General features: G+C 39.0%; 3 protein-coding genes and 1 pseudogene across 3 annotated transcripts in view; 2 read left to right on the forward strand and 2 right to left on the reverse strand.

Annotated features, from left to right (window-relative positions):
* Nucleotides 1–773, forward strand: part of LOC147515282 (transcription factor TCP20-like) — a 2132-nt gene extending 1359 nt beyond the window's left edge. Inside the window, exons 1-2 of the mRNA XM_086586510.1 lie at nt 1–475; nt 571–773. The exon at nt 1–475 is cut by the window's left edge and continues 1359 nt beyond it. Coding sequence (XP_086442636.1) covers nt 1–242 — 242 coding nt within the window. The 3' untranslated portion in view covers nt 243–475; nt 571–773. The remainder of the gene's footprint in view (nt 476–570) is intronic.
* A 15611-nt stretch (nt 774–16384) lies between these two features.
* On the reverse strand, nt 16385–29814 carry SWI3A (SWITCH/sucrose nonfermenting 3A). The gene is made up of 7 exons (XM_086586524.1): nt 29658–29814; nt 29039–29565; nt 27346–27846; nt 26662–26831; nt 26520–26569; nt 16917–17080; nt 16385–16718 (listed from the first exon to the last, which is right to left on the reverse strand). The coding sequence occupies exons 1-7, from the start codon at nt 29743–29745 to the stop codon at nt 16533–16535; spliced, it is 1686 nt and encodes a 561-aa protein (XP_086442650.1). The 5' UTR covers nt 29746–29814; the 3' UTR covers nt 16385–16532.
* Nucleotides 29815–44494: 14680 nt separating this feature from the next.
* LOC147515284 (uncharacterized) lies at nt 44495–49767 on the forward strand. Its single transcript, XM_086586534.1, has 8 exons — nt 44495–44868; nt 44962–45118; nt 45215–45272; nt 46834–47274; nt 47371–47475; nt 48459–48538; nt 48635–48776; nt 48888–49767. Exons 4-7 carry the CDS (start codon nt 46924–46926, stop codon nt 48768–48770), a joined length of 672 nt encoding a protein of 223 aa, XP_086442660.1. The 5' UTR covers nt 44495–44868; nt 44962–45118; nt 45215–45272; nt 46834–46923; the 3' UTR covers nt 48771–48776; nt 48888–49767.
* LOC147515285 (homeobox-leucine zipper protein HAT22 pseudogene) lies at nt 45823–46828 on the reverse strand (annotated as a pseudogene).
* Nucleotides 49768–72089: the final 22322 nt, after the last annotated feature.

Raw genomic sequence — 72089 nt, forward strand, 5'->3', positions numbered from 1 at the left:
TGCCTAGTTCAAATATTGGTCCAATGAGTTTAAGCTCTATTATCAGTGGTAACAATCAACAGATTCCAGGTTTGGAGTTGGGACTTTCTCAAGATGGGCATGTTGGAGTCTTAAGTACCCAGGCTTTGAATCAGTATTACCAGCAGATGGCACAATCAAGAGCTGTTGCCATGCATCAACAACAGCAGCAGCAGCAGCAACAACAACATGATGATGAGGATTCTCAAGGATCAAGACATTAGACTAGCACATGCATGGACTGAGAGTTTCCAAGGGAGAACTAGGAGAACCATAGAATTAAATACTGATGATGAGTGTACATTGAGTTGTTTCATAGAACTTGTTTCAAGTTTTAATCTTAATGTCTAGAAGAAGGTGATTTGATTTTCATTCCTCGAGTCATACAGACTTGACTGGATTTCTAGTGTGCTACTTCTTTCTCTTAAGAGTTTAATCCATGTAACTAAATACTCCGGTAATTCTCCACATCAATTTTGTTACAGTTTTAATCCCATGCCTACCTTTGAATTATTAATTCTAATTATCTCATTTCATGTTCGGAATTTGCAGGTGAAACTGTAAAGCTGCATTGATCTCAGTTGGACTAAATTGTCTTTTCGGGCGCTGTCCATAATTATGTGAGTAATTTCTGGTGTTTGTGTTTAGGATTATAGCCTTGATCAGCTAGTTAACCATGTTTGTGAAAATGAAAGGTTTTGGTAAGCATATTTCTAGTATATAAACTATAAAGAGAAGTTACTTTATCAGTAGAAGTTTGGGCAGCAATACGCAATCGTCCTTTTTGGTATTGATACATCATCGTAGTTGGTTCAGTTTTAATTTTGGTAATTCTGACTGATACCAACTTAATTAGTTGCATTTCTTCTTTCTCTGCAACTCTTTGATTCTTTTGTAGTATTGATTCCATGCACTAGCAAGAATTTCATACATGTAGATCAATTACAATTTGTTAGATAGCTAAATTTATATAGGGGTATATTGTGAACAGATACCTCTTTTCAGATATTTTCTTTATTGCTCGCTTCCTCTTTCTTTCCAATATGTTCTCACTTCATGAGGTGACGAGAACCGGGAACTTTATGTTCATCTTAATGAATTGGGAATTTTACTTCATGACCATATTTTGGTCTCCATTAGGGAATTTTTCAATTCTGTATAGTCTTCAATAGTTCAATCTGATAGTAAACCTGAAAATTTTGAGTTAGCATTTTTCTTATGAAATTCATGTGGTCATATTCTCCCTTAATTTATTTCTTGAGGATGAAAACCAAATACGAAATTTATCTTGCATACTCTAGGAATCCACTGAGTCTAGATCAATCAATTTCTGATTGTTTGCGCCATTGTTGCGTGAGTAATCTTGAATGTCAAAACCAAGATATTGGCACTCAGTGAAAGCAGGGTATAATTTATAAATCTGTTATGCAGCAAATGCAACCCTCAACCTCCTTCAAACTCCTCCACCTCAATCTTCACTGCCTATAGTTGCAATGCAATCATTTGAATGTTCTGCAGTAAGTCCTTACAGCTCTCTACTTGAACTATCAGAAGCAACCATTATATATATCCTCTTTAGCTCAAATCAACCATGACATGCATGTCGACAATATAGTCTTCCTGTTTCTATCTCAATGATACACTTCATTTTACATTTCCTAATCCGTAAGTTGAGAATGCACAATTGCTCATTGAGGTCCCTTCTCCACTTTCTGGACATTGAGTAGGGATCAGCATTATTGTTGTAATGGAGTGATATCCTCCCTCAGGAATATCAGGCGCGTACTCAATATGATGGAAATACCATACCGACCTGTGGAACCAGGTCGCGTCTACAAGCTAAGAGAACGCTCCAGCACAGTTCGCCCCAGTACGCGAACCATGCTATAACGTGACTCAACTTACCTTCTAGAAGCAATCATGAACAGAGATGCACATGCTCAAATCCCCGCCACCAGCTACTGACCACTGCCGCAAGCTACTTGTCCAGACTACTAATCCCCATCATCACAGCAGACCTATAAAGACAGTTCTCGCACGCCTCCTTAATCTAGACCCCACATTTGTAGTACACTTTACACGTGGTGGGCGAGGATTCACTCTCAACATCTATAAATACACCTCCTATGAACTACGCCAGACCTGATTCTTCTCTCCCCTCAGAATCGAGAGCAAGATACGTAAGCAATTTGCTCCCAAGCCGAACTCGGTCCCTTTTATCATCCATTCCAGTTCCCATTCAACTGTGTATGTAAAGGAAAGCTGAATCACGCCTTTACATTGGCACCGTCTATGGTCTCGATTACTTGAGACACCATTTTCACACAACCCAAAAACCAAAAACCAAATATCTCAAGCCCACGAAGCATGGCAAGCCTCGAAGCTCAAGTTCAAGGCCTCACAAACCAGCTAGGCTTAACCAATGAGAGCATTTCCTTGCTCAGGCAAGAGAATGCTACTCTTCGTGCACAAGTTGACGTTCAACAACAGCTAGCTGGTAACGTCGCTGAGAACGGCATCAACGAAGTTAATCAACAGATTAACGAGCTGTCGCAACGGATCGACCAAAGCGCAGTACGCAAAGACGCGAGCCAGATCGTTCAGAAAATGCTCAAGACATATCGCGCTTCCCCGATCACCACAGAGGTACTCAGTAAACCCTCTCCTCAAGATTTTGTTCAGCCACATTTCCCAATGTACAATGGCAGCACATGCCCCGGCCAACATGTAGCCCACTACATTCAAAGCCTGGCCCTTTACAGCTCCCCGGAGTTTAACCATCTTCACTGTCGTCTATTTCCTGCCAGTCTCAAAGATGGCCCACTCGATTGGTTCTTTTCACTCGAGTCAGACTCGATCAAGACCTCCGAGTAGCTCACCGACTGTTTTGCGGTCCAAGACGCGTGCAACCGGGCGTAAAAGCATATCTGGATTCACTCTTCTAGTTATCATTTAGAGAGGATGAGACCATCCGCCAGTTCCTAGGTCGATTCAAAGCCGAATTGTTATGCATGGAGAGTGGCCTCAAAAAGTCTTTTGCCACACTGGCATTCTCCAACGCCTGTCGGGTGCGTAACACAGACCTCTCCAAGTCGCTGATGAGGTCGTCCAGAAACCCTGTTAGAGCTGTACGCTCGGTCGACAAATATATTAAGCAGCAAGAAGGTTTGCGACACCACGGTCTACCAAACGACCAAGAAGTCGCGGCGATCTCTGACGACACTCCACCTGCCAAAAAGCGGTCCAGGTCGCAAGCACCCAAATCAGGCAACCGCTTGGATAACAACAGAGAGTTCACTGTCTTGACACGCTCTCCCAGTTACATATTGGAAAAGATCAAGCGAGCTTCATATTTCTAACCTGACGTACGATAACCAGCAGACCGACCTGACAAGCCCTACTGCGCATTCCACAAAGCAAAATGTCACGAGACCGATGCTTGCTGGGGGCTCAAGCATTTTCTCCAGGATCTCATTGAAGCGAGACAGATCAAACAGTACACCAACATTGCCGACGGCGACTTGCGCCATAAGCTTATGGCCTGCCGAGTGCGTAGCAGATCTCCACCCCGCTAGGAGTGCCACAGCAGCCAAGCTCGCTCCCGCAGAAGAGGACGCCCCATAGACCGTTCTCGTCATGATCGACGCCCACACTCGTCAGATCGCAACAACGGCAGAACCATCCATATGATCACTTTCCCAGATGATTCTGTTACTTCTTCTAGAGAGAAACGCGTGCGTAAGCTCTCTTCAAGAAGTTTATCATTTTTCTTCACAAACAGCACACGCCCCACGACATTCCGGTCGCCATTCAGGGGATATCACCTTCATAGAGGCTGACCTCAACAAGGTTTGCATCCCTCACAGCGATGCGCTTGTTATCCATGTCAAGATCAGCGACTGGACAGTTAAGCGCGTCCTGATAGACCCTAGCAGCTCATGCAATATTTTGTTCTACCACACAATTCAGGAGATGAACCTCCCCAAGTCAATCTTCATAGATCCTATTGCTCCTCTTTATAGGTTTAATGGCTACAGAGCCGACCCAATCGGTGACATTATACTCCCAGTTTCAGCGGGATCAAGAGAGGATAAGTCAGCTTTAATACGCGTTTCAGCGTCTTAGACATCAAGTCGTCCTACAACGCCATCCTAGGACGACGTTGGATTCATCAAATGCAGGTCGTACCATCTACACTGCATCAAGTCCTTCGCTTTCCAGGCCCCTGGGGCACGATGGAGCTTCGAAGCAACCAGCTCGAAGCCCATCATTGTAAGCAAGTCCTTTCAGCGAACAAGACCGCTGAGGCCCCCATCAACATAAGAAATGAGCCCACCAGCTACACCATGGCCAAAGACTTGGTCGCCGAAGTCAGAGGCAACGCACCAACTCAGAGCGCTGGGGGCTCCAACAAGAAGGTCTATCCATCTCAGATAGACCACGAAAAAGCCAAAGGCGAGCATCGATTCACTTGTCAAGATTCCCGGAGGTCGCCCCAATCAATCGCTCCACCTGTTTCGGACCCACGAAGTTGCCCCACCAGATCCCATACAGCCAAAACAGCTTCTGCAACGTACTCCAGCCTCTGTTGTCATGACCACAGAAGTCATCCCATCCCATCACTCATCAAACCAACAACGCATCCACAGAGCTCAGTCCCCCAGAGGAGGCTCTCCCAACACAAGCTATGGCACCAACTGAAGAGAGGCAGCGAGTGAATCTAGGAATGGAAGACGACCCTAAGTTCATCTATGTAGGGGCTAACCTCGACCCCACACTCAAAGCCCAGCTTGTAAACTTTTTATCCATGAATAAAGATGTTTTCGCTTGGTCGTATATTGATGTGTCAGGGATAGATCCTAGCGTTGTATGCCATAAGTTGAATGTCAACCCTAGTGCCAAACCAGTTCGACAGCGACCTAGGAGACTATCACTACGTTTTCAAAAAGCAATCAATGATGAGGTCGATAAACTCAAGCAAGTCGATTTCATCCGAAAGGTCGACTACCCAGATTGGATCGCTAACATAGTGGCAGTTCCAAAAAAGAATGGCACGGTCCGCCTTTGCGTTGACTTCACCAATGTCAACCAAGAAACACCCAAAGACAGCTTCCCATTACCAAGGATCGACCGCCTTGTGGACCAGACTTGCGGCCACGAGCTCCTCTCCTTCATGGATGCCTATTGTGGGTACAACCAAATACCACTTGCTGAGGAAGATCAAGAGAAAACGTCCTTCATTACAGAACAGGGAGTTTATTGCTACAACGCCCTCCCGTTCAGCCTTAAAAATGCTGGAGCGACGTATCAACGAATGGTAACTGACATGTTCCAGGACATGTTAGGCGATACCATGGAAGTATATATTGATGACATGGTCGTCAAGAGCAAAAAATCAGGTGACCACCTCACTCACCTCGAAAGCAAAGCGTTCTCCAGTTTCTAACCCGAACCATGAAGTCGAACCCAGAAAAATGCCTTTTTGGAGCGTCCTCCGGCAAATTTCTGGGCTATCAGGTCTCACAGCGCGGGATCGAAGCTAACCCAGACCAAATCAGAGCATTCTTGAATATGCCCGACCCGAAGACAAAGAAACAAATACATAAGCTATCAGGCATGGTCGCTGCACTCAACCGATTCATATCCAGGGAATCAGACAAATGCCGACCGTTCCTACAACTCCTCAAAAAAGGCGAGCAGTTCTCATGGAACGACCAATGCCACCAGGCCTTCTCCACTCTCAAAGAGTATCTCACAACACCTCCCGTCCTAGCCAAACCAACGGACGGCGAAACACTGGGGCTTTATCTAGCAATATCAGACTTTGCTATTAGTTCGGTTCTCTTCAAGGAGGACAACAACTCAGAGAAGCCAATCTACTTTACAAGTAAGACATTAACTCCAGCCGAAAAGAACTACTCTTACATCGAAAGAGCAATTTTAGCACTATTATAGTTTGCAAGGAAGTTCCGACCATATTTCCAAGCGCACCCAATCAAAGTACTCACCGACCTCCCGTTGAAGAAAATACTTCATAAGGAAAACAAGATAACTCGCATGGTGGTTTGGGGCGAAGAGCTTGGCGAACATCACATTGAGTTCGTCCCACGCACCTCGCAGAAAGGACAAGTCGTGGCTGATTTCTTTGCCGACTTCCCTGTGGATGATCTACATTGGGAGCCAGAGACAGACATCTTACCCCCCAAACACAACGACAAGACTGTTTGGTCTCTCTTTGTATATGGTTCCAGCAACCCCGGCGGAAGTGGCGTTAGCGTTGTATTAGTATCTCCCGCCGGAGCAGTGATGGAGAAATCAGTTCGCAACGACTTTGCGACCTCTAACAACGAAGCGGAGTACGAGGCAGTAATTATGGGACTTAGAATGGCGCTACAGCTCGGTATACAAGAGCTTCAAGTCTTTAGTGACTCGCAACTAGTCGTTCGCCAGATTGCTAAATAGTACACTACCCACGAAGGTAACCTTTCTAAATACCTTAAAGTTGTTAATCAGTTACTTTTATCTTTCAAGAAAGCCACCATGCACCACTTTTTGCGCGACGAGAACCGTCACGCAGACAGTCTAGCCTACTTGGCTACTCAAACACCGAGCTGCGCCCCGAGACAACTCCTTATTGAAGTAGTTGACCGACCTACCTACCAAGTAGAGCACATCTTAGAAGTCAGCGACCTATGCCCACACTCTGAGGATCAGATGAGCCAAACATGGATGCAGCCCATCATAGAGTACATTCAGAAGGGCACACTCCCAGCAGAACAGAGCAAAGCCAGGCAGATATCATATCAAGCACGTCGCTATTGTGTTCTGAATAACAAGTTGTTCGAAAATCTGCTGGAGGACCTCACTTGAGGTGCATAAGTCCAACTCAAGGTCAATTGATTTTTGCTGAGATTCATGAAGGAGAATGCAGCAATCATGCTAGAGGTCGTTCTTTGGCCCACAAAGCGATCTCTCAAGGATACTTTTGGCCTCGCATGCAGATCGACGCCAAAACATATGTGCTCAAATGCATCAAATGCCAAACCTTTGGCCACAACATCATCCAACCGGCTCGCGAATTGATCAGCATTGCAAGTCCCTGGCCATTCCATATGTGGGGTATGGACATCATGGGACCATTCATCCCACAGAAAAGCACCGGGTTCCGCTTCGTTTTAGCTACAACCGATTACTTCACTAAGTAGATCAAAGCAGTTCCTTTGGCACATGTCAAGGAGTCACATGTTAGAAACTTCATTTGGACTCACATTATCACCAGATTTGGTCTGCCACACACCCTGGTGATGGACAATGGTTCTCAGTTCAATGGCAAAACGGTCAAAGATTTTTTGGCCAAGTGGAAGATAGTTCACGCATTCTCCACTCCACAGTACGCTCAAAACAATGGTCAAGCAGAGGCCAGCAATAAGGCCATATTAGAAAACTTAAAGAAAAAGATCGAAAAGAACAAGAGCCAATGGCCAAACCAGCTAGAGAACATTCTATGGGCCCATCGCACCACAGCTCGCTCCAGCACAGGAGAATCACCATTCTCCTTATGTTATGGCACAGAAGCTGTTATTCCCACCAAACTAACAATCACGACCACTAGATCCGAGCTTGTCGAGTCAGGACACAATGACTCAGTCCTAGCCCAAGAAGTCGATTTGCTGGAAGAACGCCGTGACCTAGCAGCTACCAGAGTGGCATCGTATCAACAGATTCTAAAGAGGTCCTACAACAAACGAGTACACCCTAGATCCTTCCAACCTAATGATCTAGTTCTAAAAAAGAAACAGGATGACTCCAAACTAGCAGCAACATGGGAAGGACCGTACATAGTGGACTGAGTTGTTGGCAATGGGGCTTTACCGGATCAAGACGCAAGAAGGAAACCACTACCCTACACGACCTCGGAACACTTACTTGTTAAAGAGATTTTATCATAAAGATTGATCTTGTACACGTCATGTTTTTAATCTTTATCAATTCGGATAGTTTAGTTATATTTGTATTGTCAACCACTCTATTCAAATACTTCTAAGATCAACACCGCGGAGAACGCTTATCGATGAAAGCGATGCCCTCGAGGCTACAAAGCGCCTTCCGGTGAGCAACACGCCTCAGAGGCTAACACGCTTTTCGCGGCGCGTAGCGGCTCGGGGAGCTCACAGGCTCATAGCCTCTCCAAATCTACAAACGCTCTCACCGAAAGCAACACGCCTCCAGAGGCTAAATACGCCTCTTGGCGAAAGCGTAACACTCTCGGAGGCTCTCACAGCTCATAGCCTCTCCAAATCTACAAACGCTTTTCGAAAGCAACACCTCGAGGAGGCTAAACACGCTCTTCATGCAAGAGCGGCTCTCAAGAGCTCACAAGCTCATAGCCTCTCCAAATCTACAAACACTCTTAGCGAGCAATACACCTCCAGAGGCTAAATACGTTCTTCGCGAGCAGAACGCTCCCAGGAGCTCACAGGCTCATAGCCTCTCCAAATCTACAAATGCTCTCAGCGAGCAACACGCCTTCAGAGGCTAAATACGCTCTTCATGAGCAGAACGCTCTCAGGAGCTTACAGGCTCATAGCCTCTCCAAACCTCGCTAAGCTGAGGACCTATAATTCTAGGATCAACTCCGTGAGATCGCTCTCAGTGAGTAGAACGCTCAGGGGCTACAAACGTTCTCAGCAAGCAACACGCCTTCAGAGACTAAATATGTTCTTCGCGAGCAAAACGCTCTCAGGAGCTTACAGGCTCATAGCCTTTCCAAACCTCGCCAATTTGAGCACATATACTTCTAGGGTCAACTTCGTGAGAACACTCTCAGGAGCTTACAGGCTCATGGCCTCCCTAATTCTCGCTAGTCGGGGACCTATATCTCTAAGATCAGCTCAGAGAGATCGCTCTCTTAAGCAATACTTCACAAGCATAACACTTTTTTAAACTAAATCTCAGATTCCATAGCCACTATATACCAAAAGCGTCATAAACAGAATAATAACTACAAGCAGTCAAGCAAAAGATGGCATTACATATGCATTCACCAATCGAACTGCCCGGCCAATGCCAAGAAGCCAATTCCAATCCACCGATCTGCTGGGTCTACCCAGAAATCCAGATCGGTTCTTTGAACAATAGGAGCAAAATTAACGAACTTCCACTTTCGTGGAAACTAGTTCTCAGTATCAACTAAGGCGAACTGCTCAGGCAAGCCTGAAAACACAGCTCTATTGTTTAACTCTCATAGAGAGGATAACAGACAAAGCAATCATCCAACTTAAACACTTTTCAAAAACAAGACGAGAAATCACCATCAAGGAGCAGCCACAACATGTTTTTCCTTTGGGGCAGCACTAGTCGACGGAGTGTGCCTTGCAGATCTCAGCACAACGCACATACTCGTACCCTGGTCCCCATGTGCCTTCTTCAACTGGAAGTATTTCTCATCCAGTTCGGCATACTGAACACAGGTCGTGGTAGATGCATCTTGTGCTTTGCGTGCGACCCCCTGACATTGCTTGGCGTAGTTGGTGACTTCCGCTAACTTCCCTTGTAGATCAGTCATCGCCACAACAAGCTTAGCGTTCTCATCAGCAGCCGCACAGTACTTATTTGTCATCACATCCAGCTTCGTCTTGTCAACTCCCCACGCAGCTCGCGGAGACATCATTTCGACTTCGGGAGTTGACATCGAGATCGAGCAGCGCCTGGCGTTCTTGACTTATTGTACCTCGCCAGAAACTACAAGTACAAAATCAAGGTCACGATCCCTTAAGAAACAGAGCGACAAGCCTAACAAATAAACACTCACCAAACAAGTAGCCATGTCCATGGTTCCCAACAGCGTGTCCATATATTCATCCTCAACCTCAGCTTTGTCGCCGTCCAACACGATCCCCTTCAGAAGATTGGTCGCTATGGGCGCTGAGTGGAAGCTACAGTCAGAGTGTTTCACAGGATGCTTCTTCCCCGTCCTCCCCATATAGTAGAATTCACTCCCCACATCCCTGATACGAGGAGGCGAACTCTCACCAGCGACGTGGCGACCTTGCCCCAAGTCGCTAGCTCCCTCAGCAGCCTGATCGGTGTCATCAACCTGCCGAGGCGACCTGAAGACAATGCCACCCGTCGAGCGACCTGAGCTCCTGGGTCGCTTGTTGCTCTTAACCCCGGAAGCTACAGCCTTTCTTTTGCCACGATCTCCATGCACATTCAGGTGGAACAACATTTCCTCCATTATCAGAGGGGAGCTCTCCCTCAAACTCCCCTCTCCCCTAACATATTTGCGGCACCTGGCCATAAGGAAACCTACACAGAACGCCGGTTAAACAAACAAGCCACAGGTTTCTTTTCAAAAAAAAAAGAGAGAGACAGCCAAACAGAGAAGCCAAACGTACCTGAGTAAACTGACAAAGCAAACGACGCACCACAGTTGCGCGAAGAGAAGCTGCAGTAAGAAGAAGAGCAAAGGAAAAGCAAATCATTTGCTCTTCCAGGAACACTCCTACTTATGCTGAAGTAACGTATCTTCCCAAGACAGGTCATGATGGCATCGAGACGCCAAAACGGCAGGCCACCTGGCAGCCATCATTTCATATCTCCCGACCGCCCATATTCCTACACGTGCCACGCACGCACTGTAGCTCAAACAGCTCTAGAGTGAGAACGCCCCTTGCGTCCTCAAGATATGTGCGACCTACAACGTTTAAATCAGATAAAGCGCGATAGACCAGCAAAGTCACAGGTCGTCGAGACCATACCCTCCATACGACAAGTCGCAACAACATACACACGCTTACATAATGCAAACACACATATCATACACAATCCTACTTGAATAAAGCAAAGCAACATATTTCCCATTCACGAAAATGAACGAACTGACGACCTCAGTGAAGCCTCAGTTCGCAGACTAATCGAGCTGCTGAGGATACTCAGGAAATCCAGCCCAGTTAGCCATTATTCATTGTTATGACAAACATAAAGAACGTCGAACTGCCCAGGTTACCCCAGGAAACCAGCTCTATTGTTTCAGGCCTAAGGCCGCATACAAACACAGTTTTTACGACCACTTTTAAACAACATGGTCAAAGCTTTTACTGACAAGAACATCCAAAACTTGCGATGAGCGGTCACCGTGAGGTCGCGTTCGGCTACATTGATCACGGTCGGTGTCGGTTAAGGTGTGATACTTGAGGTCGTTCAATCACGCGATCGATGAGCGAAGGAGGCAATAACTGCAGGAACAATACTCACATCTTCAAGTGGCTCACCCCCATGACCGACCAGAGTCCCGCATTCCTGCTTCTCTTGAAGATCAAAATATTTCTTCTCCAACTCCTCTACCTCAGCTCGGATGACAAGATAAGCGTCCTTTGCCTGCAGCGCGGTAGTTTTACACTTTTCAGCATAAGCATTTGCGGTTGCTACCTTCTTCTTCAGGTCGCCCACCTCATGCCTCAGCCCGACCGCCACATTTATAGCTGACATCTTCTCCAACGACAGCGTTACCAGTTCCATCTTTAAAGAATCCAATTCTTTCTTCTCAGACTGTTGCACATCTCGAAGAGTCGAGAGCTCGTCCCTCAGCGACTCAACCTCCGTCTTCTCCAGCTCAGCGAACTAAGCGGCCGTCTTCAGCTTCTGGTACCCAGCAATCAGCTGCGACAACTCGCACAGTATACTACGTTAACATCAAACAACAGCATATAGCACAATAAAGCAGACAAGTAATAACACAAAAGTTACTCACCAGACACATCGCCTTATCCATCCCCCTCAGATTCGACTCCAGCTCCATCGCATCCAGGTCTTTCCTATCACCGTCCAGCGTCATCCCTCCAGCAAACAAGCAGCTATCAGTGCGGACTTGTAGCTACAATCCGACCTCTTCACATAGCGTTTCTTACCAGTCACTTCATCCACATACATCAGGTTGCGCTCCAGCTCATCTTTCCCAACACTAGAATGCCCCTTACCAGTCTCTTTCATACCAACCTTCCCCTTCATCTTGCCGGAAGTATCTCCAACAACCCTGGTCGGAGCGATCTCCAGGGCATCCTCCCCTAGAACGCTGAAGTCGGGCATCGGCCTCGCTCCTCGAAGCTGACGAGCGCCCTTCCCGGTTAAGCCCTTCACCACCCCCGCGGTCACCGGCTACCACCATGACCTTGGAAGGTCGAGACTACGGGTCGTTACCGCTTCCTCGTCGACAAAGCGAGGTTCGGGGATTTCAAAGAGTGAGTCCTCCAAATCGAGCGGGCGCCCCTCTTGACCCCTTCCCTAACTCGGACCAGACGCGGCACCTCCGGTGGTCGCTTCACCCCGATCGACGACCGGTTCTTATCTTCCCTAGTCACCAGATCACTCCTACGCTTTTCCATCACAGGCTTCCTCGACGTTCTCCCGCTCACCTTACCTCGCTCCCTACTCTTTTGCACCTCCCTCTTCTCCCTAATCGCAGGTCCGCCCCGTTCTTTAAAGAAATGCACAACTTCCAGAAGCTTCGCTTGTTTCTCAGCTCGAGTCAACCTAGCGAACTTCTCAATCACCTTTCGGCTCGTCTCCTTTTCTAGGGGGATATCTACACGCATAACAAAAAAGCGTAATATCGGCAAGCTCAAGCTTCATTAACGCGAAGATCAATATTCTCGAGAGGCGTACTAGTACCCCTGATGAAAGTTGCATATTTTATTTTTTTCATTAATGAACCGCTCGGCCAAGCAATAGTTTCCAACAAGCAGAAATGGTCTTTTATCCCAAGACTCGTTACTCACACCATCCAGAACGCTCGATAGCTTAGCTCGGGTTTGCAAGCTAAAGTTAAGCGACCGAGATCGCTTTAATGAGTAATGCTCAATAATGTCAGCGACCTCTATCCGATATTCACCGCTGGCGTTCAACTGATCAAACACCTTAAACAACCGCCACGTGTTACCCACAAATTGAACAGGTGCTTTGCCACAACGGTTCAAGAACTCACAAACCAGCTTCAAGAATGGTATCGTCATATGCTCTCTCAACTGCCCCTCACAGATGATAACCCCATAGTTTAGTGGGGTATACCTATTGCTATAGACCAGAGTGTTCTGTTCGGGCTCATGGATCTCCAGACCGCTTACGGTTATCCCATATGTTTTCCTTAAATAGGGGAACGCCCTCAAAGCGTGTTCCGTCCAATACGGCGGCGGCCAGCTAGGCGCGGCCACTCGACGACTGAAGTGCTTTCGTCAAGACCCATAAACGCAGATTGAGCCTCATCTTCCCCACTTCCAGCCTCCTCATCAACTGCTTCATCTTCATCACCACTCTCACTCACCCCACACACCGACTCATCTTTCTCTTCCTCCTCATCATCCCAACCAAGAGAAACTTCGCGAACCTCATGAGATCGCGTATCATCTGAGTCAGACATCTCTCCTTTCGCCCTAACAGTTCTAGCCACTAGTCACTAATCGAACGTCCTAACAACTCTAGAACAAAGACTAAGCACGAAGCAAGAAACAGGAGTTCAACAATGGCAGAAAACTAACCTGAAGGTTGTTGCGGTAGTGAAGTGTTTTCTACAAGGCATAGCAGCAAAGTGATGTTTCAAAAAATGCAAGCGTAATCTTTGAACAACCGCCCCTCCAGTTTCCAAGGTATCATGATTACACCCTAACCCTAGCCGCACACGACTTCCAAGAAACTGTCCTGTCTTTTCAAATCCTGAAAAAATGGGGCGGCACATTTTCTCTGCAACTGCTCAAATCCTCTCATGTGCGAACACGCGTTAACAACATCGCCCACCGACTCACGGGATACCACGGATCGTTCTCCCCATTTCGTTGGATATTTCCACATCTAGCATGATCCACACGCTCATTGTTATCTCGGCCAGGTCGCTTCCGACCAAAAAGACTCTCGAGAGGGGTTGTGTAAGGGAGTGATATCCTCCCTCAGAAATATCAGGCGCGTACTCAGCATGATGGAAATACCATACCGACCTGTGGAACCAGATCGCGTCTACAAGCTAAGAGAACGCTCCATCATAGTTCGCACCAGTACGCGAACCATGCTATAACGTGACTCAGCTTACCTTCTAAAAGCAATCATGAACAGAGATGCACATGCTCAAATCCCTGCCACCAGCTACTGACCACTGCCGCAAGCTACTTGCCCAGACTACTAATCCCCATCATCACAGCAGACCTATAAAGACAGTTCTCGCACGCCTCCTTAATCTAGACCCCACATTTGTAGTACACTTTACACGTGGTGGGCGAGGATTCACTCTCAACATCTATAAATACCCCTCCTATGAACTACGCCAGACCTGATTCTTCTCTCCCCTCAGAATCGAGAGCAAAATACGTAGGCAGTTCGCTCCCAAGCCGAACTCGGTCCCTTCTATCATCCATTCCAATTCCCATTCAACTGTGTATGTAAAGGAAAGCTAAATCACGCCTTTACAATTGTCAATGAAGGAATATTCAGGTTCTTTCTCTTTGATGTGAGCAGTGAAATTTTGTTGTCATTGTTCTTATAGTGAGTGAAATTTTATCATGGCGCCATTGAGCTGTAATGTGTATTCCCTTGGGGTTTCCATACGGAGACACTAACTTTGCTATTTTGTTGTCTGTTGTATGAGCTTGCAATATTTGACTAGAAGCAACACTGTAGATTCATTTAGTAGTTAGAGCATCTTTAAGAGAGAAACCAAAAAAGCACTAAATTTTTGAACCAAACTAAACACCAACCAACTTTAGAAGAAACATCATATATTCGACATCAAATGACGCGGGTTTTGGATAAACCGCGCCATATAGCCCACGCGGCCTTCTCAACACCGCGCCACTAAACCCCATCTTAGAAGCCCAAGCCCACGCGGTTTTTCCAAAATCGCGGGATGTATCGCACATCAACTTTCTTTTTTATTTTCTTTCCCAATCTCTCGTACAAAACCGCGTGATTGAAGCCCACTGTTTAGCTCAAGCCCATACAGTGTTAGAAAAACCGCGAGAGAGATTTGATATAGCACCAAAACTGGAACCAAATTTTGGTCGATTTGGTGTTTGGTTTGGTGTTTTTCGGTATTTTCATCAACATATGACTCTCCTGAAGATGAAAAAACATCAAATGGTTGGAAATTTGGTGTTTGATGCTAGGAAAGTATCGCTCCTAAAGATGCTTTTAGTGACTATATTTGTCTAGGACATAAATAGTTTACAATAAAATTGAAGCCATAGAGAAAACGGGGCAATTAGAAAGGAAAACAGCACACAATTAAGAGAGAGCTTCACCTAATTGCCAAAAAGGAGAAATCATGGCCGGACAAGTTTTACTGCAGAATCAAAGGAAGAGAATAAGTAATTTGGTTACAAACAGGATATTTGTCGTTGTTTGCGAAGATTATTGTATGATTGCGTTTTTTTCTTTTTCTTTTTCTTTTTTTTTGCTTAAAAAAAAAAGTATTTCTTTGCATCGTCTCCAGAAACCAACATTATTCTTATGAAACTCTTGATTCTAGACAGCAACAATGTTTGGAAAACTGAAATCAGTTTGATTACTGCAAAATTTTTTTTTGATTGGCAAGTCTATTTTAAATGAAATCAGTAACTCTTCAAATAAAAGTTCCATCTTCCTAAAAGAATTTTATAGGCTTCAGTATAAATGTGGTGTCTCTGTGTATGTATCCTTTCTTTGCCATTAGACGCGCCACAGGTAGAAATAAGTCCATCATTCCACAACATCTTGTTAGTCATTCTTCCCCCGTGAGGCTTCCAGATAACTTCAATACAAGTAGACATCATTGCCTCTTTCAAAATTGAATATGAATGCCGGCTTTATTTTATTTTGGCTTACCATCTTTCCACCACACGTACAAAATACAGAGCAACTATTTCAAGCCCATTGAATGCTGCAGAACCGCAGAGGTACATAACACTTGATCTGAATATCAATTTTCTCATTAGTGATCTGATGTCATACTGTAATTCCGGAAGCTTTTAATACAGTACGTGTATTCTACATTCTCTAAAAACTATACTTCAAACTTGGTGTGAATTCTTCCAAAAAGGGAATTTAAAATTTGGAACAATAAGGAAAAAGAAATAAATAAATAAAAAATAAACAAAACAAACAATCGTGTGCCTATCATCCCATCGTTCTTCCTGCTAATCGAGCCCACAGTATCTAAGTTAGGGGGATATATGCTGTGGTTTGGATCGAGTTTCGAGTAAATGAAGGGCTGAAGGCCCATGAGTCAATAGAGAGGTGGCCCGCCACACACGTATCCATATAACATAGATCACTGCTTGCGCAGGCCCACACCATGGATCCAGTTCGGACCCACAGAAATTCAACATCTTTTTAACACTGATGATCATGATCATGAACCTCCCATTATGCCATACAGAAAAAATAACAGCCATCGGAGACAAAACTTGTCATACTAATTTTCCTTTATATTTCCTTCGACAATAAGACAACAAATTAACGGGAGAGCAAACATTTACATCAAAATACACTACTACCTATGTAAGTTTCACAGAAGAATGATGATCCCTCCATCTTGCAATACCAGCACTGAAAACTCGCCGTAAGACATCAACCCGATCTACTAGAAGAGACTCTTTGAGTTCCTGAATTTGAGTGTACTCATTCTCCATTATCAGCTGCAGCTCTTCAAAATGCTTGATTTTGCATTGAATCTTTCTCAACTAATAATGCAAGAAAAAACAAATTAGATAGGTAGCAAGAGTGCTTAACCTGGTAATCCAGCACTGAAGGAGTATATGAGGTACAGTAATCGAATGAGCAAGCTTTTAAGCAGGATCATCAGGTCTGAATTATCTATGTTCAAGATAGAATCATTTCATAAACAAGAGGAATGAAGAGAGAGAGAACACAAGACACACCTGTGTCTCGATCACAGTTGCCACTAGATGTTCAATCTCTCTGTCTTCCTGATCTGCCAATAACTTGGCATGAGCAGCAGCTGCCCCAAACGCTGTTCCAATTGCTGTTTTAATTCGTAATGTTAGTGCTATCGGATTTTTCTCCGCATCACCCACCTGCGATTCTATATGAGAAAAGAGCATGTCGTTATTTAGTAGCAAAATTGGAACAAGTCCTAATATATCACAAGTGCAATTGCCTAATATAGGAATGGAAGGTAACTAACTAATCTCGAAATGGGAAATTTGATATTCTCATTATCAACAAATACAATTTTATATTCTCTAATTCATATAGAAATATTTTCTTGAGCGTGACACAGAAACGACACATGCATTGTGGACCCACTGGAGAAGTGTTAATGGGCGACTTTTGTGGATATACTCTCCCATAATGGATATCATCCATGCAAAAAAAATTCTCTAATTTAATATTGCTAATGTTCAAACGAGCTGATTCTGGAAGATTGGAAACTCAAGGTTGGAGTGTTAGATAAATGATAAATCATATAGATGCACAACAGTTTTAAGGCTAGAAATGTTCAAGCGAGCTGATTTTCTGTGAAGATGATCTAGGTGTTGAAGTATATGATACATTGAGAAACACTGGTTCAATAATTGAGTATCAGATGAATAACGTGTGGGATAATAATATTTACATTGTAGGATATCAATTATCATGTAATAGTTATTGCTATTATTTTTTTCCATCAACTAAAAGGATTTAAATAGAAAAATACAATGGATAAGCTTAGAAAGTAGAAACGAATCTAAGCTTATCCATTCCCAAGCTCTTCAAAAGTACCCAGTTAGGGAAAAAAACCGTGGGAATGGAAGCCGCTCCAGAACCCCCGCCTCCCTCCCTCTTCAAAACCCTAACCCAAATCCTGACCCCTTCTCTCCTCAAAACCCTAACCCAATTACCATTTCTCACCCAGCCCCTTCTGCCCAACCACCAGTATCAAATTCCCACCTTCAACCTTCTCATATCCCTTCCCAAGCTCTTCAAACAAGAATCTCCCGAGCAAAGAACATAGAGCTCCCTCCTTAAAACCCCACCACCAACTGCGGGAAGTGAAGAGCTATGCTACATCAAACCCACCTCTGATGATGTACTTGATGTTTGTCGAAGACAATCGGGGCTCAATCCAAAATGTACCTATATGGATTAAATTTTTCAATGTACCAAAACAACTATGGAACAAGAAAGGCCTGAGCTTGCTTGCTAGTACTATGGGTAAACCTCTTTTTATGGATAAAACAACAAAAGGGAAACAAATGCTCTCTTTTGCAAGAGTTTGCATTGAGATTTCAGCTGAAAAGGATCTCCCGTCATCTTTGAAAATAAAAGTGAGCACTAACAAAGTTAATTTTATTCCTCTAGAGTTTACTTGGAAGCCTTTAATTTGCATAGATTGTCAAATATTTGGCCATAACAAGGCTGATTGTGAAAGACAATTACCAAAATCGAAACCAAAGAACAATACTATTACAAAAGAAAATGTATGAATGGTAAGAAGAGGTATGTCCAACAGTGGAAGAGGAAGGAAACTAAGAGCGCAGAAGACACTGGCAGTGTTAAACTATCTAACATCGTGATTAGTTCTAGTACACCCCAACAACTCCTTAGTCAACGCGTGATTGACAGTGGAAGCAACTCGTTGCCTGCACATGGATCTCAGGGTAGGCCATCAACTACAATTGTAAGTAACCAAGGTAACAGATTTGCTGCTCTTGCTAATGATATAACTGATGTTGACGTCCAACCATCTGCTACTATACTTGAAGACTGTGTAATTGTTGTAGAAACCGAAGCTAATCTCCTTGAAAGTCCACCTGTTCTTGTTAACAAGCACCATCATATGTATGAAGCTCTTGTGGATACAAGTGAAGATGAATACCCATATGCCATTAATGAAGAGGATAGTAATGAGAAAGAGATTGAGAGTGTCTTCAAAGACTACATTATTCCGGATACAACTAACAAAGTTGAAGGCATTATTTCTCAATATGTTGAGGTTGGCTATGAAAATATGGCAACAACACCCTCGATTCATGGCGGCGAATGGAGGACTGCTGTGAAACCAAAGAAAACTAGGAAGTAGAAACAACGTTCTCTTGGTGGTATTGATGATCCTACCATCGCTATAATGAAAAAAGCTTCATCTATGGCAAGAAAGGTTACGCATCTTGATGGCTACATTAAGGAGGTTTGGGATGACTCAATGGGATTGACATTTGTTTGCATCCATTGTTGCAGCATCTTCCGAGACTTTGAGAAAACCCAAAAGCACATTTTGAAAGATCACCCAGCCTTGGTTAAACAATTTGCAAAATTAAGTAGTTGTGATGTACTTCTATTGTAATGTTATGCTTTGAAGATTCACTTGTGTCAGGCTCGAAGCCTTTCAAAGTGATGTGATGTATGTCAAACCTTCCTCCAATGACTATACTCTTAGAGAAGGCATGTAAATTCCTATGTTTTAATGATACAGGTAGGGGTCTGCCTTAACCCCAAAATCTATTCAAGTAGAAACGAATCTGAAAATATATCCTATCTGATCCTATCACAAATAATACCAATAAATTATTTTCTCAATATCCTAAGAATCCCAAACCCATTGGTTAACACAACAAAAGTAGTTTTGTGTGTGTGTGTGGGGTCGTCTACAGAATCCCAAACCCTTTAACCCTTAAATCGAATACTTGAATGAAATTATCTAAGCTAGATAACTTAACGTAAGTGGTTCACTTATTAATTGGTTAACACTTTAACCCTTAAATCGAATACTTGAATGAAATTATGTAAGCTAGTTAACTTAATGTAAGTGGCTCACTTATTAAATGTCTAGGTATAGGGTTCAATTCAATTAAATACTCAATAAGATATAGATGGAACAGAAGTATCTTACCTTTTATAATATCATGGAGATTACCTGTTTAAACAAGGAACTAAATTTCCAAAAGTTTTATGAAATTTCATTTCTAGTGGCCATCGGTATAAGTGACAGTTCATTTACAGTTTTGTTTGATTTTTCAATATTATCTGAAAATTTCATAAAAGTTTCATGAAAGTTTCTTTTTCGGTGCTCCTCGAAACATTCATCAAAAGTGAAATTTTGTTCCTTGTCTTTGAAGACTCTACTTCAACTCTTATGAAATCAAACGTCTCGTCAGTGTTGAGCCACGTTGTGGGTTGATCCATAAACAGATCTCTTAGGTCTCATCTCCCAAAAGCCATCTATTCTCCTTTCCTTTCTCCTTTCCTCTACCAAATTACCCTCGTGAGTATTGTATCAGATTACTGCAGAACATACTTTGGCGCCATCCGTCAATTTTACCAAGATAATACATTTGTGTAAAAGTTGTTCAAGGCGGTAAACACTAAAAGCAAATAGAATTGTCAACAATCTCCAACTACAGAAAGTATTCCAAACTTTAGGTCGACAAATCAGTAAATGCAAAATTTAAGTCTACACCAATGATGAACAAACGAGCCCATCCCATTGTTCAGAATACAAATCAGCACCAAACCACACGACAACTACCACCATTGCAACCAATTGCACCACACAATAATCAACCAGCAGATGATGATCTCCATTATCAGCTAGAGTCCACCAACGGTTAATGACTTAATGTTCTCTCTAAGAGCACACAGATGTCACTTTAACTCCAATTTTTAAGAGGTGACTATCTTCACACAGCTACTGCAATTCAAGGACTTACAGAAGCTCAAAAATCATAATAATAACTTGCAAATGCGACGAGCGACGAGACAGCGGGAGCGTGATGATGCTTTTTCATCTACTCCAAGACAACCGCAGGGGTACATGGGAGCCATTCCAGGGTATGGCGCCACTTAACAGATCCACGCCATCAAAACCATACACTTTACACAATATCAGGCGGGTAGTCAAACCGCAAGCTACTCATATAGCTCAGTCTATGAAAAGTCTATCGGTTATGGCCTTTCTCACCAGCCTCACAGGTGCTACAGTATCCAGCGGTCACCTTGGAATTAGATGAAAGAGCATCAGCATCATCCACCTAATATCTCTTTCTTAATAGCCTTTGCAAGCTTCTGTTCTCATTATTGAGCTTCTGTAACTAACAATGAATCACTGAAGTTGTGGGCTGGTTATCACCTCCTCGTCCAACTCCTCATCTAATAACTGAAGTTAAAGAGACACGTGTGCCCCTCGTAGGGAACGTTGGCCATTTGGCGACACTGGCTGATGATGGAGATCATCAATTGTTGGTTGATTCTTTTGTTCTACAACTGGCAGTACAGTGGGGGTGGATGTGCATGACTTGTTCATCAATCTTTGTGCTTGCCTTTGCTGGGTTGTTTCAATCACCACTCAAGTAGGAATTTGTTAACTATTTTTTTGCTTCTAGTACTTATCATTTTGAACAGCTTTTACACGACTATTAGTTCTTGGAAAACAGAAAGACAACGCCAACAGCACCATTTTCTTGCAGCCACAGATTGGGATCTGTAAACATCAAGCAATGCAGCAATTTTTGGAAATGAAGAGGTCCCTCAATGGACTGAGAGCTATCCTCCAGAAATCGTTATCAACTGTTGAGCGCAGTAAGGGTGTCATTTCTGGTCCTAATAACTGTTTCCAAGAGACGTTCCATGTTCTCCTCAGTGTATTTTTATCTATCCAAACAATAGAATACAATTGTGGTAAAAAAGACAGTATATTTCCAAATATTTTTCCTTGACAGAACACTAATCCAGCATTTCTTCTCAACGTGTAAAAAAAGGTTACCACAATAATGAGTTGGTGATATTATGTCCAAATCAGAGTCCACATCAACATAGAATCAAGCATGTGAGAAGCGCATGCCTCTTCCACCATCACCATCTTTAATTCCACTATGATCGCCACCTCCTCCTCTAAGAACCCTGCCACCAGTCCATCAACACCATCATTTACATTAACCCCACCAAATCCACACGACTACCTTCATTACCACCACCACTTTAACTCCACCTCCACGGGTCCACCCCTATCACCTAGCAAACATCATCTTGCTTTCCTCATCATTAAATAAAATGAGTTGTTCAAATTTCTCAACTTATTTATTATGTGTAGAATTCACATCTTAGAAGCAAATCCAAAGTGGGGTGGGGATTCTTTTACCTTTTTTTCACCAGGTAAAACAAAAATTTTACTTAATAAAATCACACAACACCTAAAACCACAAGATGACATCAGTAATTAGCCAACACAAGATCTTCCACCTAGACACAACATAATCAAAATAAAATTCCCTCATAACAGGATCAACAAAAACCCAATTCCAGACAATGACCTTTACTCTGCAAAGAACATGATCAAATGTCTCCCCTTTATCTTCAAGACTCTATTATTTCTTTCACACCACAGTCCCCAACATATCGTGTGAAACAGAACCCCTCACAAAAAACGCCCAATTGGAGACAAATTATCAAACTTCCAATTATTAAGAGCATTCACAATTGAACCCGATAATACCAAATTGCTTTGAAAAGACGCAAGAAACCACCTCCATATCCTATAGGTGAATAAACAATTGATGAATTGGTGTTAAGCTGTCTCCTCTTCACAGCAACACATAACACATCTATTCGCTCACACAAAAACCAAAGATATATATGATAACAATGAAGTAGCCAACTCTAACCTACTTGTAATCTATCTCAGTCGTTAGTCGTTACTAACTGACAAGGATAATAAATAAATAAATAAAGGTGGATGATCTTAATACAAGGTGGATAGTAGAAAATAAAAGATAAAAACTTTATTTTCCACCACTATTCATGCGTTTGTATTTCCTTTCATATAATAATTGCTTACTTATCGGTATAAATAAATAAACACGTTTCTTGTCATGGAAAACTTTTTTTTTTCTTGAATAGTAAAAGGTATTCATTTATTCCAACACATGATTAAAATTTCAAAATATTAATCCCTACTTAGCAAGATACTAAGTTACAAGATTATGCACACCCTAAACAAAAGATACATATCATGGAAAACTTTATCCATAGATACGTATCTTGCTAACCTGAATATACTTTTTTTTTCTATGGCCCTTTGTATGTCTCAAACTAAGTTACATTGACACGAATACGTGTGTCCGTATTTGACACGGTTACAAAGTGTCTAACACAGCGAAATATCAAAAACTGGGATATATCACATACATTATGTGTGGGTCGTATCCGACACGGACACATGGATATGTATCCGACATGGATTACTTTTAAAACATGGCGTGTCCATTTAACATAGGTCTCAAAGCTTCTAACTTCATCGTATATCAATAAAAGGTCATATACTAATCAGGTGAAGAAAAAAAAGTATTTAAAATTGTCATAAATATTTAAAAGCTTTATTGTCACAACAACCTTCTCTCCAAAAGGTCTAGTCAACTACTTGACGATTTCTATAAGTCTAGGTTACATGGACACGCCATATTTTGAAAAAAATCTGTGTCAGATACGTTTCCACGTGTCCGTGTCGGACACATATTGCATGTAATTTATCTCGAATTTTGATATTTTGCCGTGTCCGACAATTCTTATCCGTGTCCGATACGGAGTGTCAATGTAATCTAGCTATAAGTTAATTTTCTTATAAGAACTGCTCATTTATTTAAAGGGATATTATACAAAAACTAATAGGTACAATAAAGCTCGATTAGAATCACATTTTTATAAGTTTGCAAACACAAGTAACTTGAATTTGAGAAGATGACTAATTCCGAATTTAAAAGTGTGTTTTAAAAGTTGCCTGAATTCTTCCACCTTCCATTCACGGAACTCAATCTCTAGTATTAAACACCTTTAGAAAATAAATCTACCAAAATAACCACGTGCATCTTGAAGCAGATTTCTGCCCAAACATATTTTGGCATAGACGATTTTTTTTTTTTTTTTTATCGGTTACCAAAAACGAATATTGGGTAAAAGTTTTTAAGACGGTAAGCACTAAAAGCAAACAGGACAGTCAACAACCTCCTACTACAAACAGCAATCAAAATTTTAGGTCTACAAGCCAGCAAATGCAAGAACCAATGATGAACAAATAGGCCCATCCTGTTGTCCAGACTACAGATCAACACCAAACCACACCACCACCTCCACTCCATGACTACCACCAACTGTACCACAAGAGAAACAACCAGCAGATGCTGATCTCTATCGCCGACCAGTGGCCAGTGTTCCCTCGAGGACACAATGTCAATTTAACTCCAACTATTAGCCCACGATTTCAGTAATTCAACTTCAGTTACAGAAGCTTAAAAGTCAGAATGAAAACATGGACAAGGTTATTAGGGAAGAGACATTGGGTGGGTGATGATGCTTTTTCATCTACTCCAAGGCAACCCCCTGGACAGGGAGCCATTCCAGTCTATGGTATCATTCAGTGGGTCCACACCATCAAATCAGAGTTGACACTATGTCAAGCGGAAAGCCTAACAGCAACCAGTAATACAGCTCAGACTATGAACAGTTCATCACTTCTGGCCTTTCTCACCAGCCTCACAGGGTGCTACTGTGCCCCTGAATCGCCTTGGAGCATATTAAAGAGCACCATAATCCACCCAATAATTCTTTCCTAATCATCTTCGCTAGCTTTATTCTGATTTTGGAGTTTCTATAATTAATGCTGAATCGCGGAAGTTGTGGGGTGATTATCATCTCCTCCAGTAATTGGAGTTAAAGAGACGTGTGTCCCTTGGTAGGGAACGTTGGTCACTAGGCGAAACTGGCCGGCAATGGATATCTACAGTTTCTGGCTGATTAGCTTGTGGTACAACTGGTGGTATGGAGGTGGTGTGGTTTGGTGCTGCTGAGCAGTCTGAACGTTGGAGGGGCTTGTTTGTTAACCATTGTTGCTTGCGTTTTCTGGGCTATAGGACTACGGTTCCAATCGCCACTCTAGTAAAAGGTTGTTGATTATTCTATTTGCTTCTAGTGCTTACCATCTTGACATAGCTAAATTAACCCCACCTAAGCCCCACAACCGCCACCATCTTCATTACTCAAGTCATTAACCCCACGTCCACCCCCAAGCAAACATCATATTGGTTTCCTCATCATTAGATAAGACAAGTTGTTTTCTACTCATTTAATAATTATGTAGAATTCACATTGTACAATAGAAGCAAAGCGGGATTCTGATAAATTGTTAAAATCAAGAGAATTCAAAAAAGAAAAGTTTTACATTCATTTATAATCTAAAAACAACTCTAATGTGGTTAGTGCAAATAGTGGTTCTATGAAGCACGGATACTTCTATATGGGTCAAGTATCCGTGTCCGATACGTATCCGACACGGATACGCCCGGATACGCCTCGGATACGTGTCGGATACGCAATTTGGAGTATCTGATTTTTTAATTAATTTTTTATTTTCCGATACGTGGGGGATACGCGGGAATAGTAATCTCACAAATTTTTTTTGGAACTTCAACAAAAAAAAAAAAAGTGAAATAAAATCCAAGATAAGAAGAGATGCAAGAGAATAAAGATGAAGTGAATTAAGATGTAGAAAATGACTTAGTTGAAGTTGGACAACTTGATTGACAAATCCATTGTATTGTTTTGAACTTTTTTGTTGGCATTTGCTTGCAGTGTTATACACTTATACAAAGTTGTTGCTTAATGTGTTTAAATAGGTCATTTTATGAAGTAGAATTGCCATTTTAATTTGAATTTGGTGAAATATATATATTATTCAAACGTATCCATGACGTATCCGTATCCTATATTTTTGAAAAATGTCGTGTCCGCATATCCGTGTCGTGTCGTATCCGTGTCGCGTATCCGTATCCGTGCTTCCTAGTAGTGGTTTTGGCTAAGGTAAATGGCGGTCATGATTGTGGTGGTGAAGCTAGGGCTAGGGTTGTCAAATGGAAAACTTTATTTCATCCATTAGGTAATTTTTTAAATCTGTCTTGCTAACCTGAATATACTATCTCTTATGGTCCTTTGTAAATTTCAAAGCTTCTTACTCAATAGTATATGGTAGAGAAAATAAGAGATTGTTTAAAATTGTAACACATTGAATAGCATAATTGTAACCTGTTTTTCTCTACAGGCCACATCTAGCCACATCTACTGACCTACTTTACTATTTCTATCATTTTCTTTTTATTATAAGAATATTTATTCATATTCTCAATGATACTATAAGAACAAGACCAAAACAAAACAGCTAATATGCACAAACAAATTTAATTAAAGTCATAATTTTTATAAGCTTATAATCATAAAAATAAATAAAAAAATAAAAAAGTTGAGAACTATTTCCAAATATAAAAGTGTGTTTTAGGGTTTTCCCAGATTCCTTATTTATTTATTTTTTCAATCTAGGGTTCAATTGAACCTTAATTCTTCAATTGACACGTAATTAGAGTTGCTTCCACCTTCCATTCACATAACTCAATCTCTTATATCAAACACCTTACAAATGTCCTTTTTCACTCTGATAAGCTTGAAATGTCTTCCTATAATAGTATTTATAGCATTGCAGGAAATGCTTCGAAGTAATATTTTACCTGATTGTGCGTGCCTCTCCACCATCTCCGAGTCTTCCACATTGAGTAAACTAGTAAAACAGTTAAATTACAAATAAGTACCAACTGGTATATCCACGAGAACATATTTATTTCCTTATGAAACCACAACATATGGACTAACCTCGTGGCTTTACTACTTGAAGTAGGAGAATCCAGCACATTAGTGATATCGTCCCCTACATCCTCGAAATACACCCTGGCATATGGATTTTCTTCGCACAGTGCTGCCATAGCTGCCTTAGCTGCAGCAGCTGCAACATGTGGACTTACTACAGTAGACAAGTGGGCAACCTAAAAGAGAAACCCTTAGCATTTCATTTTCATGTTATGCATAATCCACTAAATTCAAAACCGACAATATATATAAGATAAAGATATTTAAGAACCAGTTGCCACATTCAGGATATGCTAATAGTTTTTTTTTTTTTAAAAAGGTCACTCAATACTTATGTATGGCAAAAATCCTCTAAGCATCAGGAAGAAATCAGATAAATTGCAAAAGTTCATCCTTTCTGAAGGACAATAGTCCCTGTAGTTATAATAAGAGAAGGAACTCAGACCATCAAGGGCACAAGGTTATATATACATATATCATAATTTTCATTTCGATCGACAAAAATTGATACCTATAAGAAGTAAATCAGTATAATATGGGCATTTGGGAAATAAAATCATTCAATAACTTCCAAATCTTTATCTATCTGTGCCTAACATTTTAAAACAGCATTGCAACAAACGCAGAGAAAAACATGATAGCACAACCCTGTAAGTTCTTAAGAATACAGTTTCTGTGCAATAATCACACCTGTTTCATCAATGAATCGCTAGCATCTGCAAGTCTATCAATGCATCTTCGCTTGAGAGGAGGTTCTTCAGTCTCACCATCTCCATTCTGATCAGACTCACTAACTTGGTAGTGACACAGATCTTTCTCTTTAATCAGGTCTTGAAGCTCAATCTGAGTAGACTGACCTTGTGCAATGTTGATGGTGCTGCTGTTGGACTTCCTACCATCACCCTTGCCATTGGTTGTGTTCAACATAAGCTCCCCAAATGGCAATTGAATAAGCTTTGAGATACAATCAGATCTTTTCTTGGTTTTGACATCTCGAGCAACAAGGTCCCAATCATCTCCATGCAAAAGAACAGATTCTAAAAGAAGTAGAATCTCTGTTTCAGTCCAGGAATCCACTTCGCAATTATCAGAACCATCTTTTGAATCTTTAAAGTTGACATCATTTTCTGACTTGCTTTCCTCAATATTCCCATTTTTCAAGCATTTTAAACACGTCACAGCATTCTCCTTCTGCATACGTGAAATAAGTATACACAGTAAGTTGTCTTAAAAAAAAGTGGATATGAGAATGACTCTTTGCATTTAAGTAAACAAGACCTTCATTAATTAACCTCAAGTTTGGAAAAACAAGCATCGCAAAGTTTTGGAGTATCCAACTAATAAGAACGAACCACTAGGTGGTGGTGGAAAAAAAAAGGCCGAGTCAGCTTGTATGAAAATACATAAGGGAAAATAAGCTACTATGTTATTTCAGGACTTTCTAGGTGATCAGAGTGCTAAGAATGAAAAAGAGGCTTCAGTGGTAAACAATTGGGAAATCTTACTAATCTTTTTCCATGGTCCTAAGTCATTGGGTATCTCCTAACTCATTATCCCTAGTCCTATACTTTCTGGGACTACTTTCTTCATTCTGCCGATATCTCTAGGGGGTGTCCCGGATCCAGAGTTGTGTGTGAACTTTTGTTGATGTAGGCGAACTACAGTCCCTCACACAGACCAAGAGGAAGATGTGAAGCATCATTCCCTTCGCAATACTTTGGTTGGAGAGAATCCAACAGCAATTGGAGCTAGGGACACACGATAGTGCAGAATTCATTCTTGATATCAAAGGGTTGTGCCTCCATCCAGATTTCACATTTCAAGGAAGAATCCATATATCAAATTAGGCTTAAGTTGCAAAACCAATGGATAGAAACGGAAGCCATGGGTATCTTGCGATTTTTTGTGGTGAAGTAAATAAGTATAACTTTTCTATGATGGGTCTTACAGCCAGAACCACAAACAAATATTGGTTATATATAAATTTCATGATTTACTAACAATAACCAAACTGTTCACACCCCTAATACTAAATATACAACACTTGCATAGAATACCTAAATCATTATACGAACCAAAAATGCTCCCACACACACACACCACATATAGAGACACACAACAATATTTAAAACACACTAATTAAACCACATTTGATATCCATATCCATTGATGACTATCTAATTGCACTCCGTACATCACCAAAAGTCAATAAATGCTGACATACCACGACATATAAGTGCTTTAGTATACCAATAGTCTAAATACCAATTTACATTTATACAATAAAACGGTCACAACCATGTCATATTCCAACACAAACATAAAAATCGTGAAAAGAAGCATTATTACGGAATAAAAAAAAACAAAGAACAGTGTGTAATACCTTATTAGCTTCACCACTCTTGGACGCAAAAACTTCCCCGCACTTCACACAACTCAATCCTTTCAAACCACCACCAAACACATCATTACAAGAAGCCAACGGGGGCAATCTCAACCCACTCTCCACCACCCCTTCCCCATTCCCACTCCCCACAACAGGTCTTGAACTATTCGGAAATGCCACAACTCTAACCCCATTCGGTGCCCCTTCCTCAAAAACAACTTTCTTATCACTCTCCTCATCCACACTCCAACTATCACCCCCTACCTTCTCCACAACACCAAAATTAATCAACCCCCATTTCTCCAAAACACAATACACTTTATATATCAAACTAACATCCCCAATCAACGACTTTCTTATCTCGGTAAATTTCAGTCTTCGTTTGGGATCTTCTCGGTATTTATTAATAATAAAATCTCGATATTCTTTGTAAATTTTCGGTGTTTTCGATATTGAACTCCAGTTGAAAAACTCTTTTAAGGATTGTCTTTCTGTTTCGTCAATATCGTCCCACGTAAACCAACCTGGCAAATAAATATTATTTTATTAGGGTTAGGGTTTTTTTTTTTTTTTTTTACTTTGAGTAAACAAAAATGTGAGAATAATGACGACATACCGGAAGAGCTGGGAATAGTGTAGAGTTCTTGGTCTGGTTCGTAGGCGGGAAAGTGCGACTTGGAATTTCCGTCTTCGGTCACCTCCATTCTAGTTTTGACAGTTAAAAACGATACAACAGAAGATTTAACGATTTTGGTCAGTATTTATAGTTAATATTTGTTTTCCAAAAATACCCCTGGACTTTTTCTTTTGGTCAGATTTCATTCGATTTTGACTCTTTTGGAGACGCGCACTTAATTTGGCTCGTCGTGGTTGGGGACTTGTTCAATGCACAAATCTTGGGGCTGGCTGGGTATGTGTTGACTATCAAGGGATGAGGTTTGGAGATCCCATGTTCTGCAATCCCAACATCTAAATCTATTATTGCAAAAGTGGGCGAAAATGCTCTTAAGGGATTTCAAGACTCCACATCAGCACAATTTTTAAATAAGGACAGAAAATTAATTAAAACGCAGAACAATATTTTGGTTATTTGCGGGTCAGTCCCTACTACAAATTACATCGATGTTGGATTTACTCGAGATAGGTTAGATGTTCTAGAGATGCGTATAATGAAGAAAAAACCAATTACACACCAATCACAATTATGATTCGTGATAAAACTACGAATAATTAAAACACGAAAAATTGATTCTACAAACAATTTCGACTTCAAAAAGTTCAAACTCTTCATTCACCAAACAATGATGGTAATATTTGAAACCAGATGGGGGTATAATGGGAAATGGGCACTGTTCACAAAACCATTCTCTTTAAAGTAGTCAGATATATATGTTTAATAGACTTTTACACCTAAGGCCCTATTGGGCACCCTGGATAAGGAAGCTTGTACACTATATAAGAGAGTTGATAGTGTATTTTCTGTTTGGTACGATTTTTTGTGGTTTGCGGGTGTAACATAATGTATTGTGGAGGCTCAAAATCGTCGTGGGAAAACCTTGATAACAGTATCTATGAGAAAGCTAGGATTTTGATCTACATCTTAACAAATAAGAAAAAGACCGAGAGAAATAAAAGAAAAACACAGTCGTACTTCTTCTTCGCTCTTCCTTCTTCTTCATTGATACATGATTGATCTCCACTTCAAAAGGTAAAAGATCTCCACTTCTTATTCTTATTCTCTCTTTTTCTCCACCATCTTTTCTCCACACCTTTCTCTTACTGGAAACAAAAAGGGGAAGTCAACCCTTAAACAAAACCACCATTTTCATCTCATAATAAAATCCTTGATTTTTCAAAATTGAACATCTCCCTCCTCACAACATCTCTTGATTACTCTAAGTTTTTTATTTTAAGAGATTTAAAAAATGGAATTAGTCTAAATTTGAAAATACAAGATCAAACCTACTTGAATTTGGTGATTTCAGAATTGTTGGTGTCGCTATCAAAGAAGTTGATGTAATTTTTGTTTATAAATTTCTTTTCGAGAAAATAGAAATATGTATGGAGTTGTTTTCTTCGTAAATTAATTTTGGATCTTGATGAACAACTTTGCCCTTTTAGATTTAATTGTATTGAGTTTTCCATTTGAAGGGGATTCAGAAACTGTTTTGATTTTTTAGTCATGGGGATAACTCATTGGGAGATAGGAAGGGAAGTAACATAAGTTGCTCTAGTGATCCAATACACCAATTTTTTTGCCGCTTTTAGTTAAATTTAGCTTGGAGAAGAATTCTTATCTTCTCAAGCATCTTGTTTCATTCCTTTCCGGGTAAAATCCTTCATTGATTACAGTGAGAGTTCTGAAAAGGAAACAACATTCAAGCCCCTCTAGTTGATTTGCTTATCCTTGACATGGCGGACATTTCGGTTAACAATCAAAATTTCCCTCCCCTCCATTCAGAGGCAAGAGAGACTAATAACAACAACAGCGAGGAGAGAGAACTGGTTTCAGATCAACCACGTCCATCACCTTGGAGTACTTTGTTTCAAGTTGGCAAGACTTCACCTTTAAGCAATACGTTACAGAAAGTTGATGTTCAAATTGTTGATGGTATCACCCAGATACCGTTAGACTTAGTGTTGAAAGGTATCACTGAATGGTATGATTATGTAGTAGGATTCTTTCTCGAGAAACAGCTTCCATTCCTAACTGTGAGGGACCTCTTGAGAAAACGCTGGAAACTAAAATGAAACTTTGAGATGGTTGCAGATGAAGAATTATTTTACTTTAAGTTCTCTAATAGTGAGGATAGAAAGAGGGTCTTAGAAACTGGATCTTTCTACATTTTCAGGAAGATGCTTTGTAATATCAAAATGGTCTCAAGACATAGAAAGAAGGAGAAATTTGGTGCAATTAATTCCCATATGGGTAAACTTGCATAATGTCCCAAAGGAGTTATGGACGGATGACGGGTTGAGCTACCTGGTAAGTCGTCTTGGGATTCCTGACAGTATGGATGACGCTACTGCTCACAGGAAAAGATTGAAATATGCAAGAGTTAGTGTCAAAGTTAAGAGTACTGCAGAACTCCCAACATTCTTTGATGTAGAAATGGGTAAGGATGACATACGAAGGATAGCTGTAGAATATGGATGGATTCCTAAGATGTGTGGGAATTGTAAATATTTTGGGCACTTTACTGCAGATTGCACAAGGAAAACGAGCAACTCTGAGGCTCGGGGGACTATAGAGAAAGAAGTAGTGGTTGACAATACTCTGATTCAACCTGAAAGTAGCTGCTTGAGAACAGTGGATGGAGAGGTGGTTATTGGTGGTACGTATACTACAAGTACTGAATATCATTTACCAGAAAACTGTGATGAGGGTGTGGATACTGATGTTGCCCAGGAACAAGGTATTGACCAGAGTACAGGGATCTTAACACAGGAAATAGAGATGGTTATGGTGAATCAAGGGGTAATGAGACTGAAGTGGCAAATAGTAACTTGGTTGAGGGTACAGTGGTGGAATCTGGTTTGAGTCTTGTGATCCCAGAGATGTATATGACAGAGAAATCAGTTCCTTTTGGAACTGATCAGGGTCAGTTGAGTGACACTGTTAGCGACCAGAGGGATAAAGATAAAGAGAGCGAACAGAGTGATATGAGTACTGCCATAGTGCCTTATGTGGAGATAGTACAAGAAGTTGTGACAAATATGAGCCTGAATCAATTGTTACAGTACGACATCGAGCAGCAGGAATACCATAACAGCTTTGAGCCACTAAGATATGGGGAGATGTCTGATGATGAAACTTCTGTAGAGGAAACTGAATACTTCAAGGACAAGAACCTAATTCCTTTGTTAGGGGAGCCTATCCCCCCAACTTCAACAGGAGGTGTGGTGACCAGAAGCAAAGGAAAAAAGGATCATGGTTCTAATGAAAAGAAAAAATAAGGAAGCAAGAGTAGGGGCAGGCCCAAGGGTTCGAAAAACAAAAAACGATAGGATCAATGATAGAACCTATATATTAGCGTTTGGAATGTGAGGGGAGCAAATGATTTGTTGAAAGCTGCAGAAATAAATAAGGTGAGAATAGACAAAAAGTTATGTGTTTTTGGGTTGCTGGAAACAAAAGTCAAAAGACCAAAGTATGATATCATTAGGAGGGTTTGTTGTCCTTCATGGGAGCATGTAAACAATTATGACAAGAGTCAGTCAGGGCGAATATGGGTTTGTTGGAATCCTGGAGTTGTTCATGTACATAAGATAGCAGACTCTAAGCAATTCATTCACTGCAGAGTCAAATATCTTCCAAGAGCAGAATAATTTTTATTCACAGTTATTTATGCTAGTAATAATTCTAAAGTGAGACTAGATTTGTGGAAGGATTTGATGGGTATTCATAAATCAGTTAAAGAGCCGTGGTGTGTCGCTGGGGATTTTAATAACATCAAGGCGGCTAATGAAAGATTGGGGGGTGACCCAATGCATCCGAAAGAAGCTGTTGAATTCAATGCTTGCCTTCGTATCACTCGGACCTGTCGACATTAATTCAATTGGATTTTTCTACACATGGTGGAACAAGTCTATTGGTACAGCCAGAATCATGTCAAGGATTGACATATGCCTAGTAAACAGTTTGTGGCTGACTCGTTATCCTCATTTTGTAGCTGAGTTTCTACCTCTAGGAGTATCGGATCACTCGCCAGTGCTCCTTACGTGGGTTGACCATTCCAGAACTCCAACTCCATTCAGATTTCGAAATTTTTGGGTTTACCAATCAGAGTTTAAGGCCATGATAGAGGAAGTATGGAGCACCAAAATTTACAATAACCCGATGTATATCTTGGTACGTAAATTTTCGGGCCGTTTGAAGACAATAATAAGGCCATGGGCAAGGATGAATTTTTCAAATCTCCATGAGAGAGTGAACTCAGCTAGGTAGGAGTTACAGGATGCTCAAGTAAATTTCCAGAATAATTCAAGTGATGTTAATATAGGAGAAAAAGAAAGGGCGGCCATGAAGAAGTATATTGAGCTAGCAAAAGCTGAAGAGATAGACATGCAACAGAAATCAGAGGAGAAATGGAGTACAGATGGGGATATATGTACTAGTTACTTCTTCAATTCTTTGAAGGAAAGAGAGGCTAAGAAAGGAATATGGGCCATCTCCAACGACAATGGGGTAACAGTATATGGGCAGACAGAAGTCGCACAGAGTATTGTAAAGTACTTTATCCAAACAGTGGGAACTGCAGCCCCATCAATCAGCGAGAGAGAGTTCTTTATGGGTTTGAAAGTTAGAAATGTGATTGATCCAGTCATGAGAGATGTATTGGACGCCGATATCACTGATACAGAAATCAGGGAAGCATTGTTTGCGATGGAGAATAATAAAGTGTCAGGGCCAAATGGGTACAATCCTTTCTTTTTTAAACACTGCTAGGATATAGTGGGGCAGGATGTCTTGAATGCTATCAGGAATGTCTTCAGAACTTGTAAGATGCCGAGGGGAACAAATGCTACGTTTCTATGCCTAATTCCAAAAAAGAGCAATCCTTCTAAGGTGGAAGATTATCGCCTATTCAGACTTTGCAATACTCGTACAAGTGTGTTTCCAAAGTGATTACATCTCGGCTGCAACTGGTTATTTCAGAGTTAGTACATGAGAATCAATCTGCCTTTATCCCTGAGAGATCGATACAAGATAACATCCTTCTAGCTCATGAAGTGTTAAGAGGCTACGAAAGAAAACATGGTACCCCAAGATGCTCAGTCAAGGTGGATATTAGAAAGGCGTATGATATGGTAAGTTGGGAAACTATTCTAGTCATGTTGGATAAATTTCTCTTCCCACCAAAGATGAAGAGATGGATACAGATGTGTATAAGCTCACCTTACTATTCTATTCTTTTAAATGGATCACCGGAAGGGTTTTTTGCGGGAGGAAGAGGTCTAAGACAGGGCGACCCCATGTCCCCATATCTTTTTGTTTTAATCATGGAGATTTTGGGTTGTGTGATTGACAAAAACACATATTTACACACGTTTATCGGCTTTCAGTTACTTATTTCTTAAGTCCGAGGTCCACAGTCCAAAGTCCGAGGTCCACAGTCCAAGTCCAAAGTCCAACGTCCGTATAGTCGTACGTTTTAGTCAAGTTACCTTACTCACGTGGGATTGGTAGGATAGGTCGAGTAAGGGATCATCCAAACCTTAGGGCTCGGATAGGTTCACATCTGGAATTACAACTTTAAGTGAGTAGGATTTTTAGGTTCTTTTTAGTTGGTTTTAATTAAATTAACGGTAATGTAAATTACTACGGTGATTAAATATAAGTAAACAAAATATAGAGAAACAGGGAGAGAGTTAATCATGCTCATGCAAGAATCATTTTTCAACAGCTTTTATTACCAAATCACTACATCTCTAGTTCGCCTCGCTTTTGGAGACGACGCCGAAAGTATTGATCCCTAGTGCATGCCCACATCTCTAGGTCGATTTCACTAGCATAAGGAGTTTTAATAATACCGCGATCTCGGTATATTATCTCCGCTCCTCGCACAAGTTCACATCATTTGGACGAATTGGGAGTCGCCTCGACACTGCAGAGTCGCTACGAGACATTTTGGTCGCTACAGATCAATTATGGAGCATCAAGATCTCCAACTTTGTACGCCGAGTCGACCATTTTGGGACCGGATGTTAATTCTATGCCTAATTCCTAAGTAGTGATTCTAGAATATTAACGAAGTTAATCCGATTTTCACACGAAGTAAAGATAACCCTCCCCTCGGTGGGGAGGGGGAATTAGCTCATCATCATAGCAGAATAATAAAACTTGTCAGATACATTAAGTAAATAAATGCGGGATGTAAATTAAACAAGAAAAGAAATGACCGTTATTAAGGGTAAAATAACTTTATCGTATTAAATTTCTTGAAATAAAAATGGCTAAGGTAAGTAATCTTGAAGAAAAACTAAACGTAGCTAAAGCATTAATATGCTGAAGACCTCATAATGAAGGCGACCCCTTCATATTTATAGGCATCATAGGATGACCATCCGTGAATGATTTTAATTTGCTTTTGGCAGGTAGCTGGTTTATTTGTTCAAAACTTTGAGAATCAAAGTTTTGTTTTGATATGTTTATCTTTTTCGCCTTTTTTTTGTTTTAAAGTTTCGTCGTTATTAATTTCAATTCAAACCACCTGGTTTGAATTGGTACGTGTCTTCTTTCTTGCCAGGTGGTATCAATTTAAAACCATCATTTGCCACCTGCCTATGCTGACTCATCATGCCTTCTGGGCCCGCAGAGTGTGTCCACTTAGTGTGTCCAGTGGCGGCGCCGAAATTGGCGTTTTTACTACTTTTGTCCTTGCGCAGAGTTCGTCGCCCGGGTCGCTATGGCAACTTCACTAGCCAACGTCGGCACCTAGATTTATCCGATTTGAGCTTCCGGAAGTTTCCTCGCCTCTTTTTGTATGTGGGCCCGCCTTGTAATCGGGTTCGTTTTTTGGAAACTTCGGCTCTAGTCGGGGCTTTGTTGGCTTTTACGAGGGGATTGAGCGGGAATTCCAATATTCCCGTGATTCTTGTACTTGGCAAGCTTCACTAGCCAACGCGGCACCTAGATTTATCCGATTTGAGCATCGGAAGTTTTCGCGCTTTTTATATGTGGGCCCGATTCGCGACCGGTTTCGTTCTTTTGGGAACTTCGGCTCTAGTCGCTTTGTTGGGCTTCACGCGGGGGATTGAGTGTGAATTCCCAATATTCCCAGATTCTTGTAATTTTGGCAGCTTCACTAGCCAACGCCGGCACCTAGATTTATCCGATTTGAGCATCGAAAAATTTGCTACTTCTTCATATGTGGGCCCGCTCCAAGACCGGTTCTCGTTTCTTTTGGAAACTTCGTTCATCGGGTCGAGTGGGAAACTCCAAATGTTCCCGTGATTCACGTACTTTGATGTATGTTTTATCACTATCTTCATTTTAATTGCGGAAACGCAAAAAGTACGAAAATATAATTAGTACATGATTATTAAACACATAATCGACCAAAATGCTATGTCCCCGGGGTTTAATATTACAGTTTTGGGTGCTTATCACACCACCCCTTAAAAAAGACTTTGCTTGTCCTCAAGCAAAGAAGAGACATTAAAACGATAAGTGATCAAAAATGTGTTGTCCTAAGCTAAATCTCATTTCAAGCAGAGAGCGGTTGCATTGACCGTGATGCAACAACAAGGCCTTGAACCACTAGGAATTCCCTAGTGGACGAAGTTATAGCCCTCGCGGAGAGTTTTTCGAGAAGATACTCACAAACTTCATTTATACTACAACGACTCAGTAACAAATGCTTGTTTCCTTAATTAATCTCAGATATCTAGACATCTCACTAGCAAGGGAAACAAGGATTTTATTCTTTCAAAATTCAAGTTAATATACATACAATAATCGAAACATCTACGTATGAGCATGCATGCAGTGATCTAATAATGAAATGTACGAGCAGGGCCGTTTCTGGATCCTTTGGATAGCGTCCTTAAGTAGGTTCTCACAGGTATGTGTCGAAACACAATTTCTCTCTTATTTTTCCACTCAAGCTTTGCTATCTCCGGTAATGCGGTGGGCACACGTTTCCTCACATACTCAATGACGGTCGGAGGAGCCGAGGTTAGAAGTCACAACTACTACTTATTATCACACTATCCTATTCCTAATTGAGCTAGAGGTCTTTATTAGGTGTTACGGGGCTTAGGTGGTAGTGTAGAAGAAAATGGAATGGAAAGTTCAAAAAAAATGATAATTATGAGAGAATAAGGTCTTCGAGATATTTATACTAGAGAAATCTTTTTTTTTTCCTGCTTCCAACATGGTTTCCATACTTGGATTTTTCAAGCTTTTGTATTCCCTTTTGATTTGATCTTTGGGGGAAATTCTAACCTTGATATTTCTTTTGATTTTTGGAAACCTATTTCTATTTTTTTTTTTTTTTTTTTTTCCTTCTGAAACAGGTAACTGATTTTGATTTGTGCATAGGTTTTTCTCTTCATTTTTCTGCACTTCATCCTATTTCTCATACTCATCATCTAGGTAGGCTTATTTATTTGTGGTTACTAGATGGGTAATGATTTTATTGGTGAAGTAGAAAGGATTAATGAAAGGTTCAAATGGGGCAACTAAGCGGAAAAAAAAAAATTTACAGTGCTGAATTTTTGGCTATATCGATCCAAAGAATGCCTAAATTTCGCCTAGGATTTGGGTAGTGATCAAGTAAGTAGGCGTGTGAACTTCTATTCGAAGAACTACTCCCTCCGCGGTCATTACTCATATATCATACATTTTGAGGCTTTTGGTTAGATTCTTACAGGGATATGGAAACTAAGTTGTCTAACCGTGGGTCCTTAAACTTCATCACGTGTACACATTTAATGATAGTCGGTCGTGAATGCTCATGAAAAGATGTAAAAACTATTGCATAATGATTAAATTAAGTTTCTAAGAACAAGTCCTAATTTTGATACTAGGGTGAGATTTCTAAATATTTTTCATCATATAAAGAGAAACGAGAATTTGTCACTAAACACGTTTATTTAGACATTAAGTAACTATGTACAACTATGCATGCCTAATTTTTGCAAAAGGTTCTCACCACCACCCCAAGCAAATGGACATCGTGGTCCTCTAAGTGTTAAGATGAAGAAAGAGTATACCCGGAGGCTTTGAGCAAAAATAAAGTCGACATCTTCCACGTAAATTTATTGTAACACACTATATATTATACATCATAAAAGTAGAAGCACACCGTTAGAGTAGCATTAATCGTTAGGTCACTTATTTATTTCACATCAAAACATAAAACAAATATGTACAAGCATCAACTCACATTGCCCCAACCTTGAATTGGGGGATAGTCCTTCCTTGCCTCGTCCCTGTAGAAATGCCATTCCTTCGCATCCCGCCAATCTATCATAGCTTTCCAGACTTCACTCCACTTCCTTTTCTTTGCATTGTCTAGATGAGCTATCATTTTATCATCATTAGGGAAAGAACGAACTTTCTTAAGATACCTTGCAGGGCGTGTCCATGTCCGAAATCGCAAGGAACGAATTATCTTGTTTGTTGGACACATAGAGTCTAACCTTTACCCAGCCTTGAAAGGTGGCTGCAAACTCGTGGAAATATGTCCTCACTATCCCCGCATGTCGTGAATCGGCGGGGTGATGTAATCTTGCCGAAAAGACCTAGCCTTCTTAAGATTCTCAATTACTAGTTTCAGAATGTCAAGGTGGTACGTTCTTTGGGCCAATGCATGGAATGTCTTACACGCGCTTCCTTTGATGCCGTGGAAAAATGCCAATCTCCCATGATGTTGAGGAAGAATAAATAGCATGGCGGTTCCTACATTCATGGTCATACCGGCTAGTGGAATAGTGTATTCTCGCCATCGGGCCGCCTTCGCACGCGTTCTTTGGCGTGGGCAAGGCCATCGCCATAGCGGGCACACAAAATCTTCCCTAGAGTAGTCATTAAGGTCATTCTCTATCATGTATTGGATGGGGAGATCCGGGTCGAAGAGGAGGAAGGTCTAGAGCCATAGCCACCGTTGGCTCATAGAAGGGCGTGTCGGGTGTTACCAATAATGTAGTGTAAACCCATTCAACGGAAACCCCGACGGTGGTAGATCTTCCATGTTATTATATAAAAGTAAGCTACCAAACCGGGGAGTATGTCCGCTCGGGTGTAGAATGAGAGAGTTCCATCCAACTTGAGTGATGTAGTCTCTGAAAAGATGTCCATATGCCGGAGAATTTAGTAAGGAATGGAAAGATTGTTTTGGAATCATCTTTGGAGCTTCCATTCTGTGAAAAAAATGTGACCCTTTCGCTCCTGAAGGATCCAGAGAAGGTGGAGGAAGGTCTTGTTGATGTCGGAAGGCTTCGAGGTGCCAATGACGTTCAGTCCCAGCCATTGAGTCACTGCTAGCTGGTTCCGTCGCACCGAGCGCTGATACGCGCATTTCCCGTCGATGTTGTACTCTCCCTCGATAAGCGTGTCGAGCATTAGGTCGTAAGTCCGTGGGTACCGGACCGCTTCTTGAAGTCAGTCAAGGTGGTCGACCCGATGGAATGCCCGTGATCGGGAGAGCAACACCGGTGACTGACTTCGCGGGCACACCCTCGACGGTGATCCAAAAAATGGTCGCCATTAAAGCTTCCATTGTCGTAGAATTTCATCACCAAATCCTTAGAATAAAGCCCTCCATTGGTATATAACAAACTCTCCCATCCTCTAGAGTGAATTTCGTGATCAAAGAATGGAGCAAACATCCCGTTTTCAAACAAATTTCCAAAAAAAATTTCCACACAAATCCGTCTGTTTCCAGCCATTGCTGATCTAAGAGGGAGGATGGCTATTGATTATTGATGAGGGGAAGAATTGGGATGATCTGACGGAAGGAAATCTTGATCGATGTGAGGGGTCTCGCGAGACACGGTTTTAGTGTGGGCCTGTCTCGTGCGAGACTGATTCGAGAGGGGGCAAGATCCGGTTTTTTAGGAAGACGAATCGTGGAATAGTGACGCGTGTTATCGGGTTGTTTGGGTTTAAATGGGTCGAGAAATCGATATTTGGGTTGGGCCAAAAATTTTTCGAAGCCCAAATCAAGCCTAAAGCCTGATTTAAACCTAAAAATCTAAATGCGTACCCATGACTCGTTTGGACTCCGAATTGGACGAATGAGATATCAAAACGATCGGCACGAAAAATTCTATCCAATTGTATGAGTCATTCTTGAAAGTCACAATTTTTTTTAAGGGTTTTATTTACATACAAGGGAGATATAATGAAAACACCGGATGTCCGTGGAGTCACCATCTTAAATCATAGACAACCGGCCATGTCGGCTCGAGTTTAACCCAATCCAGCCGATCGTGGCTTCACCTCTATGTATTATGGGGTTAGGGGCAGGACGGTACCATCCCGGACCGCGGCGCCACGGTCTAATAGAATTGCCCTTTTACATATCGGCTATCCTCAAACCGCCCCCAAGGGACTCAAAGTAACCAATTATAGGGTTGGTCTGGTGGAATCCATTGCCCGTTTGTGTTCCAAGTATGCAACATCTGAGGTTTTACATTTAATCCCCTTGTGCAAAACTTAATGCAAAGGGAAAAGGTAACAAAATAAACATATTTACAAGGTGAGTCTTTTAACGTCAGATCCTCAAGACGAATCGAGTCTTTTAATGTCATATTCTCAAGACAAATCCCATCCTGTGGGAGAAACGGCGCGGCGACGAAGATTATCCTGCGCAGCTGGTGTTAGACAAAAGTATACCTTAAACTGGCTAGTATCGGATAGGAAGTCGGGCCTAGATGAAGGGTGTTTGGCAATGCATACACCAGCCCATCCTTCGCGCACGTCGTTTACGAGCAAAAGAACTACGACCATTTCCTATTCGTGATGAGTGAGACTTACACCAAATGATTAGCTGAAGTTCACGAGGTAGAGAGTAGAAAAGGGAAGAGAAGGAAGGAGGTGAAATTTTAGGTACCCATCGTTTACCGAAAAGCACGTTTGCTCGTGGTGCAGAAGACATTTATACTCGGGGCCCAGTTCTGTAAAAGAGTTTTCGTGGACTAAGGTTCCGGGCGCTTTGCAACCACACACCTCAAAGAACTTTGGAGATCATAAGATAGAAGATGGCCCGGGCTACCAAAATGGCGCACTCTATAGAAACAGGATCGAAAGTACGCATCTAAACATCTAGTCGGTATAACCGGATTCAAGAAGAGTCCGTTCAACATCCGGTGGCGTAATTGCGTGGTAATGTTTTTAGCGTTGCCCATTGACTTGAAATTCACTGTTATCTTTTGGATTAAGCAAAGAGATTGCCCCATAATGTTTCACACGGTGACACAATGAAAGGACCGGACCATCGCGGTTTTCAATTTACCGGGAAAGATGTGTAATATGGAGTTGACAAGAAAAACTTTTGGCCAATTTTGAAATCCTTACATAAAATGTGCTTGTGCGGCACTCTTTTCATATTAGCTTTGTAGGATTCGAGAGAGATCATAAGCATCACTCCAATCTCCTCTAGCTCATTTAATTTGTTTTTTTTCTTTGCCACCGATGATATTGTAATTGAGGCTTTTGATGGCCCAAAAGGCACGGTGCTCAAGTTCAACCGCGGATGACAAGGTTTTCCAAAACAATGCGGTAAGGAGACATCCCTATAGGTGTCTTAAATGTTGTTCGGTATGCCCACAAGGCATCCGAGAAGCGAGAGACCGATCCTTTCTTGATGGGTTGACAGTTTTCTCCGAATAGACTTTATCTCTCGTTGGAGACTTCCACTTGGCCACTCGTTTGTGGGTGGTATGGAGTAGCAACCTTGTGAGTAACTCCATATTTTTTCATTAAAACCCAAAAATTTTGTTACAAAATGTGTACCCCCATCATCGATGATAGCTTTGGGAACACCAAAACGAGAGAAAATGTTTTCTTTTACAAATCTCACGACAGATCTTATGGTCATTTGAGCGACATCGCGAAAGTGCCTCAATCCATTTGGACACATAGTCTACAAGCGACTAAAATGTATAGAAAACCTTGAGAAATAGGGAAGGGTCCCATAAAATCAATGCCCCAAACATCAAAAATTTCCACAATCAAAATAGGATTTAGGGGCATCATATTTCGTTTGGTAATTCGACCTAGGTGTTGACAACGAATGCAAGCTACGCAATGTTCGTGGTGCATCGTGAAAAAGGGTAGGCGAGTAAAACCACATTGTAACACCTTGACCGCAGTTTTCTTTCCACTGAAATGACCTCCGCAAGATTGTTCATGGCAAAAGGATAATACGTCGGTGTGTTCCCAATCGGGAATGCAGCGACGAATGAGTTGGTCGGAACAATACTTAAAGAGGTAGGGTTCATCCCAGAAATAATATTTTACAAATGGATAAGAACTTTTATGATCGGGACGTGACCAAAAGGAGGGGACTTCCTCAAGAACTAGGTAGTTAACGATATCCGCGTACCATGGGGATGAAAAAATAGAGTACAAGTATTCGTGCGGGAAGGAATCACCGATAGCTTTCGTAATCACTATCGATGTCACCAACCAGCCTTGATAAATGGTCGGCTACTTACATTTTCGATTCCTTTCTTGTCTTTGATTTCCGGGGTGAATTCTTGTAAAGAGAAGGATCCAGCGGAACAATCATTGTTTTCGCGCCCTTTTTCGCGAAAGTAAGTACCGAATTGCGGCATGGTCAGTATATACTATGGTCGATGTTCCAACTAGGTAGGGGCGAAACTTATCCAAAGCATAGACAACAGCTAGGAACTCTTTCTCAGTTGTGGTATAATTACGTTGAGCGTCGTTAAGAGTTTTACTAGCGTAGTAAATGACAACGGGTTTGTCGTCACGTCGTTGGCCTAGCACAGCACCAATAGCAAAGTCGCTAGCGTCACACATCAGTTCGAATGGTTGAGACCAATCAGGGGGTTGAATGATAGGAGCGGTAGTCAGAGCGGTTTTTAGAGTATCAAAAGCTTGTTTGCAATTGAAATTGAAGTCGAAACAACCCTTGAATGTTTTTGTATCCCTTAAAAAATTATTACTATATAACTCTTGAGTTATATCCCATTTTGTAAAATTATCGAAACCCATTGACAGCCCTACTCACGGCTAGAATCATGCATATATAACTCGTCCAATATTACCATAATCCAACATTAAACAATATAATAAATACTCTAACAAATTATGGGGTTTGCGCCACAGCTGTCTAAGGAGTAAGGACTATAACAAAGTTAGCGCCATAGCTCTCTAAGGAGTAAGGACTATAACAAAATCTACCCACATAGATCCAACAGAATGCACTTGTTTGCAACTATGTCAGACTTGGACTATTTAAGGTTACTCTCTCCCACAACCACCTCAACGTGCTTCGATCTAAGCTTTGGCCCACTCAAATGTGTTTGTCCATAAAGCCCCAAATACAATCAATCACATTATCACACCAAAGAATATTCCAAGAAAAAAAAATACTAAGGTCTATGGATTCATAAAATTAATTTATATTATGAAATATATGGTTTTAAAAGTAACTAGATGTTACATTTGGATTTATCATTACCTTATTAATTTTCTTAGATACCGCGCCATACGCTTGTAAACATATCAGTCAAACCTCTCCCAAAACCTAGAGGCGTCACTGTTTACAACTACATTACGCAACTCCAGATCAAATCTTTCGAGTAACGTACACACTACGATTTGGAACATCAACATGATTTGCCTTAATGATGTACTTGCACTACACCATAACAGGCTATTTGCAACATGCACCTTTTTTTGCTTTGTAACACATTTTTAGCATTGGTAAGTTGCCTACGCTTATATAAGCGTTGCGAATGTCAATAAGTGTTGGTTTAATTAGGAGGAATTTCAAGAATTAATTCAAGAATTTCAAGAATTAGGGTAAGTGTTAGAAACTTTAAATTTTGGGCGAAAGAGGGAAATGAAATAAAATCGCGCTCGTTATTTCGTTGAAACATAACAAAAAAAACCCTTTGTCTTCCACTCCACTACCCTCTGTCTTCCACTCCCTTCTCTTCTCTCAATCCCCCCATTACAGGAAAACCAAATAAAGTTCAAAGCTTTGATTTCGGTTTTAGGTTCGGGTTTGGGATTTTGATTTTTAGGTTATCGCCCACCACCAGAAAACCGTCGATTTTAAAGGAGAAGTATTATAAGATTGGTACCCTAATTCGTGATTTCGCTACTGAGAAATCTCAAGGAGGTAATTTAAATCGTAACTTCATATCTTTCTTCTTCTTCTTCTTCTTCTTCTTCTTCTTGTTCAATTGATTTTAATAATCAATTTTTTTAATAGAACGAAGAGTAGTTGGATTGAAGAACTGAGATCTACATTAGATCTAACTAATGAACATCTTGAAGAAGCTAAAGGATTAAAAGAAAGTGCTGATTAGGAACTTAAAGGATTTGAAGTTGAATTGTCGCTAAATGATTCTTCTATTCTAGCTCAATAGGTTTTATTTTCCCCAAATTTGTTTTTTCAATTTTTGTACGGAATGTTAGGGTTTTTTTTTTTGTTACTCATTAGTTTGTTGATTTTTTCAAAGTAGGATTTGTTTGATTCAAGAGGAGATTTCGAAGATTGGATCTCAAGTTGAAGCTCTTAAGGTGAGTTGTTGTTGTTGTTGGGTTTTTTTTTTTTTTTAATGTGGAGTTATTTTATAGTTTTGTGATGAATAAATAATTATTGCATTTATTTATTGTTGAAAAATGAATGGATGGATGAATGTTGGTTTGTGTGGATGGTGTGACTAGACTGAAGAACGAATTCACCGAGATGATTTTTTGTTTTTAGATTTCCTTGTTTGTGCTATTTGTATATTTGAGGATTTGGTTGGTTCACTTTTACCCAATAAAATTGCAAGCTTTGTTGTTGTTGTTCATATGGCACAAATTTGCAACTCCTTTAGTTAATTAGAAGTCTACTTCATGTGAGTGGTTTTTGGTAGCTGGTTCCACAATTATATGAAAAAAAATAAAAATGCTCATTAGATTATCATTCCATCGCCGAGGGAGCATAAATAAATAACCCCAATCAACATGCTTATGCTTAGAAGTGCAGTAGAAGAATTTAAACTATAATAATATATAGCCAAAAAATATAGATTTATTAAAAAAGAAAAGAGTATTTAACTTTCTATTAATTTTTCACACAAAGTCACAGTAGTATCTTCATATATATGATCCTCTAGAAGAACATTTGGGGTTACCATGTTAATTATCTTTGCATCAGTAGCAGTATGTGTAAAGGTAAATAGAGCTCCTACCCTATCTTAACAAAAAGTGGGGAACCTGTATATATCTAACAAGCTGTAGAAGGATGAGTGTAAGGGTTATATATTTGAGGTTCTTTTGCAACTGTATATGAGACCTTGGAGGATGTGTTAATGCCTCCACTTCCAATCCGCTCACATGATGGGCACATTGTGAGTGTAGTTGCTGGGAGATGCATTAAGAGTGGTGGTGCTACTTTCAGTTCATGTAGCTCTTTTTGTAGCCTCTTGTTCTCTTGTCTTAGAGCCTCACTACACTTCTTCAAGTATTCACAGTCTACTTCAGTTTGCTTCAATTTGGTTATGTAGAAACAATATATTAGTTATGTATGACATTATAAATATAATTAAAACAAAATATAAACTGTTAAATGTGTGCCCTAATATAATATGCATGGGGAGGAGGGGTTAAGATCAAAGTATCAGTCTTCAATAGAGCACCTTGTTGAGTAGTATATCGATTGGGCCTTGTCAAGGACATCTTTGATACTTATAGATTAACATGTATAGTTAAGGTAATCTGATGCTCATTTAATGGTGGTACAACTTAAAGATATGAACCTAGCTCTCCTGTTTTGGAACCAAACTTCAATTTGTCGAGGCCGTAGGTTCAACTGCTTTGCCAAGGCTAGTTTTTGCTTCTACATACATATAAGGGAAGACCTTATTAGAAATACAACAAACGTTATAGTGCATATATACTAGAAAAGAAAGAGTAGTCAACTAGTATATGCGCACTGGATTCAGGGTAGTATTCTCCTTGAAACTGTCCTCCAAGAGTGAAGATTGTTCTTTCGACAGTCTCAACTTCTTTCTTGTATTACCTTCTTCATCTTCATCACTAATCACCCTTTTACAAACCCTCTCTAACTCCATAATCTCTAACTCCATTATAGGCTTTGTACTGGGCGCACAACTAATCCATTGAAGCACAGTTCAGTTTCTAAATATCCTGATTTTGAAGCTTATAAAGTCGATTTACTGCCATGGTCAGCACTTCCAAAAGAGAGAGATGGAGAGAATTTGTTGCAAAGAGAGAGAAGGAAGATTTAAGTCCGAATGTTAGTTCTATTACTGATGACTATGTTGATGAGTATTCCGATGTTGAACAGAAGGGTCTTGATGATGTTGAAAATGACCAGTTTCTTCAACAAGAAGAAGAGGAAGAAGCAGCATTACAGAAAGGAAAGTTGTTTGTTCGAAAGATTTTAAATAAACGTAAAAATAAAGAAAAAATCACCGAATCAAATAGTTGGGAGGACAATTCTCTTTGTAGATTTCTTGGAGAAGCAATTTCTGTTGATGAAGCTCGTCGAAGATGGCCGTTTAGATACGAGGTCTGTGATTAGCAAGGTTTACTTTTATTTTTATTTATTTAGATTTCTGAGAATTGTTTGTTTGTTTGTGGTGATGTTGTTTTGTATAAATGACAGAAGAAGGATGGCAAAGAAGAAGAAGTAATGATTGCAAGGCGACATTTTTCTCAAGCTTTGGTGCATGGATGCGTTTATAATCTATATGATGATGTCCATGTGCAAGTAAGTAATGTTGGCTGTCTTTTGAAATTAAATGCTTGATATTATGCACTGTGTGGATAACACGACAATCATTTCTACATATTGAAACTTTGTGCTAGTGATTGTGTGATTGTTAATGAACTTCTGTGTTATTCTTATTGTCTCTAGTCTTATTGACAGAACTGTGCTTAGATCAAGTTTGTAAATAATACGACAACGTTAACAACATTTTTCCTAATGGACATAAATCAATCATTGAACTACAAATGAACTTACCTGGGTCCTGTTGAAAAGCACATAGAAGTCTTTAATTGTAGTCTTCACGATAACCTGATTAGTGGGTTGTATTGGTCAGATGTGGATCACTTGACATGTATGCCCTTTTTTGTGGCTTAACTATGCTGCAGTCGTTCATTTATGTGCTTGTTATGTTTTAAAAATGATTATGAGAGAAATTACTTATCACATGTATTAGGTGTGAAAAGTACTTATTAAAGTAACAACCAGCTTGAATGAGCATGTAACATTTACTTAGTGTGTATCTTCAATGAACTATATGACTTGGCACCGCAAGAACTATAGTCAGAAGTAGCTGTCTACTTCATAGCTATGTTACTCCATTTCCCTGTTTGGATCACTGAATTGAATGCTTCTATTTGTTCTTGCTGTAAAAGTCTATAATTATTAAGTCTTATTTCTGTGAGAAGTGGGGTTTCTTTGGGTGTGGTATATGACTTTCTATTAGTTTAATCCCAGTGGTTGTATAGAGTGATCAACCAATAAGCTTCTTCCTGGTTGGGCCCGAGTAATTTTGGACTTAGTGTTGTGCATAGAGAAAGAATCTTTCTCTCAACAAGTTGTTAAAACTAAGCATTTTGGCTTCTTTGGACAGTGCCCAATTAAAGTGGGTCTAAAAAATCGGTGTAGGTCAGCCTGGTGGTGGCATGATTGTTGGTTTTCCATTTTGGAATTCTTACTTAAGTACTTGCCTGCTTTTATTGCAGTCCTTGAGGTTGGTGATGGAGTATTTGAGGTGTTATCTACATCTGGAGATACACATCTTGGGGGAGATGACTTTGACAAGGTTTGTTCGCATCTTTTACTCTTTCAGGTCTTAATTTTAATAATGTAACTTGTGATCCTCCAGTAACTAATATCTATGTCTTTAATATGAACAAAGAGTTGTTGATTGGCTTGCTTTGAGCTCCAAAAGGGATGAAGGTATTGATCTTTTGAAGGACAAGCAAGCTCTTCAACACCGAATCGGAGACGGTGAGAAAGCCAAGATGGAGTTGTCATCTTTGGACGCAAGCTAATATCAGGTTTGTTTATTGTCCTTTTCGTTTTATGTTGTTTTACGTGTGTTTCTTGTTCATTATTGCATCCGTGTAATTTGCTATTTATTTTCCTTTTCTTGTGGTGATCTTTGCTAGTTTATCTTTCATCACGCAAGAATGGCCGATGGACCTAAGCACATTGAGACCACCCTTACTAGGGCCAAGTTTGAAGAACTGTGTTCGGACCTCCTTGACAGGTATATGACTTTATATTTGTTAGAGTGTGATACACCATATTGTGTATGTGTGTGAGCCTGTGCAGTTTAAGCGCCGCTTAATCGGCACATAAGCGCTATAAGCTATTACACCGATCTGATGTGGTAAAAAGTTAGAGGTCTAAGTGGGATTGAAAAATCGGCCAATTTGTTCCGCTTAGTCGGACGATTTACGATAAATCGGCTTGGAAAAATCGCCACTTAATAGTTTTGTGGTTTTGGTTTTTTATTTTTTTGTGAGTACGGCACATATAAGAAGTTGTACACCCAAAAAGGCCACACTATTAAACCCACGATGTTCTCTACTTCTCTTCACTTGTTCACAATAAAAACAAAAAACAAAAAAACCCACCACCGACCACTCCAGCACAACAACAGCAGTGGCAACACTCAGGCAACCTCCATCCCTCCCAGGTTAGTCATTCACTCATTCTTATCACTTTTTCTGATTTGTTTTCTTATTTGTTTTTTCTAATTTTTCTTGGAGAGTTTGTGAGGGAAGGTGATGATCTCTCTTGGGGCCAAGTTCTAGTGGCAAGAGGAGCTGATGTTGCGGCAGCTCCTAGCACAAAGGGTGAAACTGGAAGCATTTAGAATTTTGGATGAGGGCAAAGACATTAATATTGAATATTGGGGATTAGTAGCACTTTAGAGTTTAAAGACTAGTAGTCTGTCATGTAGTCAACATTTTTGTGTGTTCTGTTTAACTTCTGCACAATAGACAATATTTCAATGAGGCTATGCTTGATTTTTTTTTTTTTGACTTTCTTGTGTTTTATCATATATATTATGGCTTAAACTGCACAGGTGTGAGCGTGGCTATGAATACTGGCACACAGTAATATCTGTTTATTGTAGGTTTAGTTGGCCTCGCTACAAAATATATGAGAAATTATTTTTTTTATCAGCAATCCATCAGCAATGGTTTATAACCGTTACAAACAACTTTGCAACAGTTAAGAACCGCTGGTAATATTTTTAACAAATTACTAATGCTTAAAAAGCGTTTGTGAAATCAAAAAACCGTTGCAAAGGTTTAAATTTGTGTACGAAATAGTTACAAAAAGCATTGGCAATTTCTGTTTGCAACTGTTAATAACCGTTGGAAATTTCTGTTTGCAACGCTTATTAACCATTGCAAATATTTCCAACACTTTACCCACGCCATATTTGCAACTCTTAAAAAGCGTTGCGAAAATTATTAGCAACGGTTTTTTGCCGTTGCAAATAGCCTGTTATGGTGTAGTGTTGTGTTCATTCCTCTTCAAATTCTATAATACCATCTAGTGTATGCTTCATCATCACATATCATTTGCGTTACGTCAATGCCCTATACTCGAGTGGAAAAGGCCATTCCCAGTTTCTTGGTTATGAATTTCATACCAAACTTGGTTTGCCATTAACTGCATACAACAAAAAGAGATATTTATTGAGCTTTCAACAAAAACTAATATTAACATGCAATAACAAAATACAAATTGTTAACTGAAATGAGGAACATAAAATCCACCTTCTTAGCAAAGCAACCGTCAGTCTCAAAACCCCAAAGAAAAGAAGAAGAACAAAAGATAGAAATGATTATTGAGAAGAAATTAAAGTTGTGGTGTTGAGGATGAGTGGCAGGGAATGGTATTATATCTTCTGCCATAATGTGCGTGTACGGGAAGATTCTTTAATTATTGTGTACGATGAAGGAGAGAAACACAAGCCAATTTGTTTTGAAGTCAGAGAGATTGATCTCACGGGCGCAAGATTATAATTAAATTGTTATATAGTTTATATAAAGAACAAAAACAAAAATACAAAAATATATAAAATTACACATTTAATTCACATATAAAATATATAAAGAACAAAAACAAAAATACAAAAATTCACTAACACGGTGAATGAGTAAATTGAAAAATAAATAACAAATTGTAAGGTGAGTGATAAAAACAAATAGCAAAAAAGAAGACACTTATCTATTTATAAGTAAGTAACTAAGTAAAGATACTGTTCCAAGTAAGTATCATTAGAATGCAAGTATAAACTGAAAAAGCTTCCTTTTTAGGGTAGTTTTGCTTTCTATTCAACTTAGTTTCTATTAATTACTGAAGGACTGTAAAACTTGCACCAATAACTCAACATTGATAAAGCAAGCAAGCATACAGTTCAACTTGAATCGAATTTGAGAGAATAGATTATTATAACGAAGACTTCTTTAATTCGAACGTCTTCGTCTTCTTTTTTGGCCGTTTACACGTCTCTCTCTCTCTTTGGTTCAGATGATAAAGTCAGAAGAAGGAAATGTGAATTTGGGTGAAAGAAGAGGAAAAGGATGAGAATAATAATAGAAGAAAAAAAGTACCTCGTAATTGATCAGATCCAAAATGTGCGTTTTATTACCTTTACAATATTGCAAATATGTCATTCTTATGCTTAATGAACAAACAACTCATAACTTTCACTGTCCTTTGCAGGTTACAGGCTTTTTCAGACCACTTATTGTAAAAGATGCATTTTAGCGCCAAAATGAGCTCTATTAACGCTTGTTATGAAAACTCTAGTTTGTAGGAGAAAATGCTAAAAAGTCAAAGTCAAACTCAACGGTCAGCGGTCAAGGACCCAAACCAAAAAGACTGAAGCTTATGGCCTTGACTCAAAAGTAGCCTTGTATAACCAAATTAAAGCTTGCTCAAGAAGAAAACCAAAAGCAAAAGTAAAAAGCATAAAACATAAAGGAAAAAGCAACTCATGAGGTGTCTTGCATCTAGAGAAAGCATAAAGCAAACTCATGAGGTAGCTTAAATCTAAGGGAGGAAGGCAAATATGTAACTTGAAAAAGGTGTAGTATATAAACCAAAAAGTGAGAGGAGAGAGAGCACCTAGACTTAATCTATGGTAATGTAGGAGTAGTGTACTTCAAGTCTTTTATTTTTCCAAGTCTTTTATTACTTTATTTCCTTTTGTTATTTATCAAGTTTTTCAATCCAAGTTTCATTCAAGTTCTTGTGTTTTTTGCAATCTCTACTCAATGTTTTTCATTCAAAACCAAGTTTCAGTTCATTAATTTTATTCAAGTCATCATTTCAATACAAATCATTTACTTTTTACAAACAAATCAAGTTATAAAATTTAAAGAATCAACTACCTTTCCTCCTTCATCAAACTCCCATTCATCCATCTTCAACATTCTATGGTGAACCTCAAACTCTCCTATTTCTACATCAACAGTAATATATAATACTAAATCTATTATTGCTTAGTGGGTGAAAATGCTTATAAAGGATATTAGAGCGCCACATCAGCAATATTTTTAAGTAAGGACACACAATTAATTAGAAGGCAGGACACTATTTTGATTAATTGCAAATCAATCCCTACTATGCATTACATTAGACATAGGATGTTCTCGAGATTGTTTAGATATTTTTGAGATACATATAATTAAGAAAAAACAATTACAAGCCAATCACGATTATGATTCGTGATAGAACTACGAATCATAAAAACACAAAAATTGATTCTAAAAAAGAAACCCTTTGACTTCAAACTAAGAATCCTAATCAAACAAAAAACCCCAAAACTCTTCATTCACTGAAACACTTTTGTCTCCTAAAAAAAAAAAAAAAACTCGCCTGTTGGATTTTAGGGTCACCTACTCACCTCCTTTCCCATCTATCGTTAACATAAAAAATATGAATGAAAATTAATCATTTTCAATCTACAGCTTCTTCCTTGAAGTTTTTTTTTTTTTTTTTTTAACCTATTGACAACTTATAAATCAAGTTTTATTAAAGATTTTTCACCAAAATTTCTAAATATCAACGAAAAAAAAGAACAATAATGATGAATGCATTAAGTCTTTGATTATTTTGCTATTGTTTTATACTATTCATATCCTACTCAGCTCATTCACCGGAAAAATTGGGTGTTAGAGGAAGCTAGTTTGGGTCCTTTTCATTTAGAAAGGTTTTTGTTCAAGCACTTGATTGTTATAAATTTGATTTTGACTTTACTTAATTAGTAATTGTTTTAGTTGTTTATCTTGGTTGATGATTAGGAAGGAGTGAAGAAGTTATGGTTACAAGGATTACGACATCAAATTAGTCAATGTATGGCTAAGAGAAACTGATATTTCACAAGGTTAATAATTCTACTATGATTATGATTATTTTTTATTTTTTTAATGAGTTAGTTGATGAGAAAGTGATACACCTCACCTAATCATTGCATTATTCTCTAATCATATGATATATTTTTTTGTTTCCAATGTTCTTTAGCTTATTAGAGTGCTTAATTAATTATAATGGATACGTTGCTTTAATTATTTTGATATTTGTTGCTATTTTAATACATTGGTATTTGCTAAGAGTTCGACAACAACAAGATGGGTTACTGATTCTTTTTAGTTCCTTTTCTTTTGTATGGACAATATGTATTGTATCACACCTCATTCTGACAATTAATGGCTTCAAAGGTTTTAAAATGGTCAATATATAGTTAGGTAGCTATCCTTACCTAGATCATGTTTTATGTTAAAAAATCAGATGATATCATGATCTTTAGAAACCAGTAGTATAGTATGAGAAGTCATTGCATTGTCTGACTTCAATAATCACCTAAATTTTTTATGGGGGTTTAGCAAAGGTGAGCTATAAGTAAACATGTTTCCATGCTTAAAAGGTAGTTCAATATCTTATGATCAGGTTAAGTTATGCTATTAATTTGATTTAAGTTGGTTTCTTTATAAATAGTTCTATTAATATATGCATTTAAAAAATGGTATTATGAATTGAAATCTTTATAATATAATAATGTTTAGATTAATATGCTCCATCAATGACACGGGGAAAACATCAAAGGTGGATAAAAAGCAAAGGCGCACACTGAAAAAGCAACTCTTGGTATGGTATGTTATTTCTCTTTAAAAACACATTGGTTCTTATGATCCCCAAAATCAAATTTTTGTTTGATTCAATTTGGTATTGGTCTATGTTAATATGTTATTGTTAGTTGTTGGGGAAAGTTTGGAATATTAATATGTTGGTATGTAATTGTGAAAGATTCATTTTGTGAAAAGTTGAAATGTATTTGAGATTGACAGTAATGTCAGTAGAGAATGGTAAGACAACAAGATTTAGGTAAATTATTTAGAATTTGGCTGAAAGATCCATGTTTAAGATCTATATTCACCACAAGTAATGCGACTGTATCATTTGTGTCAAAAGGCTCGGAATTGGGTATAAAGCCTATGGGCCATAGTGGCATATGCCTATTTTTGTAGCATTACAAAGGCACAAATTGTATGTATATAAGTGCATAAGCCTTTGTATGCAGTATAGTGTGATTAGATGGCTAATTTGTGTCATTGTCATAAATATTCATGTTTGAGGTGTTATGTGCATTAGCTGTTGTATGAGGCGTACATAAATTAAATGCCTCGATTTTTTGTTTTCGTTGATATGTATAAATGGTGTTGAATCCTATATGATTTATTCGATTATGTTCAGCTAATTAATTCACCATGTATATGCAATGGAACACCATATGTTCTATTCTATTATTAAGAGAACATGAACTGTTAGGTTAGGACAGAGCTAATTAAAAATAAAGTTACAAGCACATGTGGCATATTGAATGACATCGTTAAGGTATGGCTAATTTCGACGATTCATTTTTATTTATTTTTTTCATGGATGAATATCTAATGTATTTATATTGAATCAATAGAAGCCTAGATGCATAGGCTACAATATTAAGAAAATAAGTGAACATGCACGCATGGTTGACAAAGTAGTCTGAAGACCAACATTTGGTAGCAGTGTAGTAATAGTAAGCAAGCGAAGTCTTATAAGCAAAACTTAACTAAATGGCAAGGCCAAGTTACATAGAGATTGCAAGTTTTAAGTCAGCGTATGTATGCAATATTACACCTAGCTTTTCCCGAGTTCTAGTTATCACCATACTAATTAATTGGAAAATTAGCATTATTAATAAATTATTTAGTTTTGTGTCTATGATTATTTTAATGATTACTCAAATGCATTTCCATTATCTTTCTAAAAGAGTATGGTTAATGCATGTAATGCTTGAACCAAAGCTGAGTTAGTTAACTATTTCTTTTCCCTTAACAAAAATGAAAACTTGGATTTTGATTTTTGATGTACATGTTAGCTGATAACCATTTGTTTTCCTTTCTTATAAGGGTCAGTGTATTTTTAGTTCATTATTTAAAAAAAAAAAATGGTTCGACTTGATTTCATTTTCTATTGATGGAATGTTATGCACTTAGAATTGGATTGTTGGATGCAAAGAAGTTAGAACTCGCATCATCATTGAAGTGGACTCATCCTTCCTTCATAAAGCAATAATTGGTGAGAAAGAAGAACCACCTTCATCTGTCATAGCTCTAATAGAAGACATCAAACAAATATTGAAGGAATTTAGGCATACGGAGGTGATTTGGAACTATAGAGAAGCGCATTGTGTTGCTGATACATTTGCTTGACATGCGTCAACACAAGCTGCAAGTGATGATTGGATGACCAATCCAATTCCTCATCAAGATAATATATCGGAAGTGATTCGGCCCTTGCTAAATGAGTTCTCTTTGTTCTGGTAGTCTCATCCACCTGCTTTTGTGTTAAGCTCTATAAGAGCGGATGTTCAATGAATTTATACTGAACATATTATTAATCACTAAATAAATAAAAGAAATTAAGTATCGTTTATCAAAAAAAAAATGTTATAATTTAACAATTTTTTGGTATAAAGGATGCTAGACTGCTAGCAGGTAGATGGAAGAAGGCAACTTAAACAATGATTGAAACGAAAACCCTACAAATGCACATGCAGTCTGAACTGTATTTTAAAGCATCATTTTCAATTAACATGTTCTAATTTAACCATTTTTCAGGTATAAGGATGCTACACGTACTACTAGGTAGATGGAAGAAGGCAACTTCAACAATGATTAGAATGGAAATGCACACATGTGCATGTGGTCTGAAGCAAATCTCAAAGCATGTTCTATCATGCACCTCCCAAGTTGTTTGCCTTCATAATGATGTAACTCAGTTGAGTTTGTGTAGCAACTATGTCATGACCCAGCCATAATTTGATGTTTTTTTTTCAATTGTGAAATATGTTGGTGACATGTTATTGTTCAATAGTCTAGGGTAGCCAACAGAGTGGTGCCTATCGTAAGACAGCTGATTGTCGTCAAATCCTAACGTTGCATAACTTAAAGACATGTACATTTGTATCAATGACATGTATATTTAATTATTTGTATGTTGTATCAATGAGATTTTTTGCTAATAAGATGCCAATGTATTTACTTCAAATGTAACAATCCCGGCATGGCCAGACAAAATGGCTAGTTTGGTTAGTACTAGTATGTGATCCATGCTATGCTGCAGTGAGAACCAAACTTTCACAGCAAATTTCTGCACAAGAAATTTTGAGATTTTTTTAAATGTTTTACGTACCCAAGGTAGCCATAACCCACGAGAGCTGAAACCTTGTAGCTAACTCTTACCGTGAAATCTAATATTCGCAGTAGTCTTCTACCGTGAGACACTTTAAAATGGGGTGTTTGTTTATTTAAATTTTAGAGGTGTATTCTGCATAACTATTGGTTAATGGAGGGGCCTCATTACCAACGAATCTTTAAACGGGGTGTCAATCCCATTAACTAGTGCGTAAATACCGCTGCCATTGAATTATTCAAACCTGTCACACGTTACTACAATTTATAGGGTGCTAATATTCTCACCCCTCTCAACTTGATAACTTCCCCCACCCAAAAACTAAAATGCCCCATATGCTCTTCTATAAAAATGCCACCACATCCAACTACTACTTCCTTTCTCTTTTAGCTCTCAGTCTTGCAGCATAGTATATTCATCAATCATGAAATTTCTTTGGTTGTTTTTGAAACTAATTAATTTGACGTCAAGTCAAATAAACTTGTCTAAATACTGGTTGGTTTTGAAACCATTTTGACGCTAATTTGAAAAACTAGTCTAAAGACCTCTAAGCAAGAACAACTGCTCGTCGATCATTCCTCTTCCCATAACAAACGATGACGGTTGCGCAGCTACCAATTATGCTGCATCCAAAAGCATTGTGCATTTATATTGCTCTTTTTCTAGGCAAAATTCATTGACTTGATCAAGCACAAGTCAAACAATTTTAGTTAAATTGTAGCTTGACAATTATCGAGGGAGCGAAATCATATGGTTTGATTAGTATTGGGTTTCATTGATCATGACAAAACTGATTTGCATAAACAAAAAGGCTTGTTTTTTGTTGACAGAATTTCAAATGGACATGAGATGTAGTGGTGGTGCTCTGTTCAAGGAGAAGATGGTTACTGTTGTATGATAAAAGGTATTTTGGGTATTCTGTTTTTGGGACGGGAAGGTTATCAGGATGGAGCGGTGAAAAGATAAACACCCAATTTTATATTACATGGAAATTACATGGTGCGAGCTTTATATGTTAGGTGGGGCAAAAAGATCTCGGAAATTGGTCTTTATTTGCAAATAAATTGGACACAGGGAGGTGTTACACAATCATAAAAATAAAATTGTAAAATTATAGCATAAGTTGGATATTGGGAGTTGTTAGTAAAAATCAGTTGAATAAAAATCAAGAACCCAATAACACTAATCAAATTAAACATATAATTTTAAATTCTGATGTTTGGAAGTCATGAGTTACTAATTCGATAACATTCTTCCAACTTTTGTTATATGGGAACAATTTTTAATATCTTTTTTTTGCTAGGTAAGCTCTAGAATTTCGATTAATGAAAGAAAAAGGTAAAAAGAAACAAGGAAAGAATGTACGAGTTACATCTGTTTGGTATTGCTAGTACACAAAACCAAAAACAAAATTCCATGTCAGGGACCACCCACTTGGCCATTGGCCACAATTGGCAAGGCAACCTAAGTTGTTTGTGCTACTGCATATCTGCCGCTTACTCCCCATCCTCTGAGAATGTCAACTTCATTCACAAAAGAGTGATTCTTTGACCTTTCAGAAGTTATGATAACTTGTGCTAGAATCAGTTTCTTGCAGAAATCCATATTTGGTTGAGCCTCTTAAAAAAAAATCTTGTTTTTATGTTTCCATAGTGCCACCATGCCACTTGTAGGGGTGTGCATGGGTACCCAATTACCCAAAACCAAACTGGAACCGGAACTGTTTATAGCGGTTATGGGTCCTAAAATGTTCGACCCATTAAAAGTGGGTCTTCAAGAACCGAACCGATAAAGAACCGAAACCATTAGAACCGAATAGTAAAAAACTGGAATCAATTATTATGATTTTGGTATATAAAATTTAGTATTATATTACACTAAATAAAGGCAAATCAATACATTATAATATATAATTTTGTTTGTTAGGTGTAAAAGTCTACTAAATATATATAGCATAGTAGTTAATGTGTTCTTAAATACATATTTTATAATATTATATTAAACACGTGTATTATAAATGTTAATAATAATGTCAACGTCTACACATATACTATGAATTAGCTAATACACTGTATATCTCTACTAGTAGTATCTCCTATAACTAACCTGGACTCTTAAATTCATCTGGGTTTTTTTTCTTACGCATAATACCCTTAATAAATAATTAATTAAATCAAAACACCCAAATACTATTAAGAAGGAGTACTTGGTCTTTGTACGCCATTGTAAATTCTTAGTACCTATAGTACCCATAGTACGTGCTTGATATATTATATGTGTGTATATAGGATAATAAATACATGCAATGCTAACTAACGATATAATTGTGATACATGTATTTATTATATATATGACGCATGTATATATAGTATAGTATGTACATGTGTACTTACAATTTATTAGATCTTTATTAGTAGAGTACACCATAATTAACATGGACATTTAAATTGGACCAACCTTTTTTCTACCACTAAATACCCCTGATAAAATATTCTAACAAATTATTCAATGCCTTTAAGAAGGACTATTTTGTCATTTCAAAATTTACTACCATCTATACTGTGTGAGCCAGATTTATGACCACGGACATCACAGGTAAGAGGAGCGATAGAGAGACAAGTGAGCCTCGTATGGTATTGGGCCAAAGGGCTGGGCCCAAAGATGAGAAAAGCCTAGTGACTATGACCTAAAGAAAAGTGGAAGGAGAGAGAAAGGGGAAAGAAAATAAGGAAAAAAAAGGGGGCGGCAGTGAGGAGGAGAGGAGGGGAGGAGACAAGAAGAAGAGAGAACTATGGCACAGCTTGATCTCCCCCCACGGGGGGTACGTAGGCAGCCTAGACGGGTTCAGCTGATGGAAAAATGGTGAGATTTCAGTCTTCGAGAGGAAACCTAGGAGTGGAGACATGGAAGACTAAAAGGTGTTAATTGGGTTAACACAATGGCACTGTCTGTGGGGACGAATAGAGAAAAAGAGAAAAAGGTGTCACATTTAGTGAGCAAGCGAAGTTCCTAGAAACTTTGTTTTTCACTTCTGATTTCTTCACAAACGTTAATCTCAACACAAACTTTCATGATGCTTAAAGTTTTGGACACGAGGGTTTTAGAAGAAAGAAACGAGGATGCTTCGACATATAGTTCAGTAGATTTGAGCTCGTATAGACACCCAACTTCACCATTATCATCGTTTTTGACACCATTACCTGAATCAAACACAAGGAAATGGAAGGGGTTTGATGGAAAGAAGTGAAAGTTTTGTTAATGAAAGTATTGAGAATGAAGATATGGTTGAACAAGTTCTTGGGGGTAAACAAGGGGAAGTTTCTGATAAGGTTTTTCAAACTCAAATTATAGAGATTACGCAGGACTACACATACGGTATACTTGGTGTCAAACTGAGTAGAAGGTTTTTTGATAACAAAGTAGAAGATGAGGCAATGAGTTCTGGGAGTTGTTGGATCAACTGCCATTTGAGAATGCTACCACCAGTGGGGGTATGATTAAGGAAGATGGAATGGTTGGTGAATATGAAATGGTGGAAGATGAAGTAGTTTCAAGTTTTGATCAAGTGGAAGATGATGCTAACATGAAGAAGTCTAAACCAAAGTCGGGGGAACTGAATCGACTTCTAATTAAGAATGTCAGTACAAGTGATGGAATTGAAAAGGAAAAAATGGTTGTTGAACATGAAGTGGAGGATGTAGTTGAAAATTCAGACGATATGGGCGTAATGGTAGAGTTATGGGATAGAGAGGATGTGTGCGGTACTAAATCCTCAGAAGCTCCTCCTAGGAAATGTGAATTAATTTGTTGATAAAAGGAAAAACGATAGTTTTACCTACGAATAAGTAATTAAACTCAAATATAAGTAAAACTAAATGTTAGTACGATGCTAATGTATCAAAGATTCTACTCTCGTTATCAATGTAATATTTAGAGTAGAGAATTCGTTCCACTCCTAGCTCATTTAGATGTGAACACTTCCTAGTTTATGTATTCTAACAAAATCGTGAGAGTAATGGATTCGAATTTATATTTAACTACGGTGGTGAATTAACTAATCAAGATGTTATATATCAACTACGACAATTCAATACTAAATTGACAATATGAGAAGAAAGTAGGGGAATTTGATTCTACCTTGATTCGACTTAATAAACTAGCATATAATTCGTTATAATCCAAATCTTTACGTTTTCACGTAAAGGTTGGGTATTTCTAATCCCTAATTATTCATGGTAATCTCTACCAACTAATAACTAGCATGTGAAGCAATCAAATCCATTCTCATGGTGAACTAATTACTTTCTAGAGTAGAATAGAACATTACAACTATATCTATGCTAACAAAAATCAAGTCATCATCAAAGCTTCCTCACTAATGGAGGTTTAGCCTTGAGTCATTAAACTATCTATTCTGGAATAAGAACAATAAGAACAAGACATTATTGAATGAATAAGAATTACTTTATTAATCTAATGAACAATAGTCTAATGAATAGTCTAATGATTCAAAATGAATTAAAACTAATTTAGAACTTGAGTTTATGACTAACTAATTATGAAATTCAGACAAACTAAAGCTAACCAAGTATTGAATTCTAAAAAAACTAAGTTTATCAATTATCTAACCAAGTAACTTAAGAGCTAATCTTTAGTCCTTTTTATATAGAAGAGGCTAGATCCACAATTTCGTGCATGGGCTTAGGAGCCATGTTTTGGGCCAGAAAATCGAGCCCAAAACCTCATTACTTCAGTCCACAAAGAGGTTTTCAGCTTAAAATGACTTCAACAGCCTTTTCATCAACTTTTTCTCCTTTGATTGGATCAAGGCTAGGACCACTAGAAAACTTGTTCCGAGCCGGTCGTTTTGACGTATGGTAGGTCCAATTCCGAGATCTGAGTCCAAAGATACGGTATTCGGAAGTTCTGTTGACTTTGACTTTTCAGCTTTGACCGGGATTTAAAAAGGCTCTTTCTCCTTGAATCTTGGCCTTCAATCATTGAACTTCTTAGCAACCAACTTTTGCTCCTTTATCTCGCAAAAGGGACGCATTTCTTCACCTATTCGACTCCAATGCCTGAAATACACAAGAACACGATAACATTACTAACTCTTACTTATTAATCACATAATTGGTCAAAAAGTAATATTGTTAAAGGGTTAAAACTACAGTTTTGGGCTCTACCCCCAAACAACATTTTGCTTGTTCTCAAGCAAATATGAGAAATTAGAATAAGTGACCAAAAATAAAGTTCTAACTAATTTCGTTTCGCCGAGTGCGATTGCATTGACCATATGCAACAAGACTTTAAACCACTAGGAATTCTCTAGTGGACAAGTTATAGCCTCGTGAGAGTTTTTCAGTGAAGGTACTCACAAACTTCATCTATACTACAACGACTAAGAAATCAAACTATTGTTTCCTTACTTATTCTCAAATATCTATATATCTCACTAGCAATGAATATAGAATAATTAAGTCGAAACCTAAGCTAATATATGCATAATAATCAATCATCTACGAATAAACATATATACAATGAGTAATGTTATGTAATGCACACTTTACCTTACAATCTCAATGACACACAAGGAAGCCGAAGTCGATCAAACACATCTTCCACTTACTATCACACTAACCTATTCCTAATTGAGCTAGAGGTCTTTATTAGGTATTGCAGGGATTAGGTGATGGTTTAAGAATGAAGGAAATGGATATTCAAAAAGAACCAGTCTGATATAATAGAGTCTTCATATTATGTAACTAGAGAAAACCTTGTTCTTACTTTGCTTCTATACTTTGTTTCCATCCTTAGCCATTTTTACTTTTTCTTTGGCTTTTGACTCCTTTGATTCTGTTTTTGGAGTTCTAACTCTTTATTTTATTTATTATTATTATTATTATTATTATTATTATTATTATTATTATATATTTTTTTCTTTGGATGAAAACTTTCTTTTCTTATTTGAAGCAACTAACAATTTTTTTTTCAAAGGTCTTTCTCTTTCCTATTCTTCATTTTATCTCTATTCTCAAACTCATTCAAAGATGGGTAGGCTGATTTTCATTTTCATTTTGTTTTGTAATAGGGTAAATGATTTGCGGTTTATGAAAGGCTAAAGAAAGGCTCAGAGGGGCGACTAGCGGAAAATAATTTCATATAGGTTTGAATTTCTGGCTATATCGATCCAAAGAGGGCCTAAATTATTGCTTAGGATATGGTATAATGATCAAGCAAGTGGACGTGTGATTTCTCTATTCGAAATTTACTTCTCCCTTGTGTCATTTCTCTAATATTTCACTCATATAAGGCTTTAGGCTATATTCTCACAGGATTTGTAAAACAAGTACTCTAGCCTAGATTTCAGAAACTTACTGTCAATACAAACATAGATACTCATGCAATATATTTATAGAAAGATGCAAAGATTATTACCTACATATTAACCTAAGTTTCTAAAATCTATTCTAATGCAACCGCTAACGTGAAACTTCTAGATTATTAAGAACATAGAGAAAACAATACTAATATTCCTAAGTGTATAACATAAACTTTTTATTTATATTTTGAATTTTGAATTGATTTTTTTTAACTAGAAAATAAGTACATATTGTACATATCTATATCCTAACAAGTGTTTTAAATTACTCATGTTTCTATGTCACCCCCAAACAAAAGCATGCTTTGTCATCAAAGTATTGAAATAAAAAGGGTAGAAAAATACCATGGAAACGCATAAAATTTGGAACATCTGCAAAGCAAAGTTAAAACATACTAATATAGATAAATAAAAATAGAAGCAACTCTAAATGAGTTCCACCCGTTATGGGGGTACGGTTACAAAAAGTAAATTGCTTGGGACATAAGCAGACACGAACAAAAACAAAAACTTACCTCCTATCCAGCATTTAGGCGTCATCATCCTCGTCTACAAAGAAATGAGGTTCCTTCACGTCCTGCCATGCCATGATGATTTGCCAGGCCTCACGCCATTTATCATCTACGATCGCTAACCTGTTAAGCGCCACTTGGTCGGATGGGGTGTAGGGGGCAACCTAATGAGGTTGTAGCCTCCACCCCGGCCAAGTCATTGCACAGAAAGAATGAATAATGCAGTTGGTGGGTCTCACAATGTCAATCCCAACCCAATCCGTGAAACGGGTACAAAATGTAGGAAAGAAACATAGCATGATACGACAAACTAAGACAGACATAAGAAGGTACTTATGCCTCATACGCTGGGCTCATGCTAAACTAGACATTAATGTCTTGGGAAGGTCATATAGCAGACGTCCCTCAGCTAGAGCAAGGAACATGTCGCAAGTGGCGTCATTCGCAGAAGAAAAACGCCACTCCCCTAATATGTTTAGCATGATAAAGAACATCGTCGTGCCCACGTACGTTAAGGGACAAGCTACCAAGGGCTACGTTATATTTCCCTTGGTCCTCTACATGGAAAATTCCGGCCCCATAAGTCTCATGCAAAAGCTCATAGTTGTAGGCAGAGAAATTATCAACTACATAGCCCCATGAGTCTTGAATCTTAGCAGGCATAGGAAGCTCAACACCAAAAGCCAACAAGAACTTGGTTATGTCCATGGTTTCGTCATCAATGGTGATGGAGAATATATGTTCTCCATTCATCCGATAAAAGAATTTACAATGTTCATAAAAATACGCTGTAAGTGCAGGAGAGTAAATTTCATCGGAACTAACTATTAAAGACTGCCATCCTGCTTGTATGATCACTTCGTGAAACCAAGATCCGTATGTGTCGCTCGAGAACAAATCTTCAAAAGATTGCTCTGGTATGAGTGTAAGAGAGTTCATTGCAACAAATACACTCTAGAAGTGCTGCAAACAACCTAGGGAAAACTCACAAAAAATCAGAAATTTAAGGGACTACGAAGGTCAAGGCGCGGGGTGCGCTCAAAATTGGCCTGTGAAGGGCACAGAGTGAGCTCCTGTCTTGCTTGAGGTCCAGGCGCTACAGCGTAGGGTGCGCTCACAATTGGGCTGTGAAGGGCGCGGGGTGCGCTCCTGTCTTGCTTGAGGTCCAGGTGCTATAGCGCAGGGTGCACTCACAATTGGGCTGAAGAGGGCGCGGGGTGCACTCTGTATACCTTGAGGGCTCTGTAGTGAAAAACTAAGAGAAAAGTGTGAAGTGAAATGTGAGAGTGCAAGGTGAGAGGTGTGGTTTGTAAGTGTAGAGTGAATGAAGTATTTATAGAGGTTTAGTTTCTAAAACCAACATCCACAAGTTGCCAAAATTGTTAAGGCAGGATGATGGAAATAGAAATTTCTAAAACCAAAATGGAAACAAGTTAGGTGCATATTCCAAATATAAACTAATAGCTTTTTGGTTGAATTTAAAATAGCAACTTCCTAATTCTATTCATTGAAATTCCATCACCACAACAATATATATAATCTTAGCCACACCAATATTGACAACATTTTCAACAACTCATATTTTCACAGTTTGCAAAATTTAACTTCTAAAACGGTGAATAAGATAAAAGCAATGTAAAAAATAATAATACCACCCCCAAACAATTCGGGAAGGTGGGATTCATGGAAAAATCATCGCATGCTTGGATAAAAACCAAATTAAATTAAAAATTCAACTAACAATCAAATAGTAAAAAACGATTACATAATTCAAATCTAACTAATAAACTAAACAACTCGAAATAAAATTCTACGAAAACAGGGAAAATACATCAAAACAACAAATTTCCGAAACCACTAGCCAAGAGATGAAGAAGGGCCATGAGATGAGGATGGTTCTGAGTCATCAGTCCTGCGTCGATGACGCTCATGCCTCTCAGACTGGTTGGATGTAGAATTCTGATAGGGTGGCAAGCGTCGTAGAATTCATGGATTCATCACACTCTTTATCACGCTGGACTAAGGTCGCCAAGTTAGTCCTGTGCTCCTCATAATTCTGATGGAGGCTAACTTGCCTAGTTCGGATGTCTTCACAAATGGTGTTAATAGAACACTGGCCACGATGAATCAATGTCATGCGTTCTATATCTGAGGTAGCCTTCTCCAAAGCATCGGCTTCGAAACATGCCGTATCTTCCTCATCATCATCCGAATCAACATTTTCCACAACCCTATCTCCAGGCAATCTCCACGTCTTTTGGATACATTCCGTATAAGCAATTGCATTTGCATGCAACTTCAACATAATCCGCTTAGTTTTCGGTTTCTCACCAAAAGACAACATCATCTTAGTAATCAAAACAGGAAAGGGTGCGGTACTCACTCCAACTCTTCTAGTCATAGTTAACAAGAAGTCGATGATGCAAAAATCATACCTCTTTTGCTGTAATACCCAGAGTACGTGCAGACAGTTCAGACTGATGTCACTGAACTTCTCTTTCCCAATGACATTCTTACCAACCCACTAAGCTACAACCAGCTGGTTGGTTCTCAGAGACGACTATCGGACGTAATGCGATTTCGCATTGTACTATCCTTCCAACACAATCTCTCTCATCAACGCCTCTACCCCCCATACTGGGATTCCTGCACGGTGGCGGATTGGCTCAATGGCCAGAACATGAGTCAACATCGAAGCACTCACTTCTCTCTTCGCACCATTCACCTTCACAAAAATCTTACTACCCTCGATTTCCCGCTTCTTGTAAAAATTCAAAACTAAATCCGAATGGTAAAAATCATTCTCCGTATACCACAACTTTTGCCAATTCCTATGTTTCATCTCGTCATTGTAAAACGGCGCAAAATGGTCTGATTTGAAAACTTGTTCTGGGAGGATTTTGCGTTTTTGGGCTATTGATGTTTGAATTCGAAAATTGGGTTTAGGGTAAGGTGGGGAACGAGTTTGAATTGAAACTTACTAAAAAATATGGAGTTGGGCACGGTGGATTTTAGATTTTGAATTTTCGGTGGTTTAATGGAGGTGGAGTGGAGAAGATGAACTGGATGGGGCGAAATTGGAGTGGGTTGTTGTTTGAATTGAGTGGAAGAATCGGTGGTGGTGTGTTTTTTTTTTTTTTTTGGTTTGTTAATGGAGGCTGATGGAGGCAGAATGAAGAAGAAGAACGCGATACGTTTTTTTTGCTAATTCTGTGGACTCACGTGCGAGGCCTGTGACTACGAGATTTTGGGCCCAAGCCCAAATAATTTCAGAAAATGCGTATTTTGTCCCTATACGTGCAAACTTAAAACTGAATTTCTCGACTCGTTACCGGTCCAATTTTTGTGAATGAGCTATGAAAATGATCAGGAAAGAATTTTCAATCCAATGATCCATGAAACACTCTATTCTAACCGTGGTTGACATATAAAAAGGTAGAAAAATGTCTCGAAGTGCGTGAATGACGTAAGTTATGCGAACAAATAAAATGTATATTCATAGATAGTGTCAACCCGAATCAAAATACTATCAAGCGACATAAACAATAAGAATAAGAAGCAATCAAGAATGGAAAGACCAACACCCCACCCCTAAACAAATTTTTGACAACGAAGTTTGAAAATTTGTTTTAAAACATGGGTCTTTTAAAGTCAGATTCCTGAGACTTTCTAGATTACTATTTTTATGGTTTTTATTTTTTTTTCTTTTTATGAATACGGATTAATATAAGGAAAAACAATAAGGCAATAAGGACATAATTCACACCATAGAGAAACATGACTTAAAACCCGAGAAAATATGCAAGAGTGGAAAACGTGAATTATGTTAAACATGAACTTAGGATCCGGTACTTACAGCTACACACTCCAATAGGAGGGCCCGATTACCTGAATGGTGCACTTACAAAAATATAAGAGTGGAATGGAGTACACCAAAGAATAAAATGAGCCGTTTATAGTCAGATACTCGAGACTTTAACAAATAACTAGATATATATACATACCCTGTAGTTTGCCATATATCAACAACCAAAATAGTTGTGGATCTTGCCATAATTAATTTTCAGATAAAACACATCCAAACACCATCAAGCACCATAATTTCCCATGAGGTGGCATAACGGAATGAGAAAGTACTGATGAATCTAGAATCTAGCCTAGCATGCAAAGTCTTCTTGTTTTTCCAACAAAAGGGTGGGCAAGTGAATGATTGTGAGAAAATGGATGGTTGTGGAAGATATGGTAGATATGGTAGATATGGATGAATTGTAGAAGTAAGAAATGGACGAATTGAGAGAGTGGGTTTATCATATAATTTATTGGTGGAGTGGGTTGGTATAATCACACAACTAAAAATGAAAGTATCAGGTGGCTCTGTAGGTAGTAATTTCGTACTAGGAGAACTTAGAAAATTATGAAGCACAGGAGAAACAAGAGGGTCAAGTGCAAACTCAAGGTTCCTTTGAAAAGGTGGAGGGTAGGGAACCTTGATGGAAGGTGAATGCGTGACAGAGTAATGTGAGGTGGGTGAATGGTGCTCAGCTAGAGCTTTCAGGTCTATATCATCAAAAGTTTTTAGATATGCAAGACATTCTTCAATAAGTGGGTTAGAAGAATCATTGGGATAGTGGGTAAAACATTCTTCTTCTATCATGGTGTCAATGTTGGAACTTCTGAAGGAAAGAAATTGGTTCATCTGATTATCAGGAAACGTGTTATCGAAATAATCTTAAGCTAAGCTCTCGATCATGCTAACCTTTCCATTTGAAGTCGTATCTAGGAATTGTTTAGTCATTTTAAAAACATTTACCTCAACAAAAAGATGGCCAAAAGACATGGACCCAGAACCATCGCGGCAGTTTATGAGCGTGTTGGCAGTAGCCAAGAAGGGACACCCTAAAATGATAGGAACAGAGTCGTTTGCGACTTCTGTGTTGAGGATAACGAAATCAGCTGGATAGTAGAAATCCTGAACCTTAACAAGCACGTTTTCAACAACACCCTTAAGATACTTAATAGATCGATCAACTAATTGCAACGTCATTTTAGTAGGTTGCATCTCTTGTAGACCTATTTGTTTGTAGAGATAATAAGGGAGTAAGTTAACACTCGCCCCCATATCTAATAGAGCAGTTGTCGTGTGAGTATCTCCTAAGGTGCATTGTAAAGTAAGACGCCCAGGGTCCTTGTACTAGATAATTCCATTATGTTCAGATAAAGTAGGAAACTGTTCAGTTAAAAAGGTGTCTTTAGGAATATTTTTTTTACCCCTAATAGTGCACAACTCTTTTAGAAACTTGGCATGTTGTGGTAACTTTTTAATTGCTTCAAGAAAAGATAAGTTTATCGTTAGATTTTTAAAAACTTCTCTAATCTCATCAAAATTTGTATCCTTGTTTAACATGGCTAATCTCTGAGGAAATGGTGGTTTCTCTCTATATTTAGCATATGGATCAACAGGATGTTTAACCTTGGCTTTTTGTTTCTTAGGTTGTGGTTTAACTGGTACCTCTACTGGGGTAGGATCTTCAGTTATTACTTCGGTATCTAGTAAAATATCAGGTGTAGGGACTACTGGTGGGGTAACTACAGGCGTAGTTATGGCGTTATCAACCACTCTGCCAGAACGAAGAGTGGTGATGGCATTTAGCTCACCTATGTTTCCATTTTCATTACTAGTATTATCGTTTACCTCAAAGGCTGTATTTGTTGTTTTATGATTAGGAATTGCTTGACTTGGAAACAAACCTTTTGGTTATACTTTCTCTTGGGTTAACTGTTGTAAGGAAAGTTGGATGGACTGTAAAATCTATTGTTGGGTTTGCATAAAGGCGTCGAAATGATCCGGTTGTGGAGGAGTGTTTGTTACAGGTGGTGTGACAGGAACTATCTCACGTTGATTATTAGCAGGTGGGTTGTGATAGTTATGATTAAGCAGAACGATACCTCTATTAGCATTATAATTATTATTGTTATAATTATTATAATTACCTTGTCCCTGTCCTTGTCTCGGTGGAGCTTGATTGTAATTGTTTGCTGGCCTAACATTTTGATTATTATACACTGGAGGTGTAACTTGTTGAGTATTTCTCCAACTGAAGTTGGGATTTTGTCTCCAAGGTGCGTTAGGTTTGCTATTAATGGAACAAACATTGTCCGACTGAGTGGATGAATTTTCATAGACTAAAGGACAATAGGAGTCAGGATGCGCATGATTCAAACAGAAATTACAGGGAATAGAGTTGACATTCATGACAGGGGTAGGCCTTTGTTGAACAGAAATAGCTTCTACCTCTTTAGTGAGGGATTCAATTAGAGTTTTAAGCTCAGGATCGGATTTAACCTCAAATATACTTGTAGTCTTAATTGTTAAAGAAGAACTAGCGGAGCAGGGGATATCGTCACTACCCCCCAGTTATTATTACGCTTTGTTTGATCTTCTAAAAATCTATAAGCCTATGAGGCTCCTTTACTGAGGAAACTACCCACCCCCATTCATTGTATCAAGGACGTCTTTATGGTGGTGTAAAAGTCCCTTGAAAAAGGCACGAACTAACGTGTCTTTCGCAAGGTTATGATGTGGACACTCTATAAGAAGATCAGTGAAACGATTCCAGGCTTCTGAAAAGGATTCATGAGGATTCTTGCGGAAAAAATGAATCTTGGAAAGCATTTCATTTGTCTTCAGTGGTGGGTAAAAATGTTCCATACACAATTGAACAAGTTTGGCCCATGAGTCCCAATTAATTAGGGCTTTGGGTTAACCAAGATGCCGCCTTATCGGCTAGGGTGAAAGGAAACACCCTCAGTTTAATTTGTTCCGCACCTACCGTAGGATGATGGAATGTGGTAAGAACTTGTTCAATCCTACTCATATTTTGATAAAGTTTTTCATGGTCTAACCCATGAAAAACTGGTAACAAATTAAATATCTTCGGGGGGATTCGGAAATCCCCCACTGGGTCTGCAAGAACGATGCAAGATTTCGGGCTATCATTCAGGGCTTTGTAAAAGTCAGAGAAAGGAGTCTCTTTTTCTTCAGCCATTATTTCATGTGTAGTGCGTGGTATACTAGATAGGTGTATGTGTTGACGTTCACGATAAATTACGTTAGTCATTTTTTTCTCTACCTGACCTTAATTTCATGCAAGGCTATGTCCAATATTAAAAAAACACGACAACAGTCAAAACAATCCTGATATGCTAGTATAAATCCTCTAACAGGAGATGCAAGGAGTGGAAGAAAGAAGTACCTGAATGCCTCCTTGCTTCGCATATGAATAACGTATTGTATACGCGAGCTCAGTGTATTTAACACGTTAGAAACACTGAATAACTTGAAGAAATGGAAGTTTGTACTAACCTGTGAAAATCGGGCTGTTCAGAAGAGGGCGCGAGGTGCGCTCAGAATTTGCCTTACAAGGGCGCGGGTCACGCTCTTGCCTGACTCGAAGTCCAGGCACTTTAGTGCAGAGCGCACTTCAAATTTGCCTAACAAGGGCGTGGGGCGCGCTCTTGCCTTGGATGATGTCCAGGCACTTTAGCGTGGGGTGCACTCAGTGTATTTCTGCAAAAAAAAAATCAGTTCTGAAACAAACAACCACAGTTAGAACCAAACAAGGGTGGGTAGGTTTAATGGTATTTTGGTAGGATTAACACTACTAAAGCAAATTAAACTAAACACAACAAAGATGGCAGCGACGCCATTTGATAAAAGGAAAAACGATAGTTTTACCTACGAATAAGTAATTAAACTCAAATGTAAGTAAAACTAAATGTTAGTACGATGCTAATGTATCAAAGATTCTACTCTCGTTATCAATGCAATATTTGGTGTAGAGAATTTGTTCCACTCCTAGCTCGTTTAGATGTGAACACTTACTAGTTTATGTATTCTAACAAAATTGTGAGAGTAATGGATTCGAATTTATATTTAACTACGATGGTGAATTAACTAATCAAGATGTTATAAATCAACTACGACAATTCAATACTAAATTGACAATATGAGAAGGAATTAGGGGAATTTGATTCCACCTTGATTCGACTTAATAAACTAGCATAAAATTCATTGTAATCCAAATCTTTACGTTTTCACGTAAAAGTTGGGTATTTCTAATCCCTAATTATTCATGGTAATCTCTACCAACTAATAACTAGCATGTGAAGCAATCAAACCCATTCTCATGGTGAACTAGTTACTTTCTAGAGTAGAATAGAACATTACAACTATATCTATGCTAAGAAAAATCAAGTCATCATCAAGGCTTCCTCAAACCCCTCTAATGGAGATTTAACCTTGAGTCATTAAACTATCATTTCTGGAATAAGAATAATAAGAACAAGACATTATTGAATGAATAACAATTACTTTATTAATCTAATGAATAATAGTCTAATGATTCAAAATGAATTAAAACTAATTTAGAACTTGAGTTTATGACTAACTAATTATGAAATTCAGACAAACTAAAGCTAACCAAGTATTGAATTCTAAAAAAACTAAGTTTATCAATTATCTAACTAAGTAACTTAAGAGCTAAGCCTTAGTCCTCTTTATATAGAAGAGGCTAGATCCACAATTTCGTGCATGGGCTTAGGATCCATGATTTGGGCCGGAAAATCGAGCCTAAAGCCTCATTACTTCAGTTCACTACACCAGAATGGTCAATTCCTAACAGACCATTTTTTTCATTTCTAACGGATATAACTGT

This window comes from Coptis chinensis, chromosome 2 (assembly GCF_015680905.1).
Source record: "Coptis chinensis isolate HL-2020 chromosome 2, ASM1568090v1, whole genome shotgun sequence".
Classification (NCBI taxonomy): domain Eukaryota; kingdom Viridiplantae; phylum Streptophyta; class Magnoliopsida; order Ranunculales; family Ranunculaceae; genus Coptis; species Coptis chinensis.

What these genes read in the sequence shown, in the direction of transcription:
- SWI3A (XM_086586524.1), bottom strand. Translation starts at nt 29,745, where the DNA reads ATGGAGGTGACCGAAGACGGAAATTCCAAGTCGCACTTTCCCGCCTAC. An exon ending in TCAAGTAGTAAAGCCACGAG is followed by an intron (nt 26,570 to 26,661) that starts GTTAGTCCATAT and finishes CTGTTTTACTAG; the next exon opens with TTTACTCAATGTGGAAGACT. An exon ending in GGAGAGGCACGCACAATCAG is followed by an intron (nt 17,081 to 26,519) that starts GTAAAATATTAC and finishes TTTCTCATATAG; the next exon opens with AATCGCAGGTGGGTGATGCG.
- LOC147515284 (XM_086586534.1), top strand. Translation starts at nt 46,924, where the DNA reads ATGGTCAGCACTTCCAAAAGAGAGAGATGGAGAGAATTTGTTGCAAAG. An exon ending in GATGGCCGTTTAGATACGAG is followed by an intron (nt 47,275 to 47,370) that starts GTCTGTGATTAG and finishes TATAAATGACAG; the next exon opens with AAGAAGGATGGCAAAGAAGA. An exon ending in ATGATGATGTCCATGTGCAA is followed by an intron (nt 47,476 to 48,458) that starts GTAAGTAATGTT and finishes CTTTTATTGCAG; the next exon opens with TCCTTGAGGTTGGTGATGGA.